The 54882-nt window shown below is 33.3% G+C and overlaps 2 protein-coding genes and 1 non-coding gene across 3 annotated transcripts; all 3 read left to right on the plus strand.

Moving 5' to 3' along the window:
* Window positions 1-4898: 4898 nt before the first annotated feature.
* LOC129940242 (dolichol-phosphate mannosyltransferase subunit 3) lies at window positions 4899-5488 on the plus strand. Its single transcript, XM_056048505.1, has 2 exons — window positions 4899-5229; window positions 5297-5488. The coding sequence occupies exons 1-2, from the start codon at window positions 5080-5082 to the stop codon at window positions 5429-5431; spliced, it is 285 nt and encodes a 94-aa protein (XP_055904480.1). The 5' UTR covers window positions 4899-5079; the 3' UTR covers window positions 5432-5488.
* Window positions 5489-5578: 90 nt separating this feature from the next.
* Window positions 5579-5651, plus strand: Trnak-cuu (transfer RNA lysine (anticodon CUU)). The gene has a single exon. It is a non-coding gene; the product is annotated as a tRNA-Lys (tRNA).
* A 14898-nt stretch (window positions 5652-20549) lies between these two features.
* LOC129941235 (GILT-like protein 1) lies at window positions 20550-37141 on the plus strand. The gene is made up of 4 exons (XM_056049821.1): window positions 20550-20885; window positions 35882-36016; window positions 36099-36458; window positions 36536-37141. The coding sequence occupies exons 1-4, from the start codon at window positions 20823-20825 to the stop codon at window positions 36704-36706; spliced, it is 729 nt and encodes a 242-aa protein (XP_055905796.1). The 5' UTR covers window positions 20550-20822; the 3' UTR covers window positions 36707-37141.
* Window positions 37142-54882: the final 17741 nt, after the last annotated feature.

Genomic DNA, 54882 nt, shown 5'->3' on the forward strand with positions numbered 1-54882 from the left:
ACAGCCCATTGCACAGGTTTCACTTTCTGGTCCCATCGATTTTCATCTTCTACGGTTGTCAATAAAGCTTGAAGTATTGTGCGATTGTATCTTTCCACCTGTCCATTCGCTCTAGGAGTTCTGGTGGCATTCTGAACATGGATAATACCAAAGCCTTTTATAAAGTCCTCGAAGAGTCTAGATGTGAAGGCAGTTCCTCTGTCAGAAACAATCCGACGTGGTGCACCAAATGAAAAGAACACTTCTGCCAAAAAATTCAACACTGGTTTAGTTTGCGTACTGGGAAGAGCTTTCATTATGGTATATTTTGTGAATGCATCTACCAAAACAACTAGATAAGAATTTCCTTTAGTCGATGTGATGAATGGTCCCAGGTGATCCAAATGTACTGTATCGAAAGGGAGGTCCTTTTTGGGTATCAAATGCAGTTCACCACGAGGCTGGACTTCGTTTTTATTATACGCGCACTCCACGCAGGACTGCAAGTATTTCTTTACCACTTGAGTCATCCTTGGGAACCAATACCGGCATTTCAGATGTTCAATTGTTTTCTTTTCCGAAAAATGACCCATAAGATCGTGACTGCTTCTCATTACTCGATTTCGAACGCCTTTCGGTACGTACAGCTTAAGTTCGTTGTCTACCCGTCTATAAACACGTCCAGCTTTTAAGACATAGTCTAAATGCACTTGCTTTTCTTCATTGTTGCTATAGGTGCTCTGCCGAGACATCGTGCAATAGTAGATATATGTTCGTCTTGGAGCTGTAACGAGTATAACCAGTCTGGGTCTTCTATGTTTACTTTCAGCACGTTCAATTCAACGACATTTGGTTCTTGTGCATCTTCGTTCGGTTGTCTAGATAACGCATCCACATGGCTCATAAGTCTTCCTGGTCGATGATTTATTTCGTAATCGTATTCCAACATTTTTAACCACCATCGGGCAATTCTAGGTACTAACTCCTTTTTACATATTGCTGTTTTTAGCGCTTCGCAGTCTGTAAAAATCTTGAAAGGTTTACCCAACAGATATTGGCAAAATCGGTAAGTTGATTCTACTACCGCCAATGCTTCAAGTTCGTAGCTGTGATAGAAGCTTTCATCCTTTGTAGTTTTCCTGCTATAGTATGCTACGGGGTGTAAGGAGTTATCGTCACGCTGAAAAAGTACTCCAGCGATTCCACGCGAACTGGCGTCGGTGTGTAGCTCATGATCGTTGTTTGGATTATAGAGTGTAAGTACTGGCCCCTCCACAAGACATTTCTTCAGAGTTTCGAAAGCGTTTTGCTCTCGTGGTCCCCATTCAAATAAGCTGTCTTTCTTCGTTAAGTTAGTCAAAGGTAGAGCAATTAGCGAGTAATTTTGAATGAATTTTCGGAAATAACTGGTCAGTCCGATGAATTGTCGAACTTCATGTTCGTTTTTTGGGACCACGAATTTCTCTATTGCTGATGTTTTTGTTTTTCCAGGCTGTATTGTTCCATTTTTGACCACGTGACCAAGGAATTCTATTTCCTTTCTAAAGAAGACACATTTTGAAAGATTTAGAGTTAGGTTTGCGTCTTTTAGTATTTGCAAAAACTTTTCCAGTTTCTTAATACCGTCTTCGATGGAAAAGGATGGAATCACAACATCATCCATATAGCAAACGACTTTATCTGGTCTCATTTTACGAACTATGGTGTTCATGAGTTTTTGGAATACCGAGGGGGCGTTGACGAGGCCAAAAGGCATGGAAGTAAATTCATACAAGCCATCTGGGGTGATGAACGCCGTGTAATGAGTATGTTCTTTCTTAATGGGAATCTGGTAATATCCGGAAGCCAAGTCCAGGACACTATAATACTTATACCCCACCAAATTGTTGAGTTGTTCTTCAACCAATGGTATTGGATACCGAATCTTTTTCGTCAACGAATTCAGTTTGCGGTAGTCCACGCACATCCTGTCCTCACCGTTCTTCTTCTTGACTAGAATTACAGGTGATGCATAATCAGATTGCGACTCCACAACTACTCCACACTCCATCAGTTCAGAGATCATTGAGGACAACACTTGTCTTTTGGCAAAAGGCACCTTATATGGATGATGTACGACTGGATCTTGTTTAAGTAGCTCTATTTCCATTTCTATGAGTCTCGTTCGTCCCAATTCATGTTGGTTCAAGGCAATACATTGACGGTAGTCATTAAGAAGTTGAATTAGCATGTGTGTATCCAGGTCTTCGCCAACTTGGATGTTGTCAATGCAAATGGGTTTAGCTGATCGAAAATCTACGTTCATCTTCGGGACTAACAGGTGGCCTCCTTGCTTATGTAAGTTACACATAGGGTTATTAAGGATATCCTTACCAACTAAAACCGGCCTTGATAAACAGTTGTCTTCTACCACAATTGCACAAACTGGAAAGAAAGCCTCATCTATCTGAATCTGACAGACTATGCTACCTATAGCTTGACAAGTTCCTCCTCCAAATCCATGCAAAGTAGCTTCACATTCTTCTATTCCACAGTTTAACTCTGATGCCACCATTTTGGATATAATTGTTTTTTCGCTCCCTGAATCCAGCAAGGCTGCATACTTTTTACCATGTATGAGAACATCCTTATGGTAACAATCCGTTTGCTCTTTGTTACAAATGACGTTGACGCGGTAGTTCTTCTCTTGCTTCTTTTCTGTCTTAGCTGGCGGATACTGACTATTGTCTCTATTGTTGTTCCACTGTCTCTTTCTGGATTGCAGGCAGTTCTTAGCAAAATGTCCTTGTTGATTACACTTATAGCAGGTGATGGAGTTTTTCGGAGCCACGTTTCGTTGATGTTGCCACTTCATATGTTCATTACTCGAAAACCGAGCCGCGGTAATTTGCCTTGGAACTATTGTGTTGTTCGTTGCTCGACAATTTGTGCGAATACCTTGGTACCATTTAATTTTCTCTATCAACTACGCAATGTCTTTAAAACTCCCTGCCGCAAGACTTGAACTCATTTGAGAATCATTTAAACCGGTAAGGATATATTGAATTATTGTTTTATCTGATAGTTCAATCCTTTTCCCTAGCATGTTCATTTCGAAACAATAGGTCTCAATTGATTCGGTTGGTTTTTTTATTTTTCTTGCAAGTTGTTGATGAATTTCTACCTCGCTGAAGTGGTGAGGGAAATTTAATTTCAATTCCGATGCCAACTGAGCCCAGGATGTAGAATTTTCTTGACTTGTGTCCCACCAGTATCTCGCAGGACCATGCATTTTTGACGAGACTGCCAAGAGCAGTGCCCTCTCGTCCCAATCATAGATCTTTGTCAAATTCTCCACTCGGTTGACCCAACACTCGGCTGTCAACGACGATATTTCTCCAGGTGAAAAGGCTGGGAGCGCATCTAATTCAATGATAACTCAAGTCTATATAGCTTTTGAAATCGATACAAAAAAATACAGTTTTTAAATTTCCTTTAAGAAACTCTCTGCCAAGCTTCTAATGTTTTCGATTGGTGAATATCCTAGCCTTAATCTAGCCTTAACTCTTTCAGCAAGTTTCCGGTCTCAATCCAATAATAATACGCTTATGCATCATAGTTGTTAATAACTTGTAAGATTCCTTCTGTACATTTCTTCATCAAATAAATATCCTTTCTTGTGGATTGGAAAAGGAATTGGCATCTCCAAAATCATCTGGAGAAACTTTTCCTACTATAACTGTTATTAAAAGTGTTAAAAGATGTCTTTTGAGCATGGCAGTTCCGTATTTTAAAAAATTCCACTGGAATACAATTCGAACCGGCTGCTATTCCATCTTTAAGCGTCACTAACGTTTCTTCTCACTCACTTACTATAAGTGCACAGTCCCGAGATTCGACAATGAGTGCAAATGGTGTGAAGTGTCACTAAGCTGGCGTTATTTCAGGAGTTAAAATATCCCTGAAATGGGAAAGGTACATTTGGAAACAGTTCGGTGTGGATAGTAAAATGTTTTAAATTCAGATCCTTAGCCAGTTTCCAAAATATCTGCGAAGTTTTTGCAATAAGTTAATCGGGTTGCTTGCATTTCAGCGTAGATATAACTTTTTTTAGTTTTACAAAGCTATTTTAAACTTCCTATTGACGCTACATAAGAACCCCTAAAAAATCCTTGGGTAGAGTCACTGAAAATCCTTAACCACACAAAAGATGTTTTTCGAGCTTTTTGACATTCTTCGTCAAACTAAGGTTAGGTTCTTCTTGAGAGGTTTTTCTAACTTGGAAAATTCCTAAATTTGCTATGATATTCAATAATGTGATAAGGACCTATCAGGTTGTTGACGATGGGCCTTAGACGTTCGCAGAGAAGATTTTGTAAGCAACATTAAGAAGAGTGATTCCTCTATAGTTGTATCAATATCATCATCATCAAATCAAAAACTAATTTTCCATTTTCGGAACATTTCTCTTGCATTATGACGCTCCCTAGTCCTAAGCAAACTGTAATCTCTACATTCATTATAAGTGAGTTATGGTTATATTTCCAAATCATAGAACTTTTAAGAGACCCTAAAAGTTGCAATTTCCAAACTGTCTGATTGCATTCCTTTTTTCGAAGTAAGTTTTGCTTGTAATAACAAGATACATAATTAAACATTCAGAACAATTTTGTACATAATCCACTTATAATTTAAAACGAAAAGAAAAAAGCTGATAAATTAATAATGTGGTGTATTTTTCAAATGGGCCATGCCTTCAGGTCTTTAGCTGGAAGTTGGTTCTTTTTCAAATCAAATTCTTTTAAACTGCTCAAACATTTCTATTTCAAAAGTAACGTTCGTTTACAAAAACATTATCTACTTTGAGATAAAGATGTCGCTCAACAAAAAAGTACTAGATTACACATACTTCATTATCAGCTGCTGTCACTTTGGTTGAAATGTCAATCTATTTGTCATCATAGACGACACGTACTTTTTGCATTTGCATTTGTTTGGAAGTGTTTTTATTTTTCTTATAGTTTTCTTTAATTAACAACTAATTAACTATAATCTAGAATCAAAGATTTAAATCATAGTTTAATACATTCCATTTTCAAAAAGACAACAAAAGCAAACAGTATGACTAATTTAGTACGTTGGCTAATGTATGCCGGTATATTTGCTGTGCCGTATTTATGCATTGTTACGGGACAAATCCAAACAGAAACAACTGAGAAATATTTATTCCACATACAAATTCTTCCAATTATTTTAGTGATATTATTTGGGGTGAGTTTGATTTAATATAAAGTTTACTTTTTAAGGCCTATGTATGAATGTTTCGAAATCTTTACAGGTATATGCAGCAACTACTGTCATTTATAGGACATTAACATTCAACGATTGTCCTGAGGCTTCCAAGGAACTACATGAAGAAATCGAAGAAGCTCGCAGAGATTTAATAGCAAAAGGATTTAAATTCCGAGACTAATGCATTGTTTGATGTTGTAACTAAGGTTTAATAAATAAAAATATAAGTGAAAATCAATGTTTAACGAAGTTATTGTTAGTTTATTCTTGTATTGTCTCAATATTTCAAGTTGTTTTTGGTAAACTTATGCCATAAGATACAATAACTGCCCGGCTAGCTCAGTCGGTAGAGCATGAGACTCTTAATCTCAGGGTCGTGGGTTCGAGCCCCACGTTGGGCGAAATACTTTTTTTCTAAATTGACACTACATACTTTATTTTCAAAATCACACTACAATAGTTTTTAGATGTGAAGCAATAATGTTGAAGTAATTTTGGATTTTAAATTGTTCGTTAGGTAAAAAATTGGATTTTTTTTAAACAATTTATTAATTTAACCTAAGAGAAATATAACGATGAGACGATGGTCATTTTTCTGAATCAAAATTAATACAAATTTTGTTAATTTAATTTATTAAATTGATTTTTAGTAAACACAAATATACTAACAAGTTAAATATATTTTAAGCTGTCAATAACTGGAAAGAGTAAAATTGCGTTTGAACTTTTTAATACTTATTTCATCCTCTTAAAAAAAACCAAGGGTTTGATTAATCCTCTAAAATTTATGATAATATTTGTATTAATTAATGAAGAACAAGAATAATTCTTAAATAAAAGCATGTCTTTTATACCAATTTTAAGATAATTTGAAACAAAAACAGTTTAATAACTTTGGACGTATATAACGCAAATACTATAAATTTTTAAAGTGATTTGAAACACAAAATAGGATTCTTTGAACTAATCGTACAGTAACTGGATGAGCTAAAGGTATTAGGCCTTAAAACTGTTGCAAAACCTAGGGGACTAAAGTAGACTATCGTAGTTACTTACTTAAGGTGGCGCTACAGTCCGGGGCGGAAATGGGCCTTAACCAACAAGCGTCTCCAGCCAGTTCGGTCCCTAGCTATAGCTGTCTCCAGTTTCGCACGCCAAGTTGGTTGAGGTCCTCTCCCACCTGGGTGCACCTGAGTCGCGGTCTTCCTCTACTGCGCCGTCCCTCGGGATTGGATTCGAAGATCTTTCGGGCTGGAGCGTTGATGTCCATCCGCTCTACATGACCTAGCCATCTAAGCCGTTGGAATTTAATTCTGCTTCAGTGTCGCTGTACAGCCCGTACTATTCGTCGTTATATCTTCTCCTCCATTCTCCATCTATGCGTACGGGAACAAAAATCACCCGAAGAATTTTTCTCTCGAAGCATCCTAAGACACTCTCATCTTTCTTTGACAGGGTCCAGGCCTCAGCGCCATAGATGAGAACCGGGATGATGAGTGTCTTTTAGAAGGTGATTTTACATGCTCGAGAGAGGACTTTACTTCCCAATTGCCTTCTAAGTCCAAAGAAGCAGCGATTTGCAAGAGTTATTCTTCGTTTGATTTCAGCGCTGGTTAAGTACCTCAAAGTTATAGCTGTCCATGGTGACGTTTTGTCCAAGACGTCGTCGTTCAGTGTCCTTTTTTGATGACAGCATATACTTGGTCTTGCCCTCATTGACCACTAAACCCATCTTCTTCGCTTGCGTCGCAATGCTCAAAAACGCTCCACTGACATCACGCTTTGATCTTCCAATTATGTCAATATCATCTGCGTATCCGAGTAATTGGATGGACCTTCGGAAGATTGTGCCTCTAGTGTTGAGGTTGAGTTTTGCACAATTCTTTCCAGAACGATGTTGAAGAAGTCGCATGAAAGTGCATCGCCTTGTCTAAAACCTGTTTTGACATCAAATGCATCGGTAAGATCTTTTCCGACCTTGATAGAGCAGCGTGCATTCTCCATCGTCATTCTGCACAAACGGATAAGTTTGACAGGGATGCCAAAACTAGACATTGATCGGTAGAGCTCTTCCCTATAGATGCTGTCATACGCGGTTTTAATATCGATAAAGAGATGGTGAGTATCGATTTGAAGCTCCTGGGTTTTTTCCAAGATCTGCCGTAGTATGAATATTTGGTCGATAGTGGACTTTCCTGGTCTGAAGTCACACTGATAAGGACCAATCAGGTTGTTGACGAATGGCTTCAGACGTTCACATAATACGGCAGACAGGATCTTATACGCAATGTTAAGGAGACTGATGCCTCTGTAGTTGGCGCAGTTTAGAGGGTATCCTTTCTTATGTATCGGGCACACTATGCTGAGATTCCACTCATTGGACATGCTTTCTTCTGACCATATTTTGCAGATGAGTTGGTGCATGCTCTGTACCAAGTCTGACTATCGTAGTGGTCCATTTAATATTTCACAAAGCCGACTTGAAAAGAGTTAACTTTCATGAAAATACAACCAGCGGATTTTGTGCAGAATAGGTTAGGAAAGGTTAGGTTAAAGTAGCTGCCCATGACCACTCTACTTTATCCTTACATGTAATGGATTCCTTAGGCTCTTTCTCAAGGTCTTCCTGTACCAAATTTGCACCGCTTATAAAGCGTTGTGGTGGGACTCCTTTAATTTATCTGCTTGATGTTCTTGGTAGATCTTCCTGTGTTGGTTCTAATTCCTCTCTATTTTATTTCAGACGTTATTTGTATCTTCTTCTTCCGTAGTCACGTCTTGGATTTTTGGTAAAATTGGTACTATTAGTTCTAACTATTCGTCTTGGTACAATTACCCTTTTCCGTATGAACCTCCTCATTCTTTGATAAGAACTCAAAGAACTTTGCATCTCGGCTAATTGTAATTTTCTTGGTTCTTTTGTAAGCAAACCGATAAGCTTTTGAATGCTCGTCGAAACCAACAATCTTAGCCTTAGCTGTATCATCTAACTTTCTTCGAGTTACTTTAGGGATGTAGACAAAAGCCTTTGTTCCAAAAATACAAAGATGACTTATATTTGGTGTCTTTCCAGTCCATCTTTCAAAGGATGTTGGTGGAATTGGAATTGTGTTGGTCATTCACCAAAAGTGTCTTCGAATTGTTGAAGTTGAATCTAAACCTCAATTTGTTTAGGTTGCCAGTTAACTCAGTTACTGCTTCCTCTTGTTCTTATCTGTCTTGATTGAGCAAATCCTATTTCCGAAACTTACCGCAAATCTTTTGTCTGTTATTCTTTTCAAAGATACTAAACGGCCTTGAAGATCAGGGATATTGTAGACCATCTTCGATTCGAATTGTAGCTTCCTCGTTATTGCCGTTCAATACTTGAAGCATACAAATTATTTTTCCTTTCGGAATAATTTCCTCACCATTTGCCACTATCACTTTTCCATTATGACTTGAGTCCATGCTTGTGAAATTGTTATGGTTTTTGGTTATATGAACTGTTGCACCTGAATCAATAACCCAACCATTATACATCCCATCACTCAAACCAAAACAAAATTCATTGGACGAAGTTACGGTGTTGACTTTTCCTTATTTCTTCGAATTTTTCCACTGGATATATGAATTTGCGGCAATCTTTCTTTATTATAACCCTTATTACAAAAGAAATTAGTAGATTCGTTCGAATATTTATTAGATACCTTTAGTGCAGTATTATCATTTCCCTTATTTTGCCTTGAAAACTCTTCCAGTAACTTTGCTTCTACTAGATCCAAAGTCAATGCCGCTTGATCTCTGGTTTCAAGAGCTGTTACAAGTGTATCGTATGACCTGGGCAGACTGCTTTAAACCATTGCAACAGTCCAACTTTCCGATAGCTGATCTTCATCCAATGTTGCTAATTTGTCGAAAAGTGTCGTCATTGTCTAAATATATTCCTTCATGCTTGAATCTTCCAATTTTAAGCTATATATTTTTCGCATCAGCTGTACCTTATTGCTTAGTGTCGATTTTTCATCATGATGTCTTAGCTTGTCCCACGCAACCTTTGCTCTGTCAGTCTTCCTGACATGGTGAAGTTGGTTGTTGGTCGTGGGTGGTTCAGGTTTTTGATTAAGGACCACTTCCCAAAGCCCATCCTTTCTCAACAAAAGCTCTAGCTTGTACTTTCAAATATGTTAGTTATTTTGACCCAATTTTGATATTGAAGTCCTTAGAGATTCGGCCATTTTGTTTTTTTCTGTTACGTTGTTCCGTCTAGAAATATAGGCTCATAACCTATTGGCTAATTAGATTTATAAAGTTCCTTTTTAAGTTCAACAACGTCTTCTAGGTAACGATATTTTATTCAGACAGAAAAACTAAAAGAAGATGTTCTGATTTTCAATAAACTGATCAAGTGATTATAATTTAATATTTTGTATAGAGTGATAGTAACAAAGTATTGATACTTAACGAATGTAATATTTAACAGGACTTTCACTTGTATCTCGGCAAAAGGTATTCCTCCTGGGAGTTAAGTTATTTACTTAAAATGCAGCATTGTGGAACATTTGTTGATGTTTCATACTAATGCACTCGAAGAAACAAGAAAGTAAAAAAATATATCATTCAGAATTTTCAGGAGATTCCTAGCGTTGAGAGCTTGTAAATCACGGCTTGTCTGTTTAACTTGTCGAACGCTGCTTTGAAGTCGACGAAGCAAGCTTATAGTTTTAAACTTCCCATAGGAAGTTATTGTGGTCGTATTGAAAATTTTGACATTTCCCTGTGTTTCAATGTTCTTATAATTTTTCATGGTAACTGGTTGGCCAGCCTCATGTTGGAAGAAAATACGGCCCAATTTAATTTATTAACTGCACCAAATAGTCACTCTTTGTGGGTTTATTGGTTTTCCGACAATCACTCTTGGATTATCATCCGCCCAAATTCTTTTAATGAACTGAGTTGAAAATGTGCCTCATAACTGAAGATGATTTTCTTCGAAAATTGTTGCCAGTTCTTGCTGCTATTCTGACCATTGACGACGGCGAAACTTTAAAAAAAAAAAGAGGCTGGGATGCGACTCACACTGATAAGTTCCCATCCCGTCTGTCGATTTGTCTTGCTTAAAAGTTTGTCTATATGTATTCGTATCAGGTTTTACCAAATTTGCGTACTATTTTATGTAGATTTTATTTTTTATAAAAAATATTGAAAACAATATTTTTTGTGAAATAAAATAAGTTTGAAGCCAATATTTTTAATTTTTGAAAAGCTATTTGAGCCGAAAGTAAATTTTTACCAAATTTTAGTATTGTTTTTTTTCGAGTTTTATTTTTTGTAAAAAAATTGTCAATTCGAATTTTTTAAAAATTTTACCAAATGTTGAAAACAATATTTCTTATAAGATAAAATTAGTCTGAAGCCAATATTTTAAATTTTTGAAGAGATATTTGAGTCGAAAATCATTTTTTACCAACTTTTGTTAATTTTTTGTAAAAAAAAACTGTCAATTCCATCTTTTCCAAACTTTAACTGAATGTTGAAAACAATATTTTTTGAAAGATAAAAGTAGTTTAAAGTCAATATCTCAAAGTTTTGAAAAGATATTTGAGTCGAAAATCAATTTTTATACATTTTTTTTTAGGTTTTTATTTTTTTGTTAAAAAAACTTTCAACTCGATTTTTCTCATCATTTTTCAAAATGTCGAAAACAATATTTCTTATAAGATTAAATAAGCTTGAAACCTAAATTTCAAGTTTTTAAAAAGATATTTGAATCGATATTCAATTTTTACCAACTTTGAGTAATTTTTTTTTTTTAGATTTTTATTTTTTATAAAAAAAAACTGTCAATTCGATTTTGCTCAAAATTTTATCAGATGTCAAAAACACTATTCTTCGTTGCACAAAATTGTTTTAGAGAGGAAATCATATTTCAGTCGTAAAATTTTGGAGGTGACACATTTTTTTTTCAGTTTTATTTATTTATAAAAAAACCGTTATATTGATTTTTTTTCAAAAAATATACCTGTTTGGTATCACGTTACAATATATTATATAAAATTTAATTCAAGTCTCTAACGTTTTTGGTTCGTACGATATTTAGGGTTAACCAAAATTTTCACCTTTTTTTCAAACTGCTATGGTAAAAAAACCACCCACGCAATTTTATTGAGAGCCCTTTCTGCATCTCTCTGCCTTATTATCTGTATAACAAAATTTATTTGAAGTTGATATCTCTTCTGGTTCTTGAGCTATGAAGGACGAAAAAACGTCGCGAACGTACGGACGTACGGACATACGGACGTACGAACGTACGTACACACGCACGCACAGACATCTTTCTAAAAATCTTTTATTTCGACTCTAGGGACCTTGAAACGTCGAGAAATGTCAAAATTTTCAATTTGACAAATCGGACCGCTTACAATAAATTCCTATGGGAAGTTAATAATTGAACCTAAAAATTACGAAGTACACGATATGCATTTTAATGTGAACGCCCATTTTTCATAATGAGCCTGAATAGCCTTAACGCTTTGCCCGATTGTGCATCCTTCCATGTTTTTATTTGAATTAATCTGAAATTGATAAATGTCAATTAAAATGCAGAAAAAAAATCGACGTTTAGGTGTGGTTCACATTCAACAAATCCCCTAAAAATTTAACCACCCTTTATTAAGGGTTAATTTGCAGACTATATGACCCTACAAAGAAAAACTGGCCAATTTTTAGATTAGTAGGTTAATAGAAAATCAATATTTAATTCATAAAATGTTACACTTACCCTTTAGTTTCTTACATTTGAACATTTTCAACCTTTTATAAATTAATCAAGATTGTTGTACATTTTTTGAATAGTTTGTTTTCTAATTATGAATAGTTATGATTTCTTTTAAGTCCACATAATCTACAAGTATTCCACTTGATCCTCTCTACTTATTTTGTTTTTATAACTACGAAGATTTTACCTATCTAAATAAAATATTAGGTTAATTATATTTTTTAGTTAAGATACCCAACATAATGAAACTCAAAGGCTTGAATTAACACGAAGGTACTTAATTTTATTAAGTTTACTCACTGAAGACTTTCGCGTATTTTGATTAAATTTGTTGAAATAATCAGAGGACGAGTAAAGGCAGTGAAATAGGTAAGGTATAAGGCAGGTAAGATACACCTCCAAGGAAAGGTAAAACTAACCAAAACATGTGTGTATTATTACTAAAGTAAATTCATACAAATTTCACGACAAGAGCGGATCCAGTTTTTTTTTATCAGGGGGGTCACACAATAAACCTAAAGATACATTTTTGGGCACCACTTACAAATATTTTTTAGTATACTGTAAAGTAGGATCACAAAGTTAAAATAACATAATGTATGTATATCTTAATCTTAAGCTTACATATTTCAAGGTCTAAAGTGACACTTTAAGTTTTTTGATTTTTTTAAAAACACAGTTGTGTAACAAGGTATGGGCTAACTATTTAAATTGGACGACTCGCTATGTATAAAAGCATTCCAAGATTACAACGTTTTCTAAATATGCTCAATTTTATAGCTTAAATACAATTGTTAAGACGGGTTTAGGATGCAGTCCCAGCTAAAATGTTGGAAATTGTGTCAAAAATTTACTTTTATCCAACAAAAAAACCACAATAAAACAGAATGAGGAATTTTCTTCCAATGTTTTGGTGAATTTCATAGTGACGCAATTTCCGACAGTCTTCGTTTATTGGAACTAATGCTAGAATACAAATTTTACTGTTTTGAGGGAACCTAAAAAAAACATACAAAATTGTAGAGAGACAAATGTTTGCTTCTTGAATTTAACGAAAAAGGTGCTTTAAGGTAGTAATCTCTTTAAAAATTAAAAACAAATAAACCCATGTTTCAGAATCTTTTCTTACTCCAAATCTCGAAGGAAGATTCATAGCTTTCATATTAAATTAATAACATTCGTTTTATGTTTTTTAATTAGTTCAACGAAAGTGAGACTTTTGGTCTTCTAGGGACATTAATGTTCTTAAAATTCATGATAAAGTCTCAACTTTAAGGTATCTAACGACAATGCACTTCAAAAAGAAAATTGAATTCAATATATCTTCAGTTTCTTAAGATCTTAAAAGTGCCTATATTTAATCATAGAAAATAGGTAATCATTTTTAAAGAAAGCACCCTTTAAGAAAGCATGACACTGTTTATGTGTGTCAAGAAAATAAGATAGTTTAAAGACGAGTTTCAGGAATTTGAAGGCAACTTCAGTTTATGTTAAGAGAATTAGAAATGATGTTTTCTCTGAATATAATATTAAATTGATAATTGCTATTCCAAGTTTCCTTTTAAGAATCTGAATATTTGCTTTTTCTCTCAGATCAGAAGATCTTGTTAAAATAATTTAAAGAATTACTAAAGTGTTTAAAAACTTCAAATTTTATTGCAAAGATTTTAATTTCTTATGTCAAGCAAACCCATAGACGAAATCTTTGCTTATGCAACTAATTTACATACGCTTAATGACTCATATGACCCCTTCATTGGTTAAAAACTGATGAATTTGTGAAGCGCGATTGGAATAGGGGTAGACTTCCGATTCAAACAGCTAGTTTCTACATTTCACTATCACTTGGAATTGAATTAAAATAGACTCAAAATATAAATTGTACTTCTACAAATCATTCTTATCGATACCGATTTAATTTGTTTCGAACTTAATACGAATTTACTTGTTTTACATTCCGACTTTTGCAATTTTCAAGTGATTTAAATTCGACATGATTAAGTTGGTGAGATTTGAAAGCGACATAGAAGGGAAATAAAACCTTGGTTTTCTTTAGAACGTACTTGATTCGTTAGAAGATGAAGCTTCCACTTTGTATTTTAGAATAAGGACAAAACATTTAAAACGATATTTCAACAAACCAAATGTCTTCCCTATGCTAAACACAACATTCTTTTAAAAACTTTCAAGACACATTCAACTTTACTTCGATACCTGAGTCTTTCCCAACCGATATTTGGAAACTGCTGATTGCAATTAACCACAAATCCTCAACAAATGTGGATCAACGCTGTGCAAATAAAACCACAATAATATTTTATATTTGTTAAGTTTATGTGTATTAAAAAGCACAGAACATAAAACAAATTGTTTATTTACTGTTGTGATGCTGCTTTAAATTAATTTAAATTGATTTCGAAAAGTTTCGAAGGTATGAAATCGATCGAATGATAGAAATCAGAAAACAATTTCACTTGATTTTCAATTATTTAGATTTCTATTTCATTTCACTCGATATATCTCAACGTAAAAAGCATTTAAATAGATAAAATATATATATAAATACAAATATAAATGGGAGATTTCAATTCAAGGGAGTTCTTAAGAAAGTTAAACAAAATACCCGTCATTGTTTCAAGATCACTTAATTTTAAAGAACCTATGTAATGACAAGAAGGATGAAAGCTGCTCACGAGCTCTCTGAGCAGAGGATGCGAGAGGAAACCCGAGTTCCAAGAATGAAAGAGACAGAGCATGAGAAGTTTGCGGTCGAAGATATTGAGAGGTTCAAAAGCAGGTATGAAGTTCGAAAGTTTAATGAGGTGGTGCAACGAAATTAACAAGGGCATAAATCTCGAATCGAAGGCTGCAAAGACGAAAATAGAAACATCATAGTAGAACCGCAGTCAATGCTGAGGATATGGAAAGACCACTTCTGCAGACTGCATAACTGCAACAACGAACCGAATTCCGCTGTGAGTCAGGTCGATCCATTCAACATAGACGAAGAGAGCCAACAATCCCGTCTTCCCGACTGAGACGAAATGAAGATTGCCATATAAGCTGACGTCTAACAAAGCCGATGGAGCAGATGGCTTGAATGCCGAGCTCTTCAAAGGACTTGGAGATAATTTGGTTACGAGCATGCACTAAATTTATTGTAAGATATGGCCGGAAGAAAGCATGTCCGATGAACGGAACCTTAGTATTGTTTATCCGATTCAGAAAAAAGGAGACCCTCTAAACTGTACCAACTATAGAGGAATCAGTTAATTTAACATCTTTTCCGTAATATGTAAGCATCTAAGGCCCATCGTTAACAACCTGATAAGTCCTAATCAGTCGATCAAATGTTTACATTACAGCAGATCCTTTAAAAAAATCCAAGAACATCAAATCTATACCACCATTTTTTCATCGATTTCAAGGCCAAATATGACATCATCTACAGGGACAAGCTGTATAGAGCCATATCTAGTTTTGGCATCCTTGCCAAACTCGTCCGTTTGTGCATGATGACCATGGAGAATTCGCGCTGCTCCACAAAAGCGGAAGAAAGCACCTTAGGTCGCTTTGAGAAGAAAGTTCTTCGCGTGATGGTCCATAGAAGGGGATTGGAGGAGAAGATGGTTAGGTTAGGTTATAGTGGCTGTCTAAGATGGAACGGACACACTTAGGCCAGTTTAATGGCCCATTGTGATACCACATGAATCTTGAGGCTTTCTCCTAAGCTCAATGGAACCAGTTAGAGTCTCTTACGAAACGTGAGAGGCTGATTATCCCGATATGATTTAGATCGTTTAGATCGTTACAGAAGAATTCTCCTAGGTAATTCTTGCGTTTTCGAGCTAGAGCAGGGCATGTGCAGAGAAGATGAAGAACCGTTTCTTCCTCTTCCTCGTCCATACAGCTTCTGCAAAAGTCATTTGAGAATACGCCTAGTCTCATGGCGTGCTTTCCTATTAGACAGTGTCCGGTTATGACACCTATTATCGAGCTTATATGCGATCTGCTTAGAGAGAGCAAGCACCTTGAACGTTTTAAATCCAGTGTTGGCCAGATGTTTTTTGTGGCTTGACACGTGGTGATGTTGGTCCACCTGGTGGCTGCCCTCCTCACAGCGTCTTGCATTAGTAGCAGTTTACAAGTAGCGATTGGTATGCCAGTACTTGCCAAACGTGGTAGGATGGGTTGTACTGTACCGTTCCTGGCGAGTTCATCTGCCTTACAGTTACCTGGAATGTCTCTATGGCCCGGCACCCAGCAAAGGTGAATATTAAACTGTTGCGCCATCTCCATTAGAGATGATCGACAGTTATGGACTGTTATAGAGTTTGTAGAGACTGAGTCCAGAGATTTGATAGACGGATATCAGATGTTGATATCACGTTTTCTTTGAGCCAAGACAAGACTTCCTTAATCGCCAAAAGTTCCGCCTGGAACACGCTAGAATGATTGGGAAGGCGGAATGAGAGACTTAATTTCAGTCGTTCAGAGTACACACCACCACCAACCCCTTCTTTGGTCTTTGAGCCATCTGTGTAAAAGTGGATTGACTCATCCTCTAAGAATGTCCTATCCTCCCAAAAAGATCTGGTAGGTATAGAAATCTGGAAATTCCTATCGAATTGTAGTTGGGGGATGGTGTAGTCTGTGTGCTTTGGAATTGATTCTAAGTACCTTAGAATTACGGAGTGGCCAATGTTGTTGTTAGTCCACTGCGACGAAGCATTGAGGCGGATAGCAGAGCTTGCAGCTATTTGTTTACTAAATATGTCAAGAGGTGTAAGGTAAAGCAAGGTGTCCAGTGCCGCAGATGGGGTCGTGCGAAGCGATCCGCTTATACATAGGCAGGCTGAACGTTGGACTTTATTTAACTTATCCCTGTTTATACCTTTCTCTAAAGCAGTCCACCATACTGCTACACCGTACGTTAAAATCGGTCTGATTACCGATGTGTATAGCCAATGCGTGATTCTGGGTTGTAAACCCCATTTATTACCAATAGCTTTTTTGCAAGAAAAGAGAGCTACAGTAGCTTTTTTGACTCTTTCCTGTACGTTGCGTTTCCAATTTAGTTTTTTGTCTAAGACAAGACCTAGGTATTTGGCCTCGTCTGAGAATTTTAATTGGATTCCTTTAATGTAAGGAGGGTTGACAAATGGAATTTTGTATCTCCTCGAAAATAAGACCAGATCGGTTTTGTGTGGGTTAACACCCAGTCCACACCGATCAGCCCAGAGTATTAGTCTGTCCAAGGCATTTTGTAAGAGTTCTTTTAGGATATTAAGATGCTTTCCTGAAACTGCTATAGCAACGTCGTCCGCATAGGCTATCACTCTGAAACCCTCCGCATCCAAACTAGTTAGGATTTCATTCACCACTAGGTTCCAGAGGAGTGGGGATAGAATACCACCTTGCGGTGTCCCTCTACTAACGAATCGTCTGCTAGAAGAGTTGCCCAGTTTTGAATTAATTATTCTGCTAGTAAGCATTAAATGAATTAACTCCCGAAGCGAACTCTCTACATTTAGAGATGTCAGTGCAGAAGTGATTGCAGATGTGTCCACGTTGTTAAAGGCACCTTCGATGTCAAGGAAAGCAACCATAGTGAACTCTTTATGATGGAGGGAATATTCGATGGTGCGTACTAAAGTGTGTAACGCTGTTTCCACCGATTTACCCTTACGGTAGGCATGTTGAGACGAAGACAGAAGTCTTGTATCGATACGTGCCCTTAAATGGATATCAATCAATCTTTCCAGGGTCTTAAGAAGGAATGATGATAGACTTATAGGTCGTAAATCTTTAGGATTAACTTGGGAGCATTTACCTGCTTTAGGTATAAAGACAACTTTAACTTCTCTCCATGCCGAAGGAACATGGACCAGGTAAAGACAGCTGGTAAAAATTGCCTCAAGGATTGGTGCAATTATATCAGAGGCTTTTTGTATAATTCTGCTGGTATTATTCCATCTGGTCCTGCAGCTTTAAATGGTTTGAAGCTGTTGAGAGCCCATTGTAACTTATCCTTTGTGATCAGACCTTCTGGATATGTTGTATTTGAACTTGAACGTGCAAAGCTGTTGCAAGTTTCGGTAAGAGAATTACCAGGAAAGTGGGTGTCCAATAGTAGGTTCAGTGATTCATTACTTGAATTAGTCCAGGAGCCGTCTGCATTTTTCAAGCAGCTTGGCATAGCTTGATTAGTTGAAAGAATTTTCCGTAACCTAGAGGCTTCAGAAGTTTCTTCTATCATGCCACAGAAGGATCGCCCAGAAGATCGCTTGGATTTCCTTAGTGCCTTCTTGTAGATTCTTAGGGATTCTTTGTAGGAGTCCCAATGAGAGGCTAGTCTTGCAGCTTTGGCTCGGTTGAAAAGTTTCCTGCATTCCTTCCTGAGCGAGTCAAGCTCTGAGGCCCACCATTGTGGTTTCCTCTTTCCTCTTATGTGTATAAGTGGACAAGAAATTTCTAGCGATCTGTTCATAGCTGAGGTAAGGTCATTGACTTTGTTGTCAAGTTCGTTAGCGTTAGAGGAAGGACTAGATAGTCCAGGTTCTAGTAAACTCTCCACATTTATATTGAACTGGATATATCTATGATCAGAGAACGAGTGTTCTTTGGATACTTTCCAGTCCAAGATCATATGGTGTATACTATATGAGACAAGAGTTATGTCTAAGACTTCTTGTCGAGTTTTAGTTATGAAGGTTGGTTCATTACCAACATTACTTACTAAGAGGTTAGTACCAAGAATATAATCAAAAAGATGGAACGACGAGTAAAAATCCAATGACTAAGATGGCTGGGTCACGTAGAGCGCATGGAAGCTAATGCTCCGTCACGGAAAATCTTCGAATCCACACATACAGGACAGCGCAGAATAGGAAGACCGCGAATCAGGCGGCACGCAGAAGTGGAAAGTGACCTCACCCAACTTGGAGCGCTAAACTTGATTAATCTAGCTAGAGTCCGATCTAGGTGGAGAAGTTTTTTATTTGAGTTTTAAGTTCAAACATGACTGTAGCGCCACCTCAAGTTTGTAAGTTAGGTAATGTCAATGTCTCTTAGAATTTTAAGTAAAATTCAAAGCACATAAAGTATAAATCATTGGGAAGGTTCAGACGACATAAGGGACTTGAAAGTAATGCAAGTTTCTAGCATCTGATTGGCCAGCTGTCAAAAAATTCCTTCCAATTAAGGCAACTTTTTTGGAAAGTTGACTGGAAAGTTAGTCAAGAAAAATTTCCCTAACTATCAGGTCAAATCAACTTATGTCAAAATGGCAATTGGTCATGTTATTTCATTCAACTGAAAGCTGAATTTTATTATTCTATGTTTTATTTATTTTCTGCACATCTTCATTCAATGCTTTTTGTAAAAAGCTTCCTTGTACATTTGGAAAAGAAGTAAATAATATTTCTTTACAATACAAAATACAAATCGCGATGGACTTATACCTTGCCTGAGGAGTGTTCTGTAGATAAAAATGATGTTGGTAGTTTTTGTACTATGAACTTGAAGTAGAGGTTTGTGAAGTAAAGTTCTGCATTTGAAATCTATGACACTTAAAAACTAACTAGTTAATTTAATCAAAATCTACGTTCAAAAAATGGAGTTGACTGCAAATGAAACCCCTTATATGTTGTCTGAACCTGCCCATTTTAATTAGCAAATCCTGAAATTCTTGCATTGTTTGGAAAGTAACTTTATCTCTTATTAATAACATGTAAGCTTGAAATAAAGTGAATGAAAAGGCTTAAAATTTAATGCAAAAGAATATGTGTACATTTATTCTCGAATGGTTGAAATTATTTTAGACAAATGACTCGATTCAAAAATCATTCTAATCTTTTGTCAAATGCTTAGTGATTGCAAAGTTTCAAGTTCCTGTCTAAAAGTAAATCTAATCTTTAAGTTAAAATTACTGACCAATAAAGATTGCATTGTCAAAAAATTTCATTCTTTGACAAGCCTAAATAGCATTAATATGGTTTACTACAGTATTTATTACAGCAAGCTTCTATGACCCATTCAATCACTTTATTTTCCAAGAATCCATAAAATCCATTTAAATGACTAATGTAACAATTAAAAAATGTTTTTATAGTAAAGTCGGCTTTTTTCATCAAACTTAAGTATACCTACAAAACCATAGACGCACTGCTACTTCTGCTATTCTCATTTCCAACAACTCCCTCCTAACGCTATTTAGTGTGCGTCTATCGTCATCGTCGTTGTCAAACACAGACCCTCATAGTCAACTTTTCCATCATCTTCATCATCCCAGGCACGCAACGCAAGGAACATCGAAATAAAACAACAGTAGGTGCCCCCTTTCCCACCTTTCCAATTCCCATCACCTTCCTGAGCCTAACTCCACATCCACTCCACACCCTCTCTCTCCATATAGAAGGTACACACCACGAACACCCCACCACCAACACCACGACTTGAAGTCATCGCCGAAACAAAAACACAGAAACAAGTCGTGCTTCATCAAGACAACCGCGGCGTATTCAGAATTAGATTTTAAATTCAACTTTAGTTGCTTACGGACGTCTCGTGAATTGTGGTCGTTCTTCTCATTTCCCCATCATCGATTGTCGTCGCTCGCTGACGCTCTATACCAAAACCAAAGGCCAAAACCCAAAGCTCAAGCAGTGTGGTTCAAAAATCTTGCTCTCCGACAAAGTGAAAATTTAAGACTTCAAAAACTAAACCAAACCGAATCAATTAAACAAAACAAATAGAAGTGAAAATTTTGATCTAATTTCGTGCTCTAAAGTTGGAAAAAAATAAATAAGAAGCTATGAAACAGCAGGTGTTTGTTGGATTTCTATTTGCACTTGTTGCAGTCTCCAGCGCGGTTAAGGTAAGTCTTATTTTTGTATAGCTTTGAAATATCTACTTAAGAGAGTGATGTATTCCATGTAGAAAAAGTGGATTTTTTCTTTTCGCTTTGAAGCACAAATTCAATCCCAACCCAACTACAGGTCACACATTAATTGACCTGGCCAGTCTCCGACTCGGCCTATACCGCTGCTGGGGCAGCGTTCATTGAACTCCCAATGAAGTAAAAGAAAATGTAGCTTTTCCTTTGTGTTTCCACTTTTTTTCCTTCTGTAACTTAACTCCACAGTAAGTCGTTGGAAAAGTAAAAACAAAGTAGGGGGGCACAGAATTGTTGAAATGTTGAGGTACGAATAACGAAGTATTGTTTACTAGAAAAACCGGTTGCTTAGGTTTTTATTAGTACCTTCATGTACATAGCTTTACAACTTATGTTTTTGTAGTCGAATGTAGGTTTGTTTTCTTTTCACTGAAGCCTGTTATACTCACAAGTGCTACCTGCAACTAAAGCTAGAGGTAGAGGCGTAGAGGTACTTAGACTTGTAATTCATAATAAGTCTCTCTGCGTAGTAAACAGGTGACGTAAGCTGTAAACATGGCTATGGCTTGGCTAAGTCAAATTTGGGTGTGGTCCTAAAATGAAAGACGCATTGTTTATGTTTTGTTTGTTTTGCTTCTAATTTGGTATTGTGCGGGTGATTTTTGTGCAATGTGGGGTCTAGTGTAGAATGCAAAATTTAAGCTTTGCTTTTTTATTTTATAGATATGGTGAACTAAATCATTAACATTTAAGATACAAGCAAGACTAAGCCTTAACAATCCAGCAAGACTATACGTTGAGAAACATTGCTACAAAATTAGTGGAAAATTTTGCCGGTTGCTAATTCTGCCATGTACTGTAAATATTTCACAACTTTAAGATCTAGATTGGTTAGAAACATTAAGTTAGTTATCTATACACAATATCTATATTTATTCCAGTTCGCAATGCTTAGAAGCTTGTTGATGGGAAATATGTATGTACTCGTACGTACTACGGTGAGTCTATACCTATACTTTTTTGAAAACTTGGTTACTGAGAAGCCGGATAAATAAGCTATTCAAAATCTTACAGATACATAGTTAACCTATGTTATTTTCTGCATAATTATTTTTGCTTAAACTGGTTTTATGCGAATAGGTATTGTGTAAGTGCCTTTTAATTTTATGAAGCTTAAGACTTTTATTTATTTAAGTAAGTCGCATGATAAACAGAAATTTTAACATGTTGACAATTTCGTTAACCCTTCTCAGGTCTTTCTCTTTGTATACTTATATATCTGAGCCATCGACATTATGAATGTATTTAGTGTAGGTATATTTAAAGTGATAAATCGTATGTTGAAGTAAGAAATTAGCAAATCTACACGAGAGAAAGCAAAAAGTGTTGCCAGATAAACTTAAACAAAATATAGAAAAAGTACAAAATTTTGTATTGTTGTCAAATTTCTTAAAGAAATCCAGAAACATAAAACACTTTGAAAAACCTCCAACAAAGCTGAATTTTGGAGGAGAGCTTTTTTTATACGTTCACATTTTTCAACAATAATTTTTATTTAAACAATAAAGAAGCTTTTTAAAAAAAAATCTATAAATCGGTTTATTACTTCCTAAAGAAAATTTAAAAACAAAATATTGGTACTTTAAAGACATTTTCATATAAATTATTTGCGCCGTCTTTGAGAAAATACGAATTTGTACTAAAATTTTTGTTTTGCACAAACATTTAAAAAAAAGAGGCTGGGATGCGATCCACACTGATAACTTCCCATCCCGTCTTGAAACCTTGAAACGTCGAGAAATGTCAACATTTTCAATTCGACAGATCGGACCGATGATAATAACTTCCTATAGGTAGTTAAAAAGTCATTGCGCCGTTTTTAATAAAATTCAAATTTGGTTTTTTTTTACCTACGAAATTGTTTGGAAAATACAATATTTTTTGTCTTAAACAGAAATTTAAAAATAGTCTAAGATCAGTGACGGATTTAGGCTTGCTGCCGCCCTAGGCCTCGTTCGATGCGCCGCCCTTTTTGATAAATTGAATTTCATTAATTTTGACCCAATGTTTTTATTTATATTTATATAATAATTATATTTATATAATAAAAATGACAGATAAATAAGTTATAAACTTAAAACAGAGAAATCATAAATATTTTTTTCAATATTAATTAATTTTAAAATTTCTTTTTCCTGGCTTTGGTCCGCGCAAAAACGTCGATTATATTGTCATAATTAATTTCTTGGGCTATTTGGATCAATTGACAGTAACGCAAGAGCATTAAGAGTCTGTCTTGGACCATGGTTGCGCGTAAATAGGATTTTACGCGTTTTAGAGTGAAAACAGATCCTTTTCCTGAACAATTTGTTGCCGGAATACTCAAAAAAATACGGAGAGCAATGTCCATATTCGGATAAACATCTCGAAGACTCCGTGAAAGCGTTGCATTGCATATTTTTTGTGCAGAGTGTACATCTTCCGTGTTTGCTAAGGAATCTTTCAGTTGAAAATGTAAATGAATACATTCATTGCCTAACGTCTCTTCCAAATCGTCTAGATACTTACTGACTAGTTTATTGGCAAGATATTTCAATTTGTTTGTATCTATTTTGGATAAATCATCAAAAAAATTAAAATTTTCGTAAAGCTTTTTATATGCACTTTTACGCCCGGACAATTGTACACTCAGAGTGTCTAGAATAGGGTAATAAACATTTGTGCGAAAATGTTCTTGTCCAGAAAAAGGTGTTCTTTCATTTACCCGTGACTCATCTGTCTGAATTCTTCTGGTTTTTTGCGATGAGTATCATAACGAAAATAATCGTGATGATAATCGGCTTTTTCTTCATAATCAGAAAATTCTCTGTCTCTCATGTCTTGAAGAAATAGAGCCAGAGAGTTATAGATCTGAACAACGGATGATAAATCAGCTTGAGATTCTTGAAGCTTCTTACTAGCAGCATTAAAACAATCTAAAATTACATTACAAACAATGACTTAATTCTGCAATTTTCGCTGCAATCCTGTAGCTTCAGCTCGCGTAGTCGGTTTTTCATCCCTGCTTTTGGAAATAAATTCCAGTGCATCAATTATTGCAGACCACTCTTTTTCTAATGCGAAACATGTATCATGTCGATCAGACCAACGATGTGTAGACATACTAAAGAAATTGTATAGTTCTAGCAAAGTAGAAAAGAAGTCGACTGCTTTTGTTACCGATTTAACTGCACATGATCCTACCAAATTTAAATAATGAGCGGCACAAGGAATGTAATCTGCTAAAGTATTAATTGTTTTGATTCGTGTCCGAAGGCCTGAATATATACCTGACATATTGCTTTTATTGCTATTATCATAAGATTGACCACGACAGTTCATTATGTCCAAACCATTATTTTCGACGGATTTAAACAAAGCATCCTCAATATCTTTAGCTTTATGGCCGATTTTTGGTAGAAATTCTAGAAACCTTTCAACAATCTCACCATTATCACGTACATATCTGATAATTATAGCAAGATGATCAACATGTGCAATATCAGCCATAGAGCCTAGAATTATAATATATTCTATATACAATTTCTTATAAAAACTAATCTGAACCAATTTTTAAAATTGATTGTCTCTTTACTATTTTTTGCCTCTAAAATGTTGGCATTTCAAAAATGTTGCCACCCTTCAAATTATGCCGCCCTAGGCCCGGGCCTCACGGTCCTAGGAGTAAATCCATCAATGGCTGAGATGCGACCCAGATAACTTCTCATCCCATCTGTCAATTTGCCTAAGACTTTAACAAAATGTTATTAACAATATTTTGTGTGAGATTAAAAATTGTTTTTCAATATCTTTCTTAATTTCTATAATACTTTAGTCGAAACCCGTTTCTTAACACTTTTTTATTAGTTTTCGTCTTTTATGAAAAAATTGTCAATTAAATTAAATTAAAGAATTTGTTTGATTTCAAGATGTGTTTTTTTTCGAGAATTTTTTGTAAGATTTTATTTTTTATATAAATTATGTGCACGACTGGATCAAACGAACTTGCTTCTGCATCTAAAGACTCTGTTTGCAAATTGAACTTTTATTTAAAGATTTGCCAAAAAAAATGTGCCTTTAAAAATTTAAGTGCCATTTAATGAATGATTTAGGCTGTAGACCCATTTTTTTTAATTCTCTACCATCGTAATGTCATATTTGTTTAAAATATCGAGTTCGAATTTTTTTACGAATGCAATACTTGCCATCTACATAGTTCCTATATGTCGCGAGTAAAAACACCGATTTAAACTTTTCAAAAAACAATTTTTTAAGATAACAACAAAATTTTGCATTGAATGAAAAATTTTGAAGTCAATATTTTCATCTGTTCTCCAAATATTCGAATCGAACATCAGTTTTTACCAATTTTGCAAAGTATTTTTTGCAGATTCTTATTTTTTTTAAATTGCAAATGGATTTTCCTAAAAAATGTTCGATATGTTGAAAACAATATTTTTCATAAGATTATTTTGAATCCAATAACTTTAATTTTTAAAAAGATAATCGAGTTGAAAAAGAATTACTCGTATCAACAAGTTTTATTAATTTTTTAGGTTCTGATTTTTTGGAAAAAAAAAATCAATTAGATTTTTGTTCGTAAAAAAATCGAGGTTTCAATTACTTTTTTTCATTCATTTTTAAGTACATTTTTTTAAAATTATACTTTTATTTATATAACATTAAATTTGATTGAAGTCGCTAGCATAATTAGTTCATGGGATATTTGGATTGGTAAAAATCCTTTTCATCCTCATTTTTCCCAAAATCCTTTCTCTATGTTATCACCTCCAAAGCAAGATCTATTAGATGCCGATATCTCTACTAGTTCCGAAAAATTGTATTCCGAACGTACGGACATACGCATACAGATACATTTCTCTATAAATCTTTGATTTAGAGAATTTGATCTTGAAACGTGGAGAAATGTCAAAATTTTCAATGCGACGAATCGGACTGAGTACAGTTACTACGTATGGAAAGTTAAAAAGTGCTTGCTCTAATCTGCTTAAAACATTAATTTTCACGTTTTAACTCAATCGTCAAAATGGTTTAGGGGCTATGACAGAGACGTACCCAATATTTCAACTTCTCTAATCTCGTTATGTCATATTTGATTGATATCTCGAGTTCGATTTTTTAAAATTTGAAATACATACATATAGTTTCATTTTGCTAGTAAAAATAGTGAAGGGATGTAAAATGGGTTTACGTCAACTTTTTTTGAAAATTACTTTTACGAACACTAAAAAGAGTTAAACTTTTTTCGTGTAGTTAATAGATTTAGCGAAAAAGGGTCGTACCTACATTTTGTGTCTATTGTAAGAACTGAAAGAATAATTATTTAATATGATACAAATATTTTTACGAAAGGTTATAGACTTTTTGTCTGAAGACATTTTTGTCTAAATCAATAAGTTTGACGTTTCGCTTAGAGAGCAGGCATTTTCAAAATTAAAATATCGATACTTAACTTCAAAAAATATTCACCATTCTTTTGCTTAAGTTTTCATTTTCTTTTGGGCGAGTATGATATTCAATTCGGAAATTACAAACCTCTTAATTTTCTTCCATATTTATATCAAAGATATTTAAGCAGCTTTCAAAGCAACACATTGCACTGGCTGACAAGGTTTTGTTCCTGATAATCAAATTGCATTTTTCGAATTTGTTTTAATACCTTGATTTCAATCGTACTTCAAAACACATGTTTAAGATTTTAATAATAAATTTAGGGATGGTATTCCGAATTTAAAAACTCTTTCTTCAATATTCAGTTTAAATGTTTACAATATTTTTCATACAATTTTCGAAAGTTGTTAGATTTCGCCTGTGGTGTAAAAAACTCTAAGAAACGAAACCATTTGGGCTTAAACGGGTTTTAGAAAAAAGGTAAAAGGGTGGGGAAGTGAACATATTTAAACAATTCAAAAATAATTTTGTAAATGGGAGTGTTGAAGATTTGGGCATATAGTTAAATCTAAATGTGGACTCGCAATCAGTTTTAAAAATTAACTCCACACTGAATATTTCAAAACAATGAAACCATTAAAGGTATAAGACTTCGTATACAGTTAAATATGGACTATTATACTATTATAAGGATAAACAGAAACTAAGTAAGACACTAAAATGATATAAATTCTATCCAAAAGACAAATATATGCTTTCTGAAAAATCATATATAAGGTATACGAGTATTATGTTATGCTTTAACTTAGCCTTTTTGGTAAATTTTAAAAGTTCACCATTTTGAAAAGCTTGTGTGATAAACAAATTTTAAGCTGAGGCTCGAATTTAAGACAACTGTGCGCTTTAAATACGGATTCTTTTCAATTTTGCCTACCAGTGTTATTTTTCAACGATAGAATTAAACAGTCTTTTCTCTATCTTTGAATTAGTTTTTAGTATTTTAGTAATTTTTCTTTTAATGGCTTCGCCTACCTTCGCGCTCAAATTTGGGCCTATTATTCAAGGATGGATTGCAAAAAAACTACACATGGTTTTTTAAAAATTCATTTTTTTATTTGAATATTCAACCCTTTGACCAGGGGCGTCTTTAGACTTTTGGAGGCCCTGGGCCAATAGTATTAGGCGGCCAAAGAAAATAGGCATAATATATTTTTTCTTTAATTCTTTAGGTTAAGTAAATAACTTTAAAATAAAATTGTGTATTATATATACATAAATATTTTTACTTTTTAAAAAGAACTAAAAAGATTTTTTTACTTTTATAATTTTATTTTAATTTAACTTCAATAGTTGAACATTTTTCCTTACAGTTGATTTTTGATAATTTTTATTGTTTTTGGTTGATTTTTAATGGTTTTATATATATTTTTTTAAATTTTATGAATTGTATTTCTTTTTATTGTTTTTATTTGTTTTTTTTAGATATATATGTAAGTTTAAGTATACAATAAAATATTATTGAAGGCATACTTTTCTGACTTTGACAGTTGAATTAAGTCATCAAATTCAATTTCCTGCAGTAATTCATTTTCAATTGAAAAAATTGACAAACTGTTTAGTTGTAGCATTATGCTTCGAAGTTCATTTTTTATCCGGTTCAATTCAAAAAATCTACAGTCAGTTTATTGAATTCTTTTTTAATACTGTACGAGGTGCAGGCTTATTACCTCAAGTTTTTCTGCATTGACATCTCTATGATATTTTGTTCGCAAGAATTTTGAAACTCTACTGAAGTCAAATATTGAAATTGACAAAAAAAGGTAAACAATGCATTAATCGCTTGATAGCAATTGGATTGTATTTTTAATTGCAAAGTAAAAGTGTCAATAATTGGAAAATTGCATCAGCTCGTTCAGACCATCATGTTTCAGAAAGGCTTTTTAGAACTCTATGTGAACCTTAACATTCATTAAATTTATTCCAGTTCCAGCGATGGATAGAAGCAGAAAAAAAGTTGTATATTTTTTGAACCACTTGAAAGAAACTTGTTGCCTCCTACACACAACCAGCCGCATGAAGGCCTAATAAGTGAAGAGAATGTGCTGCACAAGGTACAAAGGTAGCAAATTCGCACTTCTCCTTTAATCTTGCTTGCAAACCAGAATATTTTTCCTACATATTGAACGTATTATCATAGCGTTGTCCTCTGCAATCCTCTATTAAAATATCATCATTTGGTGAATGGGTAACGCTTTACAGATTTAGGATATCTTTTATAGTTTCGTCAAAATCGTGCCAACAGTTTTGAAAAACACAACTTTAGGAAAAACGCGTTTAAAGGTAAATGTTACAATGTTTTGAATAAGCAGGACGGCCGGGTTTGAGGCTCAATATCTTGTAAACCAGCAGACTTTCAATCAAACCCTTCACAGGCCAGGTTTTAGTTATGTATACATTAGAAATATGCTCCAAACATCACTGAAACTTTGGCGTGAATGAAGCTATTGTGAAATAAAATAACAAAAGCGCGCAAGTTTAAATTTTCCATATAAAATATTTTATTTCTAAAAATTCAAGGCATTAAGAGCCAATCAAATTTAGAATTGTGTTAAGTTGTTTATTTTTTTGTCATGAATATCGATTCGCTTCAATTATTATCAAATTTTATGCTAAATTTATTATCACTCTCTTCCAATTAGCAAAGGTTCGCTTGTTTTCTGTATCAAAGTGTAAACATAATCCCAAATGAAATTATATATCATATGAATTGCTTAAAATGAATCATTTGTTGATATTAATTTTATTTTCACGCAAACCTTAAAATGTCTACTACTACAGCATGTTCTCTGAACTAAAACAAATTTAAATTATTTTGATATCTGATATCCAACTTTTGACAGAAATGCAACTAGATATATGTAGTTCTTTATATTATAATTTTTTAAAACTATTTTGGATGTATTATCTACTCTAGCTCTAACGTTTGAAATTTAAACCCTCCACTGTTCTTAAATTTATATGAACTGTTCGATATCATTCTAAAGGAGATTTTATGATGTCAAGATCATAATTTAATTGAAAAAGAATTGTATTTGATTTACAATGATGCAATTGAAGAATAAAATTATAATTTGCATTCGTTTTTCCTGACACTTTGACTCTGACAAAATGATTGTTTTATTTTTCTAATAACTGAAAAAGTTGGTATTCAGTACCTACCTCACGATTTTTAATACAGGTAGATGCACATACATTTTATCTAATATACTAATAGTATATTGTATATAACGCTACTGGAAATGTATGAATCTCACATAAATCTTAAATTGCAACTTGAAAGAAAAATTAATTTACGAATGACTATCTTTTATAGTACAAGTGTGCGGTTTTGGAATTTAAATAAGAAAAAATGATCATGGTATTGTTGCTGTATACATTTTAAAATCACATTAAAATATACTCACAATGCTAATTTAATAATAGTTTCATACCTCAAGGTGAGTATGAACTCATAGCAACAAAAATGTAAACTCGTAGTTTGTATAATGGAATAATTGTGTGGTTAAATTTTTGGTACTATGGGCCATGGAAATAAAGATTGCATTATTTTTGCCAATGTGTTTTTAATTAACAAAATATAAACATTGATTTGCATGACGATGATTATGGTTGTTATTAAATCTACTTTGTGGAAATAAAAACTTAAGAAAACAAAAATAACAATTAATTATATTTAATTAATTCTTTTCTTTTATTGTTGTTATATTATAATAATTATATTTAAAATTATGTTTCAAAACAGGATTTTCTAAAAATACTTTTAATTTCTCAAGACTTATTTGTTCAATCGCTTCGCCGAAAAATAACTAGTCGACTACGAAAGTTCTATTTTCTCCATATTATAGTATGGTAAAATTATGGAGTCATTATTTGGCTTTGTAAAAATACGTAAAACATTAATTATGTTCTCAAACCACTTGTGTAATTTTTCAGTCAAGGCTTTTAATAATGGTAAACATATCTAATGCTGATGTGAAGTACTATAATTTGCATTGTCAAGGTCTATATAATAATCAAATTATGATGTTCTGACTAGATATACAATAATGTTTTCGAAAGTGTTTTGTTTGCAGTTTTATAAACTTAATTATTTGACTTACTTACTTACATTAAATTTAAAACACAATGACACCAATCAAAACACCAATTTACTTACATTACTTTTAAATATATCTGATTGGAGATTTAAATAAATAAATAAATAAAGGGTGATTTCTTAAAAGCAAAAGGAAAGTTTTTTTCAAAAATCTTTATTTTAATCGATAGTACGGCCCATGTAATTTAATGTTCGAAGATTATTTCATGCAAATGTTGATCTCACGAATAAATGCTTCAATGTTGTCTTCCAATGCCTCAATTAAAGCAAGCTTGTATGTATATGCATAAGCTTTAACATAGCCCTACAAAAAATAGTCTAAATGCGTTAAACCGCACGATCTAGGCGACCAATTGACCGGTCCCAAACGTGAAATAATATGTTTACCGAACTCGCCTCTCAATAAGTTCATTTTTGCGCGTTCTATGTGGCATGTGGCACCGTCTTGTGGAAACCAAATATCATGCAAGTCAAGCTCTTGCATTTTGGGTACACAAAAGTTGGATATCATCTCACGGTAGCGCCCACCATTCACAGTTACGTTACGATTAGCATCATCTTTAAACAAGGACGGTCCAATGATGCCACCAGCCCATACACCGCTCCAAACTGTGACTTTTTGGATGCATTGGTAGCTCTTGCAATGGTTCTGGCTGATATTCCACTCTAAAATCGACAATTCTGCTTATTTACGTACCCATCAAACCAAAAATGAACTTTCTCGCTGAACACTACTTTTCGGTAAGAAAGTGGATTCTGAACTTTCTTAACAGAGCACGCATTTAGATAATAAAATTCAATAATTTGCGAGCTTAAATTATAGATCAAATTAAAGATGTTTGATAGTGCAAAAAAAACGGAACGTGAGTCAGCTGTTTAAACCAGTGTTGCCAAAAAGATAATAGCTAAAAAATCACCCTTTACATATTACTAAAGTATAGAGAGTTGTGAAGTAATTGAATACATATTCAAATACAACAATTGAAATTTAATTAACCTAAGGAAACAATAAATTGTTAATGTGTTGACATTAATTTAAGTTAGAGGAATTTATAAATTCTAAAATGAGTTTTACTTTTGAATACCACATTCTATAATTATTATTTTTAATGTTCGTCAGCTTACGTGTTGAGGAAGACCGTAATCACCATTAATATATATTGAGGAGAGTTTGGAAGATGGTTTTTGTTCCATCTGTTGACGCTTACTACTCCCTTATGATGTTAGGACAAAAATTTGAAAAAAAAATATCCAAACAATACTGCAACTCTTGTTTCATATGTAAAGTAAAAAGTCTTATTGTTGAGTCAACTGAATAGGTACAACAATACTGGATATATTAACAACACCTATAGAGTTTTCAGTGAAATTCAATTTATGATCTAACATTTTAAGAACAATGCAGTGTTTCAAAAGCTAAAATCGAATTGCTGAGACAATAAGACAGTTTCGTACAGACAAAACAATTAAAGGAAGGTATGAAAAACTGCAAAAGAGCAGGTTGAAGACGATTTTTCTGCTCCTGGTGCAAAAACTTATTAAAGATCGAGCCATCTTAAACGAACCAAACATACGAGTACGAAAAAAAAACGATATTTGGCGAAAAACGGAAAGTTATGCGATTAGAGTTTTTTTTAAACTCAAATAAGCTGGAAAAAGAATGGTATCACGAGGTTTTTTCAGACGAATGCTATTTTATTTCAAGGGCCCAAATAAGTCAACCTTTTATTTTCACGATTTAAGAAAAAAAAGTATTATTTAAAGCTTCACCAAAGCCGTGAAGGATGTGTCCTGATATAAAGAGCTGTGAGTTATTATGGAACAGTTGACATTGATTTCGTTACATCAAACATTTCAGCAGCTTGATAAAAGTGAATCTTGGTAAAAAGTTTAAATAAATATTCTTAAAATTTTTGACGCATAAACTCAGAGTACTAACAAGATAAACCTGGGCAGAGAAGCAAAATTTGTCCGTCCTTCAATTAATGCAGTACTTGTCTGGTCTTAACCTTATTAAATATACTTAAGGATGGTTAGTACCTACAGTTACAGTTTATGAAGGCGTTGTCAGTTTCAAGACAAGCAATCTTTATCTTTAGTTTCTGCAATTAACTCAGCCTGGATTCGAAATTTCGTTGAACTTTAACAAAAGGCTGTAGAATGCAAAACAGAACTAATTTACAAAATAATTAAAGGTGGAAGTGGGTACACTACCAAACTTAACAAAAACTTGCTTTATTTTAACTTAATAACAATTTTGTTTTTGGACCCATTCAGTTGACTCGAAAAATATAAAAATTTTAAAAATAGAAAGCTTTGGAAATGATCGAAAGAAAAACTGGATGTTGTGTTTCGGTACACAAAAACCCCCAATATTTGAAAAAAAAGAGGCTGGGATGCGACCCACACTGATAACTTCCCATTCCGTCTGTCGATATGTCTTGCTTAAAAGTTTGTCTATATGTACTCGTATCAATTTTTACCAAATTTGCGTACTATTTGTTGTAGATTTTATTTTTTATGAAAAACGGACTGTTGGATTTTTATATTAAAATTACTGAATATCGAAAACAATATTTTCTGTGAAATAAAATAAGTTTGAAGCCAGTATTTTTAATTTTTGAAAAGCTTTTTGAGTCGAAAAAAAAGTTTAACAAGTTTTAGTATTGTTTTTTTAGAGTTCTATTTTTTGTAAGAAAAACTGTCAATTTGATTTTTTTTTTCAAAATTTTATCAAATGTTGAAAACAATATTAGTTTGAAGCCAATATTTCAATTTTTTAAAGATATTTGAGTCGAAAATCAATTTTTACCAACTTCTGTTAATTTTTTTTAGGTTTTTAATTTTTTGTACAAAAACTGTCTATTCAATTTTTTTCAAAATTTTACTGACTGTTAACTACAATATTTTTTGAAAGATAAAAGTAGTTCAAAGCAAATATCTACAATTTTTGAAAAGATATTTAAGTCGAAAATCAAATTTTACCAACTTTTATAATTTTTTTTTTATATATTTTGTAAAAAAAACTGTAAATTCGATTTTTCTAAAATTTTACTGAATGTTGACAACAATATTTTTTGAAAGATAAAATGAAATTTAAGCCAATATCTCAAAGTTTTGAAAATATATTTGGACCTTGAAACGTCGAGAAATGTCAAAATTTTTAATTTGACGAATCGGACCCATTACAATAACTTCCTATAGGAATTTAAAATAAAATTCAAAACTATTTCAACTACAATGTACCCTTTTCTCAGTTTCTCACCTAGCGTACCTAAAGGTAGGCACATAGGTCCTTTCGTTTTATCAGCACTATTGACAATACGGAAATGATTACAGACCATGTTTTTTCAGAAGATCATTACGTTGCATAATTCTCCTCTACAGTTTCTTAATCTGGTGGCAAAAGAACTTCGAAAATTTCTCAAAATATATTAAAGCAAATTTCATTTAACAACTTTTTCATGAAAAATTGTTAAGACTTCACATCAAAAATGTCTCCAGAAATCACTATTTTATGATTATTTGTGGACATGGACTTTTATGTGACCAAGAGCTAAGTTTACTGACCTTTATAGAAAATATAAGTTGAAGATACCTAAACAATCGGCTTTGAAAAACAATGGTAAACAAATTATCTTATCTACAAAATCAAAAATAAAAATAAAAATTCAGGGGATCAGGAGAATATAAAGAAATCAAACAATTTGATTCTAGTTTCAAAAAGAAAATTTTCAACCTACATACCTTTGAAAACACCTTGTTATGCCATGTATTTAGAAACAGGACTTCTCAAGTTGATTACAAGACTTTCGAAAAAAAAACTTCTTTTCTATGAGTGAGATTGGAAGATGATTTGAGCATGTAAAAGAACAAATGTACAGCAACATAAAGAAAAATGAGGATATTAATGAGACATTCACTGATAGATGAAGATCAAATTTAATTCAGTAGAATAACCTACAGTAAGCTCAACTACAATCTTGGTTCCAGAAACTATTTCTAGGATTTATTAAATTATGAGAAGATAATCATAACTAATCTTTAAAGTAAGACAAAAAGTTCACAACTTGAATAAATGTCCTTATAATATTAGTTTTAACGAATTCTGTACGCTGTAAAAATGAAAATCACATCTACACTTCATTTTTATATGTCCAATATTCTAAACTCAAAATATTTTTGTCTACAATAGACTTAAATCTCCTAAACAAGCATGACTGGAAAGAAAACATTAAGTACATTTTTGAAAAATATTTGCCAGTATAGATTTAAAAACTTTAAAACAATTACTCTTATTTATTTTTGTTAACCTAGGTGACGACATAGTCATGGCATTTATATTCAACATATTGTAAAAATTCTTTCAAATTAATGTAAGGAAACAAATTACTTACTAATTTCCAAAACTCTAGCGAAACTTTTAAAGATATAGTCTTCAGCTCTGAATCTTTATAAATCCATCCTTCTCTAATACAAACCGAAACAAATTTTGGAAACCGCCGACCGCATATTCCACTTGAAACATTTTTTTTTAACCAGATACATTTTAAGGTGTAAGCTACTTATGTATGTAGTTCGTAAGTCATAATAATCTATGAAGTTTAAATTGAGATAAATAAATGTTTTGTTGCCCTCAGGATTGTATTTAAAAAAAACACAGAGAGACTAATAATATTTGGATCGTTGATTTTATAAAAAAACCTAAAATTCCCCCTTTCTTCACCCAACCTTTTAGCTTGTCCTTGAACTTTCTTCAAAATAAACGTACAGATTTTTAAAAATGCACTAAAAGTGTCATCGAACTCTTAATAGCTTTAACAAAAAATGAACACCTCTTCTTTTATGCACCAAAAAAGGTTCACCAACCTTTAAATTGCTACTAACAAAATTTTTGGTTTTGTTTGTTTTTCAAAAACATAAAAGTTAATACTTCAGGTTTTTGTGAAAATTGTCATCGTTAGTTGAATATGAATATTTTGAGTACATTTTATTTGTTCTTTTTACTAAACAAAATTATGAGGATGACTAACAGAGTCCAAAGCAAACAAAAAGCACAAAACAGGTAAAATAAATACAAAATAAAGTTAACGTCTTTTGTATCTCTTGTATGTACAAAATAATAGAGATTGTTAGTCATGTTACTTTTTTCTTTTCGTAATTCAATTAGAACGTAAGATACTATTATATAAGAACCTTTTATAAATATTATTGCACCTTCTGTTTTAAACAGCTGAATAAATTGTATACAGATCGAAAAATGTCAGCTATTCTATTAGTAATGCATTATTTACATAAATTCTGTAATGCTTACATTTTAATTAAAAAAGAAACAAACACTTGTATTCATTTATTTTTAATATTTTTACAGGTTCCCGTGACTGTTTACTATGAATCTCTTTGCCCTGATAGTGCAGCCCTCATAACCCAACAAATCCATCCAGCACTCCAAGATGAACTCAAAGAACACGTCGATATAACCTGGGTGCCATTTGGAAAATCAGAGGTAAGAGTTGTTTTTATATATTCGCGCTGTAGAAACTCCAAACAATACTCACAATTTAAATTCTCACCTCCCACAACCGCAGATGCACACCCAAGGCGCCGATGTTGAATTCAGTTGTCATCATGGACCAAATGAGTGCTATGGCAATAAAGTCCATGCTTGTGCCATCAACATCATTCAGGCAAACTCCTACCAAGCTGAATTCACTAGGGAATCCCTTACTCTGGACTTCATTGCTTGCTTAATGAAGGTCGGCAAGAACTTCCCAGACAATGTCTATCCCGGTGCTAAATGCGCCCGCGAAAACCACATCAATACCTGGGCAAACATCGAAACATGTGCCAATTCCACTGAGGGAAGCAAATTGTTGCAGGAGCACGGAAAGACCACCAACCAGTTCCAGAAACCACTTACCAGTGTTCCAACTGTTGTTTTCAAGAATGTAATGTGTTCTTCTTTTGTTTTTGAATCTATTTTAGCGCTGAATTTATGTAATGTAAAATGTATTTTTATTGACAGGTGTACGAGGATGATGTACAGCAGCGAGCCTTGAAGGACTTCCGTACGACATTGTGCAGTTATATTATGGAGCCAAAGCCAAAGGTTTGCATGGCTGCTAACTCAGCTGCTGGATTAAGCATTGTTCCTCTTTTGAGTGCTGCTGTCTTTGCCTTAACAAGATTGGCTTAAGAGTTTTGTTGAGAAAGCAAACAAACAAAAAGATCGCAATTCACAATTTTGGTCTCTTAATAATAATTTTCTAAGATTCATTGTTATAGTAATTCGAAAATAGATTTTTATTTTTATAAACTTAATTTGAAAAATATTGGTAGATTAGAGTAGCTATATTATTTTTTCATTTACATATACATATTATCGTTTATTTAATTTTGTTTTCTTAAAGTATTTTTTTTTTTAAATAGAATTTACATAGTTAAATAAATGTTGTGAGCTTTAATAAAAGAAATTTATAAAAAATATTTATCAGTACAGTGAACGCGCAAAATACCATTTTACCATTTTATATCATACAACCATTTTGTGTACTTTTGTGATTTTTTGAAATTCAATTAAATAAAATTTCATATGTTTATTTTTTTTTTAAATAAAGTTTTTTTTTTTCTATATTGACATTTTATTAAGCTATAATATAACTATAGTATAACTTTCAAACTAACAGTTTACATATAAACTTATAACTATGAACGGGGATGGTTCAAAAGTAGTTTGAGGTTATAGGTGCTGATGTTGAAATCAAATGAATTTGGATTCGAATTGACCAACCGAAGTATACGTGCAAGAGGTTCGTTAAGGCCATAGGAGGTGTGATGAGTTGGTAAATATAAGAGGCGAGGGTTAAAAGAAATGGAATTATAAAGAAAGGACCAGTCATCTTAGCCAGAGAGAAGCCAATTTTTCTCCGTTCCTGTAATGAGTTGAGATTTAATAGACAAAGGCGATCACGATAAGAGGGTAAGATCAAAGGATTTTCCCAAGAAGAAGAAATCTTCGTTGGATGCTTCTTCTTCTTGATAAGTGTTTATCTTGATATGAAGACAAAATCTTGGACGAATACTCAAGTAGAAGTCGGACAAACGTAATGTAAAGCGATTTGGTTAAAAAGTTCATTGGACCATCTTTAAACAAAACCTAATGCAAAGTTGGCCTTATGAGTTTTTTCATAATTGGGAAGTACAACTTTTAGCTCACGTACATATAAAAGGCCAAGATTCCTTTTATTTTCGACTATAAGTATGGAGTATTTATGAAGATAGTGATGATGGGAAACTGTTTAAAGAGTTTTCGCAAAGAGTTATTGTCTGGCATTTGATAATGTTGACCTCTAAACAATTTTTGACTTGAAAAATTTCCCATCATCCGCGTAAAGGGATATTTGACAATGCTTAATGACCATGTCAATTTTGTTAATAGTAAGGATGAAGAGGAGAGGGCCTAAATTACTACCTTGGGGGCGCTAGAAGTGGCTAGAATAGAATTGGAACGTGCGGATCTACATGGAAAATAATATAAACGATTCTCCATGTAAAAAGTTATCTATTTCAGGACAAAAAGTTCAAAATATAAGAACGAGAGTTTGAAGAGTATGTAATTATGAGAAATTTTGTCAAACGATTTGCTGAAGTCAGTCGAGGTCATACTAAATTAATTCCCGTTTTTTAAGACTCTTTGAATGAATGAAATTAACTCTACAAGGTTTGTGGTAGTAGATCTATTTACTAAGAAACCCTGCTGTGCCGGGGTAACTAGAGATCTGCAACGGAAGCTGATATAGAATATGGTTCAAACATTTATTGGCATATGAGAGAGGTTAGCAAATGGTCGAAAGTTAATCAACTACTCTTTCGGTTCCTTGTTGTGAGTTAAAGTTAAAAAAGATGTTTTCCATATTTTAGGAAATGTTCCTTATAAAAAGATGAATGACAAATTTTAGATAGAGAAGTTGAAAGAGAAAAGGATATTTTTTCAGGAAAATGGCAGAAACACCATCATTGCTCAGAGTAAACTTATCATTAAGCTGAGGAAGATCTTTCACAATAGCGCAGGGGTAAATACAATCAGTTAAGAATTGTCCCAGAGAAAAATTCGGCAAAAACTCAAAATAGGTTTGGTCTAGTGTAAAAGAATGCTGGGAGAATGAATGTTTTAGGATATATTGCAAAGTATTAAACTATCGTGATTTTATTATTGGATCTTTCATTATGAAGGGACAAAGAGGATGGAGTCCCATCTGACTTTCTTATGTGATTACGCACTGAAAGAAGGATTTGAAAACTTTCGTGTGTTTAATGAGTATGGTAGAGATAATTGCATAGACTGTTGAAATGAATATACTCACACTATAGTCAATTGGGCATTGAGAGAGTAGGAAAATGTCCATAGTTTGTTACTTTGGTTACTCAGCGATAGAAGTCTACGATTATACCAAGGCGGTTAAATTGAATAGTGTAGTTTATTAACTTCCCATAGGAAGTTATTGTAATGGGTCCGATTTGTCAAATTGAAAATTTTGAAATTTCTCGATGTTTCAAGGTCCCTAGAGTCGAAATAAAAGATTTTTAGAAAGATGTCTGTGCGTGCGTGTGTACGTACGTTTGTACGTCCGTACGTCCGTACGTCCGTACGTTCGCGACGTTTTTTTCGTCGTCCATAGCTCAAGAACCAGAAGAGATATCGACTTCAAATAAATTTTGTTATACAGATAATAAGGCAGAAAGATGCAGAAAGGGCTCTCAATAAAATTGCGTGGGTGGTTTTTTTACCATAGCAGTTTAAAAAAAAGGTGAAAATTTTGGTTAACCCTAAATATCTTACGAACCAAAAACGCTAGAGACTTGAATTAAATTTTATATAATATATTGTAACGTGATACAAAACAGGTATATTTTTGAAAAAAATCCATTTAACGGTTTTTTTTATAAATCAAAAAAACTAAAAAAAAAATTTGTAACCTCCAAAATTTTACGACTGAAATATGATTTCATCCCTAAAACAGTTTTGTGCAACGACGAATAATGTTTTTGACATCTGATAAAATTTTGAGAAAAATCTAATTGACAGTTTTTTTTACAAAAAATAAAAACCTAAACAAAAATGTATAAAAGTTGGTAAAAATTGATTTTCGACTCAAATATCTTTTTAAAACTTTGAGATATTGGCTTTAATTTACTTTTATCTTTCAAAATATTTTGTTGTCAACATTCAGTTAAAGTTTGAAAAAATCGATTTGACAGTTTTTGTACAAAAAATTAAAAACCGAAAAAAAAATTAACAAAAGTTCGTAAAATATGATTTTCGACTCAAATATCTTTTAAAAGCTTTAAAATAATAGGTTTTAACAAATTTTTTCTTATAAGAAATATTGTTTTCAACATTAGGACAAATTTTGAGAAAAATCTAATTGACAGTTTTTTTTACAAAAAATAAAAACCTAGAAAAAAATTTATAAAAGTTGATAAAAATTGATTTTGAACTCAAGTATCTTTTCTAAACTTTGAGATATTGACTTTAATTTACTTTTATCTTTCAAAACATCTTGTTGTCAACATTCAGTTAAAGTTTGAAAAAAATCGATTTGACAGTTTTTGTACAAAAAATTAAAAACCGAAAAAAAAATTAACAAAAGTTCGTAAAAATTGATTTTCGACTCAAATATCTCTTCAAAAATTTTAAATATTGGCTTCAAACTAATTTTATCTTATAAGAAATATTGTTTTCAACATTTGGTAAAATTTTTAAAAAATTCGAATACACAGTTTTTTTACAAAAAATAAAACTCTAAAAAATAACAATACCTACTAAAACTTGGTAAAAATTTACTTTCGGCGCAAATAGCTTTTCAAAAATTAAAAAAATTGGCTTCAAACTTATTTTATTTCACAGAAAATATTGTTTTTAATATTCAGTAATTTGTATATAAAAATCCAACAGTCCGTTTTTTCATTAAAAAAAATCTACAAAAAATAGTACGCAAATTTGGTAAAAATTGGTACGAGTACATATAGACAAACTTTGAAGCAAGACAAATCGACAGACGGGATGGGAAGTTATCAGTGTGGGTCGCATCCCAGCCTCTTTTTTAAAAAAAAGTTTTGTCGATTTTCAAGGTTTGGTACAGATACATTTTGTAAACACATTAAGTAAAAATTAAAAAAAAAAATTGTTTAAAACTGCTAGAGTTGGGACAACACAAAAAATGGGAAACTTAATCCGTCCCATGTTCCTAAACACGACATACTGAAATGTATCGTAGTAGGACTATCATGCCTGAAGTTATCTGCTCTTGCCTGCTGCAAGCTCTCTTACCTTAGCCGTTTGAATTTGGTATACGAATTTGAGGTCTCTTCCATCCCTGACAATACAAGCAAACATAATTGTTTAAGAATTTTTATGCAATAGGCCATGGTTCTTTAAAAGTTTTACTGCCATCATAGTTACACATTTATTTTATATTCAAAAATGAACTGTTAGTTCAAGAACAATATAAGTCCAGTAATTGTACTCTTCTTGCGATTTATAGCAATTCATTGTTTGGTGTTTCAATTTAAAGAATCAAGACTTTCTTATGATCATCCTAAATGTAAGTGGTGTACAGTTAAGCTAATTTTTAACTTAATTTTAAAATATAAATCCAACAATAATCAATGTTAATTTTTACAAAACCAATACACAGCCTTTTTAACTTCTCATAGGAAGTTATTGTAATGGGTCCGATTTATCAAATTGAAAATTTTGACGTTTCTCTACGTTTCAAGGTCCCTAGAGTCGAAATAAAAGATTTGATTGTTAAAAAGGTATCTGTGCGTGCGTGTGTACTCACGTACGTTTGAGACGTTTTTTCGTCGTTTATAGCTCAAGAAGCAGAAGAGATATCGACTTCAAATAAATTTTGTTATACAGATAATAAGGCAGAAAGATGCAGAAAGGGCTCTCAAGAAAATTGCGCGGGTGGTTTTTTAACATAGCAATTAAGTTAACCCCAAATATCTTACGAACTTAAAACTCCAGAGACTTGAATTAAATTTTATATAATATATTGTCACGTGATATTTTTTGAAAAAAAAAATACAATTAATCATATTTTTTATAAATTAAAAAAACTGAAAAAAAGTTGTCACCTCGAAAATTTTGAAAATACAAAATGATTTTATCTCCAAAACAATTTTTTGCAACGAAGAATAACGTTTTGAAAATCTGGTAAGATTTTGAGAAAAATCCAATAGACAGTTTTTTCATAAAAAATAAAAACATTACTAACAATTGGTAAAAATTGATTTTCGACTCAAATATCTTTAAACAAAAATTTGAGATTATGTCCACTAGCTAATTTTAACTCATAATAAATATTGTTTTCAACATTCAAACATTTTTGAGAAAAATTGAATTGACAGTTTCTTTACAAAAAATAAAAACCTAAACAAAAAATTAATAAAAGTTGGTAAAAATTGATTTTCGACTCAAATAGCTTTTCAAAAATTAATAATATTGTCTTCAAACTTTTTTTATTTCACAGAAAATATTGTTTTCGATATTCAGTAGTTTTTTTTTTTATAAAAACCGAACAGTCCGTTTTTTCATTAAAAAATTAAATAAAGAAAAAATAGTACAAAATATTGATATCTCTCAAGTTAATGTCATTCATCTAATTTGTAAAAATTTAAGAAATGCAACTTAAATTGGTAAAAATTTGTTTTTGACTAAAAATCTAAAACTAGATTTTAAAACTAAACTATTGCTTTATATGAAAAATATTGTTGGTAATTTTAATTAAGAATAATTCAACTAACAACTTTTTTAACCCAATATGAAAACCTACAAACTTTAAATCAAGACAAAACGACAGGCGGAATGGGAAGTTATCAGTGTTTTTTGATTTAATATTCCCTTTATTTTATTTTTGATATTTTCAAAGCTTTGAATTTGTATTGTCCTTTACACTAAACTCAAAGCGATTTATCGTCGAGCCATTAAGAAGTGTGGCTAGGTTATGTAAGTTTCTTAGGGACGATCCGTCAGGAGTGTTCGAAAAAAATATCCCACTCCGGATTTCTGTCAAAATAAGTATAGGTTGAAGTTGGTAGATGAAAGTTGTATCCTATAGTTTATATTTAACGTCTTTCAATAGCTTTCGATCAGTAAAATAGCTCCCAATGACAATGTCTTACCAGTTCTTGTGATCTTTGCAAGTTTTTTTTTAGCAAAACACGAAAACCTAAAAACCTTTTAAGCAAGACCAATCGATAGACGGGATGAAAACTGATCAGTGTGGATCGCATTCCAGCCTCTATTTTTCAAAGATCAATTTCAAATTGTCTGCAGTGTTATTAAGGGATCATAATTAATAATATAATAAAATATCAAATTTAAATTAATTCAATCTTTTAATGTTGCCAGTAAGATTGTCTATAAGGAGCGGTTTTATCCGCAACAAATTAAGGACAACGAACTTCGGATATTCACGTGGAATGTTAGGTCCCTTAACAGACCATGTGCGGCCGAAGAATTAGCGGAGGTCCTGGACTGCTATAAAGCAGACAAAACCGCCATACAGGAAAGACGATGGTCTGGGCTGGGAAAAAAAAGAGTATGAAGCGATATTTACTATGGTGACTGCTACCACGGTAGTACCCGTGGCATGATGGTTAGTGCGTTGGACTGTCATGCAAGGGGTATTGGGTTCAATCCCTGCCTGTGCCACCTTAATTTAAAAAAATAATTTTCGCGGGTACTGCCTCTTGCGAGGAATTGACAAATCCTTCAAGAGTAATTCTTGTCATGAAAAAGTGCTTTCTCAAACTAGCCGTTCGGATTCGGCATTAAACTGTAGGTCCCTTCCATTCCTGACAACAGTACTCGCACACAGGAATGGTTGAGAGTTGTAAGTCACTAGGCCCTGGTTCACAACGGACTGTTGCGCCACCCCATTTGATTTTTTGACTGCTACCACGAAAACCAACAGTGCTTATTAGGATGCGGCTTTGTCATTGGAGCCAGACTTAGGCAACAAGTCTTGAGCTATAGGTGCATCAATGAACGCCTTATGACCATACGCATCAAGGCTAAATTCGGCAACATAAGCCTGATATGCTCGCACGCCCCACAGAAGAGAAAGTTGACAACACTAACGATATTATGTTCTTCGAGCTCTTAGACAAAACATATGAGCAGGGTCTTAGCTACGATATTAAAACTGTTCTGGGCGATTTTAATGCCAAGCTAGGAAGGGAAGACATATTTAGTGGAGTAATGGGGAAAAACAGCCTGCACTACAACACTTCCGACAACGGATTCAGGCTCATAGATTTTGCTGCCCGGCGAAACGTCATGGTAGCCAGTACGCGTTTTCCACACCCCAACATCCACAAAGGAATTTGGAGCTCTCCAGATCGATTTACCGTCAACCAGATTGACCATATTGCGATCGACGCCAGACACGCTTCCAGCATAATGGATGTCCGAAGTTTCCGAGAAGCTAACATCGACTCGGACCATTACCTCGTTGTAGCCAAGGTAGCAATTCAGGTTTCCAGACCAAATGCAATGAGGGGTTGGGATAAGATACAACGTCGAACGGCCAAATCATTTTCCAATCGAGTTACAAGTAACCTCTCTCGACGTTCTGTGCCACCAACACAAATTGTCGAAAACCAGTGGCAACATTGCCAAGATGCAATCAGAGAAGCCGCCTCTGATGTGCTGGGTTTCAAGCAGCCAACAACAAGGAACCCCTGGTTTGATGAGGAATGTCGGCAGACAAATGCAGCCAAAAAACAGGCACGCAAAGCGGCGCTGCATAAAAGGACGAGAGCTGCTCATGAGCTCTATGAGCAGAAGAAGCGAGCGGAACACCGACTTTTCAGAAGGAAAAAAAGCGCATGAGAAGCGTGCGGTCGAAGATGTTGAGAGATTTAAAAGCAGGAATGAAGTTTGAAGGTTTTATGAACAGATAAAACGAAAGGTACATAAACCTAGAACCGAAGGCTGCAAAGGCGAAAGTGGAAGGACCACTTCTGCAGACTGTATATAACGGCTACGACGAACTGAATTCCGCTGTCAGGCAGGATGATCAATTCAACATAGACGACGAAAGCCAACAATCCCGTCCTCCCGACTTAGACGAAGTAAAGATTGCCATATCTAAGCTGAAGTCTAATAAAGCCGCTGGGTCGGATGGCTTGAATGCCGAGGAGTATGCACCAACTTATCTGTAAGATATGGTCGGAAGAAAGCATGCCCGATGAATGGAACCTCAGTATTGTTTGCCCGATCGCGATCGTGGTAAAAGGAGACAATCTAAGCTGCGCCAACTATAGAGTAATAAGTCTACATTACATCGCCCACAAAATCTTCTCTGCCGTAATATGTGAACGTCTAAAGCTCTTTTAGACCAGGAAAGTCCACAGTTGATCAAATATTCCCATTGCTGCAGATCCTGGAAAAAACCCAAGAACACCAAATCCAATCCCTGCCAAACTCGTCCGTTTGTGCAGGATGACCATGAAGAATTCACGCTGCTCCATAAAGGTTGGAAAAAACTTAACAGGCAAAAATGGATTTAACAGTTAATGAGGGAAAAACAAAGTAAATGCTGTCGTCAAGAAAGGATATAGAACACCGACGTCTAGGTCAAAACGTCACCATCGACAGACGTAACTTTAAGTTAGTCAAGGACGCTGTCTACCTAGGCTCCGCTGTAAACGCATAAAACAACACCAGCGCTGAGATCAAACGCAGAATAACTCTTGCTAACAGCTGTTTCTTTTGACTAAAAAAGCAATTGAGTGGTAAAGTCCTCTCTCGAGAGACCAAAGTGTTGCTATATAAGACCCTTATCATTAAAATTCAAAATCAAACAACTATATCCTTCCACCTGATCAAGTTTTAAAATTCATAGCATATAAATAAAAAATAATGATCCAGTTTAATAAGAAGTGAGTTCAAAAAAAATACAAACCCTTGGAGTTAAGGAATTGGGAGTAAAATGTAACACTACAGCAAATTATTTTTTTTATTCATCATGTTTCAGATTTATAAGGAACTATACCGAATAAATAAAACGTTTCTTAGCTAAAAGGGGGTATTAAAGAAGAATTCATCCTTTCATAAAATTAAAAAAAATCGTTTATTATTCCTCCGTCTCTTCTTAATTTCTCTATCTAAATAAATATTGGCCGAGTTACAAAGTTAGCAACATATTCCAAGTGGAATTATGAACACCGTTCACGATATGAAATTGAAAGTTATACCAATTAACTTTTACTTAAAATAAAACAAACAAATGTAATAATTATAACCAAACTTGACCTTGAATCACAGCTTGTATTTCCTCTGTTGAAAAGCCATCAAGTTCATCACACAGAATAACAAACTGACTCACTACAGGGTTCTAAAGATATTATATTAGGACTTTTCCATAAATAACCTAACTTCTTACCACTTATGGTTCTAAAATTGAAACAAGTCTAGAGCATAAAATAACCTTAAATGTTTTTCGCTGAGTCTTTTGGGTCAAAAAAGTTCTATATTATAAGTAGAAAAGAAATAAAATTTAAAGGCAAAGATAATAAACCTCGAATCATTCTTTATACACCCCGAACTCCTGAACTTGTGTGTGACTTAAGGAAAAACCTAAAAATATTGTTCTTGTATCAGGTCGATTAAAGAAAATTCCAATTCATGTTTGAAAAAAAAGGAAAAACAAAGGCAAACAAAAAGTATAAACACACATAAGACACAAACAGGATAATAAAATAAATCGAAGCAAGAGTTGTTCGAATCCTTAGGGCGAGTCGAGTGTATATGCTATGTCCTATAATCCTTGTATGTTTTCCCCCCTAACCTAAATCAAAACTTGACATCCTTCCTTGAGTTTGGTACCTATTCTTTTTTTCTTCGTTTGTAAATACCTACCTCCTACCTCCTTTCTCAATAATAAATTAATCAAACAAAGTAGGAAGAAATAAACTCGCCCTCGCCCACTGCGTGTTGCATTGTTTTTAATATAAACACAATATTAAATTAAACAAAATTCACAAGTATTATCAAAAAGGTAGTTGGAATATAAAATATTAAAGTAAGTACATAATATTTAAATTTCAGGAAACCAAACAAAAATATGTAAATAGTTTTTCTTTTTTGAGTGGAAAGTTTACCAATGGATCAAATTTCTAATCAATTTTTGCGATTGAAACCTCATTAAATCCCAGTTGCTGCTAATTGAATATTTTAAATCATACTCACCGCTCATATATCAAATTTTATGAAAATCTCAAACTTATCGGTTGATGGTGTTCCAATTAATAGTTTCTCTGTTGATAAGCAAAACTGCAACCCCTTTGGTTTGATTAGGCTACTTGATTTTCTAACACATAATCGCTTAACAGTGGGGCTTATGGTATTTTTTTGAGGTTTTATTTAGAAATAATTTTTTAAATAGCAAATTGGTACTGATTCATTTAATTTTGCTGACTATTTCGCACAGTTTGATAAACTCTTACATCGAATTTGACTTTTAAAATTAAGAGTATCGCTAGATGATATTTTGCACATACTTTTCAATACTTGTGAATCAAACAGGCTTAAAGTTAACTTTGGAACACCGTATTTTAGTCATTTAGGGCATCTTCTTTGTATTTTATGCACTGTAAGTACATCAAGGTACATCATAGTATGTGTATGATGTTACAATCTTCAAAACTATTTCAAATACTTGTGATTGTGGTGAAGCTAAGGCCTGCTTTCAGAGATCTCCTATTTTCGAACAAAATATCTTGATACTTACTTATTTGCTTTAAGTGGTGCTACAGTCCGAGATGAACCTGGCCCTCAACGAACATGCGTCTCCAGCTACCTAAGTCCCTAGCTATCTGTCCCCAGTTTTGCACGCAAAGTTTATTGAGGTCTTCTTTCACGCCCGTCTTCTACTGCGCCGTGCCTCGTAATTGGATTCCAAGACCTTCTTGATGTTCATTCGCTCTATATGACCCAGCTATCTAAGTCATTTTAATTTTATTCTGTTAACCAGGTCTGCGTCCTTCACAAGCCCAATTTTTCTCTTGAAGCATCCTAAGACGCTCTTTTCTTTCATTGACAGGGTTTAGCCCTCAGCGCCATACATGAGAACCGGGATGAAGATTGTCTTATAGATTGCGATGTTAGATGCTAGAGAAGAGACTTTACAACTCAATTGCCTTTTAAGTTCAAAGAAGCAGAGATCGTTCAATATCCTTTTTGATCATTGCCCTCATTAAACCCATATTTTCTGCTTCTGTTGCAATGCTCAAAAATTAGTATATTTTCATCATCACGGTTTGATCTTTCAATTATTTCGATATCACCGGCGTATCCAATTGGATGGGCCTTGGAAGATTTTACCCCTAGTCTTGACGGCTTAAGATGTTTCAATAATAAGGCTCTTGTTGCGATGTTTAGGAGAATGCAATTCACAGCGACTTCTTTTTTGTATATTGGGAAAACTGTGCTGAGATTCCACTTATGGGGAATATTTTGCAGATGAGTTGCTGCATACTCCTATAACCAGTGCATAAGCTGCTGCTTCAGTTTCAATATAGCTATCTATATCATGCTTCGCCTATGTTGAGTAATCTCTTATAGCGAAATTCGATTAGTCACTGCCGTTATGTAATTCGGAGAAGTGTTCTTTTCATATTCTCAACATAGACTGCGGTTCTAATACGTTGTTTCCCTGATCGTCTTTACAGGTTTCAGTCGGAAAAGGACATGGCAATCTCTTGCGGTTGTAGCCGTCAAACGTCGAATCTTCTCACAGTTCTTCATTGCTTCGACATGCATCGGGATATCCGTAGCCATACCTTAACTACATCGAGGTAGTGGTCGGAGTCAATATTGGCCCCTCGGAAAGTTCGGATATCCTGTATACTGCAAAAGTGTGATAACAATGTGCTCACTCTGGTTGACAGGTTATTGATCAGGAGATTTCTGTCCACTGGTGCATATCAAGATGTGTGAATTTAATACTAGCTTTCAGAATTTCTCGCCATGCAGCGAAATCAATCAGCCTGAATCCGTTGTCGAAGGTGTTGTAAGCCTGTATCTTCCGATTGTGCCACCAAAGAAAAATAATATGTCTTGTTGAAGAGCTCGAATAATATGTCTTTGGCGTCATCATCTTTCTCCTCTGTTAGGGCATGTGCAGATATTAGGCTTATGTTGGCCAATTTAGCCATGATGTGAATTGTCGTGGTCTTGGTACCAGTCTTTTAATTTGCCCGTTCCATCTAATTGCACTTCTTGGATGGAAGTAATATCTACCTTGCAGCAGTTTAGGGCTTCCGCTAACTATTAAGAGAACTAATGTTCTACGTACAGATCCAAAGTGTGTTGTCCTTATTTCGGTTGCTTGGTAAATCATCAATAGATTAGTCCGTATCAGAGGCTTGTTTGTGCTTCGCAACTAGGATTTTGTTATATGGTTCGGATGTCACCCCGAAGGCTAGCACAACCCCGAACATGAAGGCCAGATTATTAGTATAACTCCAATGACGGGGAGCCGGAAAAACCGCTCCTTATGCGTGGAGGCCTTACAGGGTGTTTAATTAGTAGTTTATCCTTACTGGAACTGTAGACGCCACCGTTGATTTCTTCCACTAGAATCTAGATAAGAAGAGGTGCCTTAGTGGAAATACCTTCCCCCTCTCTCTCGTTTACTACCCCCAACAAATCTTCACTGGGGTTAGAAGTTCTAACTAAGAACCCAATCTCCAGTTGAGTTACTATGCACCCGATGTTCACCACGTGGAGGTGAAAGTCGGAGCTGATAGATAGTTGTACCCTATTGATGTCTACCATTCGAAGATGAATGCCAAGATATCTGCACTAATACGAGAATATTAAATGGTACTATTATAAGAACTCACTAAATGTCCACTGGCAGCTGTCATCTTTTGAATTTAGATTAAGCGACAGTTAGCCTTCGAAATCCTTAGAATTTTTGTTAAAGTTTTAAAGTCAATACCTTCATCTATTCTCGAAATATTTGAATCGTACATAATTTTTCACCAATTTTGTGTAGTATTTATTGTAGATTTTAATTTTTCATGAAAAAACTAAGTATTGAATTTTAATTACAAATTTATTAAATGTTTAAAACAATATACGTATACGTACATAACTTTATTTTTTGATAAGTCATTCGAGTCAAAAACCTATTTTTACAAAGTTTAATAATGTTTTTTTTTAGGTAGGGTGGGACGGATTCGACAAATTTTCTGTAGATTCCCTACAACTTCAAAAACGCGTATTCAACTTATGTTTTTAATTTATTTGAGGTTTAAATAATCGTAGCAAAGAATTTGATAATTTTAGACATTACTCAATCGTAATAGTTTATAAAAAATACTTTAAAAAATTATCTCGATATCACTTCTGAAAAAAGCGGCCTATAAAATGCCAATTCATCGGTTTTTTTCAGAAAAAGTCAAGCCAGAGATTTCACCTTCCAGATATGGTTCAACAGACTTATCTGAATCTTAAAGACTTAAGTCGGAGTGATAAGTTTTCTTTTGATATGAAACAACCATTCTAAAAAAATAAAAACATTTTCTCCAGTAACATGGGCAAATTTGACATTTACCGAAAACGCTCCATGTTCGTACGTCAAAAGTGAGCACCCCTAGTTTTGATACAAAATATTATTTATTGCATAACTTATAAAAGCAAATTGACAAAAATAAAACAAAATCGAAAGTGAATAATACATTCTACTATTAAAATTGAACACCCATTGAATTTCGTTATTATTAAATAAAATAACGCTTACCTCTTGCCTAAGCAAATTTACAAAAAATCACTGGAAAATTGAAAAATAAGTCTAGTCTGCACAACTATTGAGAGAGAACGTTTATGTTTTTTCTAAAAATTTTACCCGATGTCAAAAACATAATTCTTCGTCCATAAAATTAATTTGGAGGTAAAATAATGTTTTGTTTTTGAAGTCGTAAGCTTTATTGGTTCGTAAGATATTTTGGGTTAGCTAAATTGTTGACTTTTTTTTAAAATTTCTTAATTTTGGACCGATTTCAGTAACTAGCTACTTTGACGTTAATAAAATATTCTTAACTCATTGTTTTAATATTTATATTAATGTTTTTTTCTGGAAAACACCGTTGTTTTTTTTAACTAGTCATTTCCTTCAGCAAGTTGTAGCAGGTGGTTTAACCAAATTTTTAAGAGATTCAGCTTATCCTCCATATGTAAGTCAAAGTTCAAAATATTGAACGAATTTGTAACAACTTCCATATTTTCTAGCAAATCATATTGAAAAGAATCATATTGAAAAGAATCATATTCGTTATGAAAACTTTTCTGCCAACAACATGATCTAATTTCTTATGTATAGCAACTTAACTTTAAATATTGAAAATTTTTAACTGATAGAAAAATGTATAGAAGTCAATTTTGTTAAAATAATACCAAAAGAACAAAAATATTTTAAAATTGATTAACAAAACGTTTGGCATTCTTAACAAGTTAAGTGCAGTTAATTAACAAAGTTATTAAACTCCTAATTAATATAATTCATGTTAAGTTTAAATTTAATATAATTTGTACCGAAAACTTAAAAAAAAATAAAACTGACACACTGCAATTTTGGAACACATTAAATATTGAACAAAATAACCAACAATAACGTAAATTTTGCTCGTTTTCAAAAATCAGTTAAAAAGTTCTACTGTGCGACCACTGCACGACACGACCAAACAACTTCATGGCAACAAGTAGCAGTCAACTTTGTATCTGATGTAGGTACGAGTACATATGTTAAATGGACTTGTAATTTGTAATACATTATGCCACCACTGCCTTATTGCCACTGCCATGCGGCATGCCACCCACTTTGATTACGGAAAATGATTACGATAAGCACCTGGGCTATTTTAGTAAACATAATAATTATTGTTGTCTCCAAAATGACAATCTACATTTTATATAGAGTGTAATGCACGCAGGTTGAGCGTTATTAATTGTTTATTACCAGCTTCATTACTCCACTAATAAGTCACTTGATATGAGTGCGACTGGAGTGGTTTGTTTTTCTCCTCTTCAACTCTTGATTTTAGTTGAATTTTGAATTGCAAATTAAGGGAAAGGATATCACTTTATACAATGTGATACAACTGATTAGACATGCTTTATAAATTTAACGTTTTATGAATGAGCCAAAAAAATACTGTCCAAAATGCAAAGAACTCTTTTAAACATTTCCTTACACGCAATCAGTATGAAATATTCCCACATTCGTGTAGTACGACTGAAAAAGATATCTCTATACTTAACAGTCCATCCACAAATGGGGTTTAAAGGTAAGCTGGTGAATGAATATAACTGTTGAATAACTGACTATTTCACTAAAATAAGAAGAAAATGTAATGCTTTTTAATTGCTGTACAATGAGTCTAATCAATCAAACCGCACTGTGTACTTTCATGTAACTTAGAAACTAAATGACGTCATTCTATAATATGTGGTCAAATATTATACGAGATTTACTCGTATCTGTGATGTATGAGATATTTGATATATTAATTGTTGCAGAGGATGAATTTGTTATCTTTGCTTGGAATGCAAGGGTTTGTATTGTATAAAGGGTAATTGAGCATTAAAACATTAATTGGTAAACTCTACCAAACTTATGGCTTAAGGTAAATTTAACTGTACTAAATCAAATTCACATGTACAAATTCCGTAAGAGAGATTTAAACATGTGGATATTAACAAAATTTGAATATTTTTCATAATGTCGGGAATGCAAAGCTTGTGGTTCATAGGTCATTATACAAAGCTTTGATAAGGACATAAGAGGTATTTAAACAGGGTTGTTTGGCAAGGCAAAGTTATACAAGTATATTATTTTTGAGTTTGAATTTTTTAATTCTTAAAGTTTGGTGATAAAGTTGTCAAAATGAATGTTCCAAAAGAAGGAACTAACTACTGTTTGAAGTACTATAAATGTTGTTTAAAAAATATATAAATTTTGTACACACTTTTTGTTTTTAAATGTAAAGCTTCCTCACATGACTGACCTGATTATAACTTGAAATACAAATTATAGTTCTGTTTTTTTTCTTAAAAAGACCGTTTAGAGAAGAACAATTGCAATCATGTTCCTTAGGATGTTTGAAATTTAAAACTGAAACCAATTATATTACAAACAATTTTTAGAACGTAAATTGTATTATTTGTATATTGTGCACAAAAGGGTTATGAATACATTTATAATGATTAAATACAGTTTGAGCAATTAGGACGAGATTATAAAGGTGATATCGAAAAACATTAGCTACATTAGAAAATTCTTATGTGGGGAAATATTGAGGATCGTAAAGCATTCTACATTCTTGTAGTGTGGCTAAAGAAAGAATCTTTACAGTACATCCAAAACTGGCCTCAAAAAAGAACGGGTATTGCGGTTGAATTGTTTGATCGAAGGAATACAACTGACTATTTCACTAGAGCTTTGTTTTTGAAAATAGCGTGAAAAAATGATAGAATGGAGTCATGCGGCAGACTGTGCTCAAGAGTTCAAAAAGTTTGAGTTAGACAACGGTCACCTATTATTTAGCTTTTCAATTCTGTCCAGGAGGATAAAGTGGGTTTTGGAGTGTACCTTTTAGATAAGTGAATTGTAACCGAATTTCGGACGAATAAAGGTTTTATAAATTGTATCTAGATCAAGGACGTGAAAAACTTCTTGTCTCGGTAGACAAAACCTATACACTTAGCAGCTTTTTTGGCGACTTCAAATATGTGATACAAGAAAAGGCTTGTCATGATTTATAAAAATAAAAAGAGGCTGGGATGCGACCCACACTACTACTCATCCCAACAAAAAGTCGTCAATTGAATTCTTCTAAAAAAATTAAAAATTACCAACAATATTTTGCATATGTTGAAACAGTTTGATTTCAAAATCTCTTTTTGTTAACGACATTTTTAGTCAAAAACCAATATTTACTAATTTTAATATAGAATTTCTTAAAACTTTGTACTTCTGCTATAAGCAAATACAAATTGGATGAATGAAAATAATTTAAAGTCAATAACTTCTATTATTTAATTTTTTTAGAAAAAACTGTTGGATTTTTATAAAAAAAAATTACCGAATGTCGAAAACAATATTTTCTGTAAGATAAAATTAGTTTGAAGACAATTTTTTTTTTAATTTTCGAAAAGATATTTGAGTTGAAAACCAATTTTCACCAAATTTTAGTAATGCTTTTTTAAGTTTTTATTGTTTAATAAAAAAAACTATTAATTCGATTTTTCTCGAAATTTTACCAGATGACAAAAACGTTGATTTTTGTTGCAAAAACAAGTATTTTTTTTTTTATTAAAAAAAAACTGTTAATTGGATTTTGTTCCAAAAATAAAATAATTTAGTATATAACTTATCATCCTATGTGAAGTTTAAAAGAGTTTCGGAGACAAATCGAAACCCTGGGACAGCGTTAAGTATGTGAACATCAGATTAGAACCCGTCCAATACTACTTGAATTGAATTCATAGTGGCGAAGCATTAACAAGCCTTGGATAAGGACGGAATTGAACGGCCCAAAAGGTAATTTATGACATCAATACCAAAAACACACATTTTCGATAATAGAGCTTAATGCCAAACTCCATCAAATGCCTTTGAAATATCAAGTATATTCTCCAAAACGATGTAAGGAATTGCTTCACTGTTGATGTAGATAAACCATAAGATCACCCAGTGAACTACTTCGATAGCCGTACTTTCATAAGAAGCTTTTGTTTTTCAAGATATTCTGCTTAATTGATGGATAGTAAGATGGATAGTTTTTCATCCATTTAGAATAGACCCTGAAAAGCTTATCAAGTAGTTTTGCCCGCATCGAAGGACGGGGTACTATCCGGTCCAGCAGCTTCGTGGATATTGAGGTATTTCATTATTCTAGCAACTTCACGGTGCAAGATTAGTGAAGAGAAATGTTTACTTCTTTTGGGACATTGTAGTATTTTTTCTGTAATTTTTAGCCATGCTAAAATTGAATTCGTCAAATATTTTAGCTTTTTCCAGATTTCCTCAGTGGGTTGGGTCTGGGAAATACGGAAACTAATATCATTGATTCTAATAACCTCATTACATTTCGAATCAAACCATGAAGTTTCTTTGAGTTTTCTTGATTTTAACACATTCGGTATACATTTTTAGATGCATACATTATTTTAGAAATGTTTAGATATAAAGATATGAAGCTGCGATAGAATTCACACTTTTAATTTTACATTTGTGCCTTTAAAATAAAAAAAATAAAATGATTTAGTAAAATGTGAAAGTTTTAAACGAT

This window comes from Eupeodes corollae, chromosome 1, assembly GCF_945859685.1.
Source record: "Eupeodes corollae chromosome 1, idEupCoro1.1, whole genome shotgun sequence".
Lineage (NCBI taxonomy): Eukaryota > Metazoa > Arthropoda > Insecta > Diptera > Syrphidae > Eupeodes > Eupeodes corollae.

Excerpts from the sequence above, each read along its gene's own strand:
- LOC129941235 (XM_056049821.1), top strand. The coding sequence starts at position 20,823 with ATGAAACAGCAGGTGTTTGTTGGATTTCTATTTGCACTTGTTGCAGTC. Across the intron at positions 20,886-35,881 it reads CAGTCTCCAGCGCGGTTAAG|GTTCCCGTGACTGTTTACTA; the intron begins GTAAGTCTTATT and ends ATATTTTTACAG. Across the intron at positions 36,459-36,535 it reads CAACTGTTGTTTTCAAGAAT|GTGTACGAGGATGATGTACA; the intron begins GTAATGTGTTCT and ends TTTTATTGACAG.
- LOC129940242 (XM_056048505.1), top strand. The coding sequence starts at position 5,080 with ATGACTAATTTAGTACGTTGGCTAATGTATGCCGGTATATTTGCTGTG. Across the intron at positions 5,230-5,296 it reads TTTTAGTGATATTATTTGGG|GTATATGCAGCAACTACTGT; the intron begins GTGAGTTTGATT and ends AAATCTTTACAG.